General features: G+C 38.8%; 2 protein-coding genes across 6 annotated transcripts; both read right to left on the bottom strand.

The window, feature by feature from the left end:
• Positions 1 to 1,567: 1,567 nt before the first annotated feature.
• PHLDA1 (pleckstrin homology like domain family A member 1) lies at positions 1,568 to 5,368 on the bottom strand. Its single transcript, XM_058741979.1, has 2 exons — positions 3,985 to 5,368; positions 1,568 to 3,508 (listed from the first exon to the last, which is right to left on the bottom strand). The coding sequence occupies exon 1, from the start codon at positions 5,184 to 5,186 to the stop codon at positions 4,011 to 4,013; it is 1,176 nt and encodes a 391-aa protein (XP_058597962.1). The 5' UTR covers positions 5,187 to 5,368; the 3' UTR covers positions 1,568 to 3,508; positions 3,985 to 4,010.
• Positions 5,369 to 20,061: 14,693 nt separating this feature from the next.
• NAP1L1 (nucleosome assembly protein 1 like 1) lies at positions 20,062 to 52,640 on the bottom strand. Of its 5 annotated transcripts, none has more exons than XM_058741975.1 (16): positions 52,508 to 52,640; positions 41,417 to 41,453; positions 36,828 to 36,913; positions 35,247 to 35,349; positions 29,465 to 29,606; positions 29,131 to 29,211; positions 28,077 to 28,205; positions 27,043 to 27,114; positions 25,777 to 25,916; positions 25,197 to 25,342; positions 25,083 to 25,102; positions 23,330 to 23,452; positions 22,599 to 22,628; positions 22,037 to 22,087; positions 20,939 to 20,982; positions 20,062 to 20,195 (listed from the first exon to the last, which is right to left on the bottom strand). In XM_058741975.1, exons 2-15 carry the CDS (start codon positions 41,431 to 41,433, stop codon positions 20,947 to 20,949), a joined length of 1,176 nt encoding a protein of 391 aa, XP_058597958.1. In that variant the 5' UTR covers positions 41,434 to 41,453; positions 52,508 to 52,640; the 3' UTR covers positions 20,062 to 20,195; positions 20,939 to 20,946. The 5 variants fall into 5 exon arrangements, with proteins under 5 accessions (XP_058597958.1, XP_058597959.1, XP_058597957.1 ...); XM_058741976.1 differs by having other exon boundaries at positions 20,911 to 20,982; positions 28,077 to 28,202; XM_058741974.1 differs by having other exon boundaries at positions 20,911 to 20,982; positions 52,508 to 52,639.
• Between the last annotated feature and the right edge of the window lie 19,449 nt (positions 52,641 to 72,089).

Genomic DNA, 72,089 nt, shown 5'->3' with positions numbered 1-72,089 from the left:
GTTTATTGGTAAAGCAAAAGCAAATTAGTTTGACCCAATGAAGAGAGAAGGGATGTTCACAGGCCTGGTTTCACCTACAGAGCTCTGGGATCCATGGGATTGCTGGCTCCAGCTTCACTCAAGCCTCAGACCCTCTTCTCAGCCTGCAAATGATTGGAGCCAAGCTAAAACCAAGTCGCTTTCCCCGGGGAACAGAAAACAAGCAGTGTGCTCCCACCCACACACTGGCAACACGCTCGCGGAGCGTCAGATTTAAAGTGAGGGGTCTGTAAGAGAAATACAGCATTAGTACACCAGAGCAGGAAGGAGTTAAAGCGGGCCTTTGGGTTTAAGCCAGATTTCCTCACGGTGTGTACGTGGAAAGGGATCTCCTTTAAGCAATGAGTTGAGGTTGAGTTTTTTGTTGTTGTTTAAACCTCCCAATGGAGGTTTTTTCCAATGAAAAAAAGAAACATGTGAAGTGAAATTATACAGTTAGTTTGGTTTCTGCCATGATGAGAGAATCCCAACTTCCTCTATGACGGAAATGTTCATTTCGAAAGGGTCCTTTATAACCGTTTACTCCCTGACCTCAGCACTCCCTGTAGGGCATACGCAGATAGATCTACGTGCATTTCTGCTAAGAAAGTATGTCTAAGGAGCTTCGTCATGAGGCTTAGCCTGCCCAGTATTACTTGCTCTTGGGGAACGACAAGAAAGCAAGTGAAGGAAGCACTGTGTGAGCCAAGAGAAACCACCTCCTGGATACTGGGAGTTACATATTTTTTCCTTCTTTCATTAATTTGTCTCCACAAATAGTTACTGAGCGCGCTGTGTACAAGGCCTCGGTGTCAACCCAAGTTCAAGGACAAAATTTCAGTTTCCAGATGGGGACATTCCTTTTAGTTTTTCCAACTTTTTACACTGTGTTTATTTAAGGGGTGCGTCTTCTATGGACCTGCCCCTTCCCCTTTCCTTGTGTTGGATTGAAAGAATCATTTTTACCTTTTTCCATGAAGGTGATTTGTCAGGCCTCAGAATACCTTAAGTGGTTTCTATCATTTTCTTAGAGAATATGGTAGAATTCTGCCACTGCAAATCACATTAAGTGATTTGCATTTGTGTTTTGTTTTGGTAAGCGTGCTTTTTTTGTTGTTGTTATTCTGAAAAAATTTTTCAGCCACAATCATTTCAAAGTGTCAAACAACAAAAAACATCCTATTCCTCTCCTTCCTAATTTCTGAGGTTTCACAGGTAAATGCTAAGAGGGGTTCAGACGAGAGAGCCACTAAGAGGGCCAACTCAATGTAAATATCACAGCAGACCAAGGAATAAGGGCTGTGGAAAGACAAGATAAGGAACCATGATTCTGGTGGCCCCATTAACAACCATAGCCATTGTGGTGGGGGAGGGGAGGGAGTGCCAGAAGATTCCAGCAGCCGGGAGGGAGCCCAGGCAGATTTTTTTTCAACAATACTACCTGGCCTATATGTAATCTAACAACGTAACAAATGTCTTTTAAAAGCCCACGTGAATCTCAATTTTAAAAATATTTGGTATGGACTTTACTATTTTTATAGCACAAAACTTGACATAAAAAACTGCGGTTTAATTGGGGGTTATATGATCTGCATGCATTAAAATGACAGTACAAAGAGGCATTCTCTAAAATGCACAGCAGTAGCTTCTCAGAAGCCAAATCACACTTAAGAACTCTTCAGATTTGCTGTCTGAGTTGCCTGTATCCTGTATATATAAAATCTTTACAGCGTATTTTCACAACCGTGCCTTAGCCACTGAAAGCGAGAGCCCAATTCAGTTCTGCTTGCCATTTGCCTGACTTGTAGTCTTGCCCCACAACTTTTCAGATTCGGGTTGTGATCTCAAAGTTTCATCACTTCAATATTGCACTAAACAGGAATCTGATCTTGAGACTCCTTTCTAGATGGAAGGAGAATAAAGACATCTCTAGCATAAAATTCTATTTTCATTTCTTGACCACATAACATAGCAATCGCCTAATCCTGACCATTCCAATTTGAGTGCTGGAAAAATACTGATCAAGACTTTGCGGAAAAGGTAATGGGAAACAGAGACTGTCAGTAAAGCCATGCAGATAGGAAGTGATTTTCAGCCCCAGGAAGATTTGGTATCAACTATGCTCTTTTTAAGCTTAAGTAGCATCTGCCCTTGTGGATTCTGACCATCCTTTTGATTTGACACAGAGGAGGGCTTGTTCTACCTTTAAAAGCACATCCTCCCCCCTCCACCCCGCCCCTCAGACTCCTGAACAAGTGGCTGCTAAAACAAGACTGGGTTGTTTTCTCACTGAAAATCCAGTGTTTATCCTGTCCTTCCTTTTTCAATTTCTGAGTTTAGCTAACCTAACTACAAAACATAGAACCCTCAAATGTCTCACAGAGCCATGAAAAGTAAAACAGTGGGTTTCTCTGATCAACGTTATTTTCAGTATGAATACCTAAAAGCAGTGACCCCTGGTCCTTTGAAATATTTACAAACTGTATTTTAAGCTATGAGATTCTAGGGTGTATTTCTAGACCCTAGGGTAAAAGGGTCAGAAAACGTGGTTCAAGCGGAGCATGTGAAGATCTTGGAGAAGGGTAATCTCTCGTGTGGATAAGAGCACAAATGTTCTCTTAAGCAAGCTGAATGGTTTTCTTTCCCCTGCACTGTGTTTTTTGAAAGGAAACACCTAAGGCAGTCATACTCAGAAACCATGGAAATCTCCTTACTAAGCCCTTCAAACGGATGATACAAGCAAAGCTTTTCCTACATTACACCCAGCCCTACCGTACATTCAAGATATGCTCATCCTGCTGTCACCTTGGGTTATGGTTTAAATATTTGGAATTAGATACCACTACTATGAATTTCCTTTTAGAAAAGCGGTTAGATTTTCATAATTACACAATTTTGAACACTTAGCTTTCTTAAACTTCTACAGAAAATATATGTCTAAAGAAAAAATCTCAAAAAAAAAATGAAGTAATATCAGAGTTTAATTTCAACCACCTGGCATAACAATGAAAGTGTCAGACCTTCTGAAAATGCCTAGGAATAACGAATGAGTTCTTAATGGTTTTCCCCTCCACCGCCCTTCTACTTTTTTCTTTTCCAGGATCAGAACTTACTAGGGAATAGGTTTTTGAAAATAAAAGTTTCTCTTTTGGAAAACGGCCTACATTCAGAAATGTCTTAAAACAAGCATTTAAAAAAACTAATAAATAATCATAAATCAAAATACATTAAAATAAAATTACAGTACATCATCGCTCCTAGAAGGTCCACCATACTGGAAGAGCCTTTCAAAGGTTCATAAATAAAGCCTTCTGGACTGAAACCGTCTCTTGCATTGTGATGAAGAGTATGCAGAAAACTAAGAGGAATCTCAAGTTATCAGTCGGGTGAGGTCCAAACTACTCGATCTCGTGCAGGGCGGGGAGACTTTTGTTTTCGATTCAAGTGAAGACAATAGACAGGTGTTCGTCCCACTTTAAGTCCTCAAAACCTGGAAAGAAATGACAGGCAATGAAGTAAGTGGCTCAGAATCCTCCACGACCCAGTTCTCTTCGGGCCAGTCCGGTGCACAGAGCGTGCTCGGAAAGACACCGGGGTCTCTCCCTCGAGTGCCCAGACACAGCGAAGCGGCGCACGTGGGAAGCGACGGAGGGAGCCCGCGGCGTCGCTGGGAAGCGCACCACGGACCCCCGCGCGGGCCAGCGTCGGGAGGAGGCCGGTCCGCGAGGCCTCCCAGCCTGGCCCGAGTTCCCCATCCTCCCCTCTCTGCCCGGCCTTTCCAGGCTCCAGCTTGCTTCCCTTCTTTCCACATCTGCAGAAACTTGTAATAATTTCTCATTTTCCTCTCCAAGCGCCAAACCCGTGACTTAGGTTTCCTACTCCTCCGCACAAGACCTACTCCCCCCGCCCGCCCCGAGACCTACTCCTCGGAAAGGCCCTGAGTAGCCCGCGTTGCCGGGACCTTACCTGGTCTGGCCCGGGTGCTGCCCCCTTCAGGCAGAGTTGGAGGTGCTGCGGAGGAGCCGGTGGCCGTGCGGCTGCGAGAGCGGTTGTGAGAGCGGTTGTTGGTGCGAGTGCGGTAGTTGGTGCGGGTGCGGGTGAGGGTGCGGATGCGGATATGGGTGGAGCGGCTGGGGCTTGGGCTGGGGCTGCGGCTGAGATTGTGTCTGGGGCTGAGGCTGAGGCTGGGGCTGGGGCTGAGGCTGAGGCTGAGGCTGGGGCTGGGGCTGGGGCTGGGGTTGGGGCTGCGGCTGCGGGGGCTGCTGCTGGACCAGGTGCTGCTGCTTCTGCCGCGTGGACTTGACCGCCAGGATAGCCTGACGGTTCTTGTACTGCACCATCTGCAGCGTGATCTCGGCGTTCCAGCCCTGGTCCTGCGGGCACCGAAAGTCGATCTCCTTGCCCTCGGCCATCACCACAGTGAAGTACATATACTTGCCCTTGCGCTCCACGCAGTCCACGGTCTTCATGTTGGAAAAGTGCAATTCCTTGAGCTTGACCGGCGGCTCGAGGCTGGCCACGGCGGGCCCTCCGGGTTGGGACGGTTCGGCCGGCCCCTGCCCGGGCTGTTGCTGCTGCTGCTGCTGCTGCTGCTGGTGTTGGAGCTGCTTGGGCGGGATGAGCAGCAGCCCCTCCTCAGTGAGGATGCAGCACTTTTTCTTCCAGAGCTGCAGCAACCCGTCGCTGCGCTTCTCCAACACACCCTCCTTCAGCGCTTTGCAGCCGCTGCTCTCCAACATCCTCCCGGCATAGGGAGGGGCGCCGATCGGCTCGGCCTCTCCACTTCCAGCCGCCCGGGCCGGGGGCAGCAGCAGCAGCCGCGCGCCGTCCTCGCCCCAGCGGCTCCCGCGGCCGCCTGCCCGGAGCGCGCAGAGAAGGCTAACGCGCAGGAAGCAGAGCGACGGCGGCGGAGGCGGCTCGGGGTCCGGGCAGGAGGGCAGCCGCGTCCTGATGCGCCACAAGGTCCCGGAGCAGCGAGCCTCCGGGCCTCTGCCGTCCTCTTTCGAGCGCTCACTGAAAGGCACTGGCCGGGCCCCCTCGCGGCGCTTTTGAATGGGCCATCCCCCCCACCCCCGAGTGACACCCAGCGGAAAAGGCGGCTCCTGGCGCCCGCACCGCGGGGGAAAGCCCAGCTCGGAAAGGCGCTCTGCTGCCGGCGCACGCCTCATTAACTTGGGGCCTTTCCAAAGCGGGCCGCGTCCACGCCCCCCGCATCTCTTGCTCCGCCTCCCGCCGCCCACTCTCTTCCGCGCTTGTTCCCTGCGCTGGCTGCAGGGACTCCAGCCCCGGAAACTCCTCGTCTGTGCGTAGGGCGACGGCCCTGGGCGCCCCAGGTGCCCGGCGACGAGTGCCGACACCCAGAGGGCGTCGAGAGGCCATCCTACCGTCCCGCCTATCCCGGCCGGCGGGGCTCTGTGCTAACAGCCTCAGAAAATGAGCATAGGGCTGCGAGGGTGGGCACGGCTACCAGACAGTGCCTGGAATGCCGAGCTGTCTCGCTGCCCTCGGGGACCAAACCCAGGCATTCGCGATGAGCCCGGAGATCTCGCAAAGCCAGTGTCCGAGGGAGGAGGCTGGGGGTAGGGCTCGCGAGCCGCGGAGTCCCGCGGAAGTGTGGGTCCCCCGGACCCTACGTAAACAGCTCAAGGCACAAAGGCCCCAGAGGACACGCTGTCTTCACACTCCTATTTGCTCACAGTCATTAACTAGCTCTTCTTGGAGCAGAGAGGGCGATCAAGGCCATAGCGCTACGTATGTCCGGTTTGGAAGGGTTGGAGAAGGGGGACTCACTTAACAGGACGTCTGGCCTTCCTTTTCTCGACCCGGGACCTCCGGCACTAGCCAATCTTTACCCGGGACACAAGCTCTCCGGATTCCTTCTTGACCCATCCGTACGGGCCTGCAACATCTCACAACATTAACTCAACTCCAGTTACAAACCCGGGGTAATGTCCAGGGCTGAGACACCTCACACTTTAAGGCACAGCTTAGCGCTCCAACAGCCGGTTGGCCTCCACGGGTCTCTCTCTTTGGGAACGCCTAACGGGCCAGATCTGTTTTTGCAATCTCACTTATCTGTGACCTGGGGGAGGTAATGCTGTACTCGCCCGTAGCTCCCTCCTACTACACTCATTTTTAAAAAATTCTATAGAAATTCTGGAAAACAAAACAAAATAGAGCACAAACCGAAACCAAACCTCTTGGTGGGGAAATTCATCCATTAAGTAAACAGACCCAACTGTGAATCGACCCTGAGGATACAAAGAAGAAACACTCGAAGAAATGAATGGACAAACCCGAGTTGGCCAAAGTAAGAGGAAAGACTGCTCCTTGTGTCCAAGAAAGACGGGAGGAGTTAGCTCATCAGCTAGTTTCTTATGGCTGAAACAAAGAATTCAACAAGGGAAGAAATGAGAGAGGAGCTTGTGGGAGGAAGAGTCAAATCCTTTATGTCATGCGAAAAATTTCCAACTGAATCCCAAGGTAATTGAAAACACAGGATAACTTTTAAACACGGGAGGGTCCTGAATCTTAACGTAAGAAACAGTGTCTTAGCAAATGAGACAATTCCAGCACCGTCCTTAGTCCCACTGAATTGCATTTGGCAGGTTCTCAGCGCCTTCCAATTGTTAATGGAGAAAAGCAAGTATCTGAATCATATAAAGATTTCTAGTAACATTGTTTAAAAATGAACAATTCCGTGTACCAGTGACAAACCCTGCACCTCACAGCTCGCTTCTCTGCCTGCCTTCGCAGGACAAATGAACATTCCAGGGAATTTCTACATGACCAGCTGTTCATCTTTTTAACAGAATGCCATTCTTCTGCTCATTTGGGAAGGATAGTGTGCAATTTAGAGTCTCTGAGAGAAGGTGTAGTTGAGGAAGACGTTTCATGTGGAGAAATGATACAATACAAACCTTGGGTAAAAAACTAAGATGTAATCTTGAAGTGGCAAGCCATTTTCTTAGGAGAAGGGATGTTTGGTGTTATCTAACCTTACGCAGCTAATCAGGATGGGGCAGATGCATTCTAAATTACTTCAAAATGTCTGAAAACCAGCATGGTTTTCAAAAGCACTTACTTTAACCAGATACTTTGCCACTCCATTTCCAGCTGGGTATTTCACAATGATTTAGTCAGTGTACAATGTGCCTTCTCTGACCACAGTGCATCGATTACTGGAAATCGCAAGTGTGTAGGAATCTTGGAGCTCAGTGACAACTTTGCTCTTAGTTTACTTCAAAAGTCACTACCAATTCACAAAAATGGCCCCCTTGGCCATTTTTTAAAAAGACCATGAAATAAATTCACACACACATACAAAAATAAATTACAGGAAATAACTGTAACCCAAATACCGCAACTTTAGCCATAGATATAATGAGACTCTACAACTGTCACTTACAAGTTACTAAAGTTGAGAAAGCACACTAATGAAATCATTGCTTTGGTAACCAATTCGAAATGGTGGATTTAAAGTGTCTACATCAGGTCGTACATCAGCAACACCTGACCCAGTTGATGGTTTTCCCCTCTTGGATAGCTCTTCACCTGGCTTCCAGGACATTGCTCTAGTTTCCCTTCTACCTCCCTGGTCACTGTCTCCGGATCCTCTGCAGCTTCCTCCTCTTCCCCCATCTTTTAGTCTGGGAATGCTCCAGAGCACAGTCCTTGCTTCTCCTTATCTCTACTCACTTATTGGTCTCAACCAGTCTCATCATTTTCGGTGACATGCCAGACTCCCCAATCTGTATCCAACTACTTGTTGCTAAAGAATAAAACAAAGGCCACCACACTTAAAAAAATAATAATACTACTAACATGCCAGGCAAGAGAACAAATACTGGTGAACACATTCACGAGAGTTCACTAGAAGGAAGAGTCTAAGGGGATTTTTAGGCCATAGAAAGTAGGGTTCACAGAACTTTTGCTAATAAAAAAAAAATCGAAAAATCTCTGGGTAGGATGGAGTCCACCATAGGTTTATATACAACTGGTTAAAACAAATTCCTGGATGGAACTGATTCAGCAAGGATCTGGGGTTAAAGCCATGGTGTGTTTAATTGTTTTGTTTCATTTAAAATTTTTTAATGTTTTATTTAAGACAGAGACAGAGCATGAGTGGGGATGGGGCAGAGAGGGAGGGAGACCCAGAATCAGAAGCAGGCTCCAGGCTCTGAGCTGGCAGCACAGAGCCCAATGCGGGGCTCAAACTCACGAACTGTGAGATCATGACCTGGGCTGAAGTCAGACGCTCAACCGACCGAGCCACCCACGTGCCCATTTTGTTTCATTTTTAACAGCCTTCAGTTTTGATATGTTCAGGCCATGGCTACTGTAAATTGAAATTTTTTTGTTTTTACTCTTCTGTACAGTATCATTTGGATGTCTAGTAAAGGACTCAAATATATGTCCTCCCAAACTTGTCTCCTCACCCTGATCTGCTCTACCTGCAGCCCTTTTCTCAGCTGATGGCAATTCCACCAGTACAGTGGCTCAGGCCAAAACCCTTGAAGCAGTATTGCCCTTAAAAGTTGAGAGGCCCTTATCCAGAGCCCTGAGCTTTAGACGAGTCAAAATGACATGCGTATCTGGAGTTCATACTCATTTTAGACCAACTCCAGGTACTCAGGATCCCAAATACCCTTCCTAAATGGCCTCAACTATTGCGGAGAATGCATTACATCACCAGTGTGTGCACTGGTGTGTAAAAGGGGTGGACAGATTTTGAACATGCAGGCCAGTATATCCAAACAGATGTGTAGGAGGCCCCTTGCCACACAATTCAAAGACAGGGATAGGAAGAGAAGGAAGGACTGAGGATCCGCTCTACTCTCAAGTAATGTTGTGGCACTGGACTTTAATAAATCAGACCTGGCTTTTCAGGTGCTTATGTAGATATAATTGTCAAGATATGTGCTTTGAATATATTTTCATTCAATGAAGCTTTTAAGTATTTAACCATTTGTGTCTCCATTGCAGTCTCGCCCCAGGACTGCAAATATATAGAAGCGTGCCTCCCTTGTAGTATATCCTTCACTCATGTGGATTGATACTCAATCCACAAATTTAGTCAGGAAATTCCATCAACTAGGCTTTCAAACTATATACTCTGTCCATATCTCTCCACTTCTTTCATTACTGTCTTATAGTTTTCAACAAAGCAGTCAGGGTCATCTCACTTCCTCCAAGTCTGCTCAAGTATCATCTCAATGAGGCCTATCTATCACTCTAAAATTGCCACCACCCCATTCCCCTTAATTTTCTCCACAGTATGTATTACCTCCTAACATCTACTGAATAATTTATTATGCCTATAACTTCAGTTCCCCTTCCTATAGAATGTAAGTTATTCAATAGAGCAAGGATCATTGTTTTAATGTGTCTCAATCACCTCATACAATTCTTGGCAAATAGGAGCTCAGTATATGTACAATTTAAACTGAATCAGAAGCCCCTATCTGTCCTCAAAAGAAAATCAGGGGTGCCTGGGTGGCTCAGTTGGTTAAGTGTCTGACTTTGGCTGAGGTTGTGATCTCATGGTTCGTGGGTTCCAGCCCCGCATCGGGCTCTGTGCTGATAGCTCAGAACCTGGAGCCTGCTTCGGATTCTGTCTCCCTCTCTCTTAAATAAATAAATAAAACATTAAAAAAGAAATATAAAAGGAAAATCAAGCTCTTCAAAGGCTTGTAACGGATTTTTCATAATGCATCCCTTCAAAAGCTTTCAAACTGTAAAAGACTTTATGGAAAATTTTCCAAAACTTTCCATACCAATATGTACTTGGTATAATCTTTTAAAATGGATAACTACTACACACACTGGGCCTCTCTCTAGATCTTACATGCTTTTATATTCTATAGGCGCTATCTAGAAGTCCTACAAACTTTTCTGAGCAACATGCAATTTAACATTATGAGAGGTATTTATACAAACTGTCATCCTACTGGTTTCTAATAAGAGTAATCAAAAAGAGGGAAAAATAATGGAACTGAGCTGTAGCAGTTTCTCCTATTTGGCATATAGCCAACTACTTGTTTAAAAGTCTATTAGGGGCACCAGGGTGGCTCAGTTGGTTAAGTGTCCGACTTCGCTCAGGTCATGATCTCACAGTTCGTGGGTTCAAGCCCCGCATTGGGCTCTGTGCTGACAGCTTGGAGCCTGGAGCCTGCTTCAGATACTGTGTCTTCCTCTCTCTCTCTGCCCCTTCCCCGCTCACACTCTGTCTCTGTCTCTCAAACATAAACAAACATTTAAAAAATTAAAAAAAAAAAAGTCCATTCATCAATATTGACTTAAAGCCATTTAACAGAACTTGGTAATTTAATAACAAAAACTACTTACTTTCACTTACGTGATTAGAAGGTTATAAAATCTATGAACTCCCTAATTTGCAACACACAGTAGACTCTCAGCAATGATTAAAGATTTGGATACAGCAAAGTTCAAGTATTTTTCAAAAAATAGCCAAAAGTTCAATGATCTATGAAAATGTCTGGTCACTCTAACACCTGAAAGTCTTATACTGTCTGTAATTTAACACTTTTTAGCCATTCAGTTCATTTTAAGATACTACTCAGAAATCCTTTATTGAAGACTCTAATCTCCAAAATGCAGTTGGAAATGTTAAGTATTCTCAATTAGATACAGGACTATCCAGACTTCATGGGTGCATCTGCCTACCTGCCTTTTTCAGCTTCTTAGTTGATGAACTGATGCCTCCTAGTGATCAATTTGGATAATACAGCTTAGGACAAGTGGGAATTTGAAAAGGGTGTTTGGTGCCCTATACACAAGGGTTTTAAAAACTATTACAACCCATTTGTGGTTAAAACATTGCCAATCAGCTGGCTCTGTCCTTTCTGCCAATAGCCCAATTCAGGTTTTTCCTCTCATCTACTCTCGTAATAGCCTAACCACTTGAATCTATACCATTCCTGATGTTACATTGCTACTAGTTCCATTCCTAGAATGATAGAAAACTTTTAATCGCCTCCCACTGTATAGAACATTCCAACTCCTTACCCTGGCATGGAAAGCCAGGCTTTCTCAGACTAAGTCCTACCTGCCTTTACAATTTAGTTTCCTTCCAATCAACCCTACATTAGGTCGTCACTTACTCGTGCCGTCTTACTTCAAGTCTTTTCCAACCTTGTCAAGTCCTTTGTTCTCCAAAGCCCAATTCAAATCCCACATCTTAGATTTCTTTAGGCTGAGTTGATTCCTTCCTAGTCAGATCCCTCTACTTCTAATCAGTAGCTAACATCTAAAATGAGTGTTTTTAAATTGGACCTAGTAGCACAATGGATCATGCTAGAGGTTGGTGATGGTGCTGATTGACAGCACTGGCACCAAAGGACTCTAAACGTTAGATCTGGTGGAAAACATATTATTCAAAATAGAGAAGGCAGGCTGAAGACACTATTGACGAGGTCCAACAAATAACTGAGTTCAGGACTAACTTCCTTATTAATTTTAGCTTTGAAGCGACAAATGAAAATATGAGTGGATGACATGGAGCAGGGATCCAGCTCTCCTTTTTACCCTGAATCCAGAATGTAGGAGATATTAAATCTGAGCAGAGAGGGAGGTAGCCCAATGAAGTCTAAGAGGATATGATAAACTTGCTTGGGTACTGTAAATACTGTCAGAAAACTGCTACTACTCAAAAGTATTGATACTCTAGCCTTTAGGGTGGTAGTAGGGAAGCATCAGGTACTCTAATGATTGACAGTGAGAGCTCTGGTGAACTTGTTTTAAATTTAAGCATTGCCCTAGCTGAATAGCATTCAAGTCTCTGCCCTCCATTAGCACCTAATATCCTTTCCGAAGTCTGCTTCTATTCAAAGGAGGTAAACGCTCTTGTTCGCAACTCAAATATTTATCTCATAGTCACTTGGACTAGATTCCGAAGATGACTCCTTCTTTTGCAGTCTTCTATGACAACACAGCACATAGTCTGAGAGAATATTCAATTTGACCATTATCGATTATTCACTAAAAAAACACATTTAGTAAATGAGCAAAGGCCTTTGTTGGGCATTAGAGGAAAAGAGCAGTATAGATAATGCTTTCCAAAAATTGAAGGATGAAGGAAAACTGATATGATAAACTTGAGTGCTGTAAATGGCAGGGTTACTTTAGAAGAGGAACTCAGGCTATAGGCCAAGACTTGGAGGGCAGAGGTTGTGTCACAGATGACAGGATTGACAGGATAACCGATGGAAGACAGGTGAGTGAAAGGGATGAAATGAATTCTGTGGGGTAGCCAAGCCCCCCAAAATGGAGGTGCTTTTACCAGACAGAACCCAAGAAATCTTTTTATGGCAAGCTTTCACATTACCATTAAACCTAAAAGCAAACCTCATTGTTAGAGGAAAACAAAATTGCTACCCAACTCCTAACTACATGAGAAACTACATTTGAGTTTTTAACAGGTCAGAATCTAGATCATCAATAGTTTTTTTAAATGAGATCCCATTTACACTTCTGCTAAAGTCATTGTCTCAACCTCATTTGTGTACCCAGTTCCAAGGAAAGCATCATGTGAGATCAAGTGAAAAGCCTCAGATGAAGTATAGGACTCTGGTCAGAACTCAATTCTTTGGACTGTATTCCTAAATTTTAACCTTACCAGGGCCCATTTACCTATGTAGTAGTCACTTGCCTCATGTGCTCAGGATATACATGATCAAACAATCCTTTTTTAAACCTGAAACTCTTTGATGTATGTGACCAATGTGGCTATCTTAACCTCCCTCCTCCCAATTCCTCACAAACTCAGCTTTGGCTCTAGATGTCCAGGTCTACCCTATTTACCAGTCTCCTTCTGGAGCTCTAAACCAGGAATCACAGGCTCTTCTTTGAAGATAACTGCCGAAAATCTTTTGCCTACTTTAGCCCCACTTTTGCCTGAAACCTGGACATGATGAATAAGAGCCTCAGCAGCCATTTCAGCCAATAAAACAATAAAACAAACAAAAAAGATGGAAGCCATATGCCAAGGTCAGGAAAGCAGAAGCCTGAGAGCTATGAAGCTCCCAAACCAGCCCCAGCATCTATGTTTACACCTAGGAGAAAACGCTTTTTAACTCTCATCGCATTTGGTTTGTTGTTTGGCCAACATGTCTATGCAAACCAGGTACATATCTGAATGCTGTTTAAAATTAAGTCTGGATTAATCTCTAAAGTACATATCCTGAAATCTCCAGCTTAATTAAAGTGCTACATAACCACTAGTGCACACATAATATCTGCAAGGAAGCCAGTGAAGGCTTCTCAGTGTGGGTAGGAGCATAGACAGAGGCCAAACAAGTGGACACCAATTACTGGCTCCAAAATAGCCCAAAGGTGAGAACTTGTTAAAGTTTGTTAACCATCCTCAATCAAGTATAAAGAGTAAATAAAGCATTATTTCTATTATCTTGGTTTTGGATCTTTCAAAAATGATTAAGATTGATGCTATAAAAACAGTCGCACCTAGTTTTAAAACAGTATAGCAATGTTCTTCTCTGAACTCCTCACAATATATTACACCTAACCTTTAGAAATCTATACTTAATAGTCACCTTATACTTGCCATTTAAGGTTTCTTTACTAGTCAACCTTGACGATTTTATAATTAAGAATAAGCTAATTATGGGGCACCTGGGTGGCTCAGTCGGTTAAGCATCTGACTTTGGCTCAAGTCATGATCCCACAGCTCGTGAGTTTGAGCCCCGCATTGGGCTGTGTGCTCCAGGTCCAAGCCTGGAGGCTGCGAGTTCTAGGTCTCCCCTCCCTCTACGCCTCCCCCACTCACACCCTGTCCCTCTCTCAAAAATTAAAAAAAAAAAAATTTCTTTTTAAAAGAGCTAATTATGTGTATGTTTGGGAACCTCAATTATCAAGAATAAAGTCAAATGATAAAAGATTCTAATATGATAGAATAAAACATTCTTTCTCCATTAACAGGCATACAGTATGTAATTTACACTTTCTAGGTTTCTGGTCATTTTGGAAAACTGTTGTAGCCAACTCTATTTTCAAAACATTAAAAAAAAAACACATGGCCATTAAAAGATTTGTTCATTTACTCAAAATTTTATCATTCTTCCAGCAAGGTGTAGAGTCCCCCTCCAGAATTAAACCTGGGTGGATTTGTGACTGATTCTATAACCAATAGCGTACAGAAGTGATGACCTCCCAGAGTAGATCATAAAAAAGATGCAACTCTTGGAACCCAGATATGGTACTAGAAAGCAGTGATCCAGCCACATCCCAGCTGAGGGCTCATCCAGCACCAACCACCTGCACCTATGCATGAAGAGCCTTCAGATGATTCCAGTCGCTATCCTTCAAAAGCTGCCCCTAATGTTGCTCAGTACAGCAGACATGAACTATCAAGCAGAGTCAACAAAATAAATCTCAATGTTTAAAGTTTTGAGAGTGGTTTGTTATGCAGTACTAGGTAACTGCAACTACCGATACTCTCCAGGATCTCCTAAAACAATATATACAACCCAACTTTGTCTGTTTTCTCAATATAAGCCACCCAGCATGTAGGAATTTCACTAAAAAGGAACTTGGGAGTATCTTGATTGACTTAGGGAGACTGAACTAATGAGAACCCATCATTATCTTGCTATATGACCTCATACAATAGAATGGCTTGGTATAATGGAAAAGCATCCTGATAAATCCTACTTGATCTACATGTACAAAAACTTACTGTACACCTACCATCTTCCAGGCCCAGTACTACAAGTTAGGAAATTCAACAGTGAGCATGCATCCCTAAATTTCTTAAACCGGGAGAACCAATTCAGAACTGAAGGACAACCACAGTAGGTATTAAATCAATGCAAAGAGACTCTATGTTGAGTAAGATACATGCACAAGACTAGTGCCAGGAAAAAGGTGAAAGAAAAGGTAGCCAAGCAGGGCTGACAAGACTGTGCAAATGCAGGTTACATAGGCTGGGCTGTTGATATCGAAGTTATCCTAAAGGTTGTAGGCCCACTCACCAAGCCAAGTGAACAGCAAGGAGTTTTTGCTTTTAGTTTTGAAACTTACATTGACTAGCTTAACTGAAGTCTAAAATAACATCTGATTTCAAAAGACACCTGTCTCATTGTCCACCTTTAGGTCCTCTGTTGCAATGTCCAGAGTCCCAGGTAAAAGTCAGGGCTGAACAGTGACAACTTGGGTGTTTTAGAGCATTATCTAAATACTATCAGACTTCATAAATTTTACCCTAGTTTCCTGGATGCAGGCCAAGGCAAAAAAATCAGCATATGAAAACAAAATATAGGTAATGAGATTTTTTTTAAACCTAGCTGATTTCAGAAAACAAATTTTCTATTTTGATTTTTACATCGAAAATTTTTAAACGGGGGAATAGGTTTATTATCTATCATCCAGTCTTAGCCTCCCTGTTCTTTTGTATACCAAGTAGGGCACTTCTTAGCCAAGAGCCATTTTGCCTTTAGAAAAACAAAAACACATCAACTATTTCTAAAATTAAATGCCAAAAATCAATGTAAAAGGTGATCCCAACTGTAAATCCTAGATTTTCTTGTTTAGGAAGAAAATTTACTAAATGCTTATTACATACGTATGTATATGTAGATAGACATCGAGCACTCCAAGCACAAACACGTTATTAGTGCTCACCACAATCTTCACAAATCAAAACAATGAAGCTGGCTGAACAGTGATAGATGAACCTCAAAGCCTGTATTTAACCATTCTACTACCCAATTTAAAACTATTTTATTCCTACATTTATTTAAAAATGAGTCACTAGATTAGGGGCTTATAAGGCTTTACTCTAAAGTTAGATCTTTTCCATTTTTATCCATAGTTTCTTATTCCTACAAAGCAACCTCACCTACAATTCTCATTCCTAGGTCCACCTATTTGATGATGGTAATTACAAATATGGACTGGAGAAAGGGTAGGAAAAAATACTGTGTTGGAATACCTTACAAGTATTCAGTGTGCATTCAGTTTTTAAATCTATTTTCAGTGGCCAAAACAAATTTTACTGCACAGTAACATTTCCTGATTTTGATTACTTGTACTGTGATTCTGCAAGAATGTCTTCATACTAAGAAGATACAGCATTTGGAGGACGTAAAGGACAGGATGTCTACAAACTCTGTCAAATAGTTTAGGAAAAAATGTGTATACGTGTGCGTAAGAATATGGAGCTATGTAGCAAAATCAATAAATGGTGATGTAAGAATACACAAGAATTCTTTCAACCATATTCTCAGAGTAAGAGCTGCATGATCTATCATGTCTTAGTTTAAACACTACCTTCATGGAAAGGTCATCCTCACTTGGAAGTACTCAACAGGTGGTTTTTAGTGTTTTTAAATCGCTTACAAGGACTTCTACAGCCCAGTCTTCCATGGCTTGGCCCCTTCTATCTCCATCCATTCTTTCAACACCTTGAATGTGCCCTAGGTTGTCCTATTTCAGTACCTTCAGTGTATTTCCTCCAGTACCTTCCCCTGAACTGCTCTGCTCAAAGGCTCCTTGTCTCACTACACAAATGAAATCCCAGCTAAAAGCTGTCACGTTAAGTTTTGGTCTTCTGGTATAAACTTTACCACTCCATGAAAAATGTGTAAGAGCCACAATTGCTTAACTTCATTATGAATAGCAATACCATTAAACTCTTGATATGAGGTCTGTCAACTTCTGGCACTTCCGTTTTTGGTCATTTATCTCCATTTCCTTCTTCTTGGCTTAAGTTTAAAATACACGAAGAACTAAAAACTACTTTTAACATCTTCTCCTGAACTTCAAAATAATAAAACAAGCAGTTAAGAAATCTACAAAAGCTACAAATTCTCAATTTCCAAAATGAAAATTAAGCAACTGGATTAATGACTTATTTCCTGCTGGCAATTTATTATTTCTAAATTGTTATGCTCCATTTCTCATCTATTTTACACTTAGTCAATACCTTAATTTTTTAACGGAAAAACCTAAAAGTACAGAATGTCAAATGGAAGAAACACAAGATACAAAGTGTATTGTTTTTTTAAATATAATTAATACATCAATTAAAAATTTCTCATGGATAAACACTCATCCTTAAAGTAATTTCACACTCCAAAGATGTTTCCATTTCTCACAAGTCACATAAGTGATCCCTAAATTAGTCCAAGAACTTGGCTTTTCCCAAGTTATATTCTGATACCTGGATTTTTAAACCAGTATACAAAATCACTATACATCTTAAGTTAGTTAATTTCACCATTATCATTTACATTTACTTTTCAGCTATGAGACTTAGTGCTTTAAGTAGTAAATTACCTAAATTATGAACACATATTTTCAAAACAAAATCCAGTTCACAATTACGAAGTGTGTGTGTGTGTGTATATATGTGTGTGTGTGTGTATATATATATATATATATACACACACACACACACACAGTGCAGATTAAAAAAAACAACTAAAGTAGCTTATGATTTCTCTTTCCTAAGGTTCCTATTAAGAACATATGCTTCTTCTAACCTATCCACTTACTCTATACATTTAAAATTAACACTTGGCTTGACTTAGTCAAAAATATAGACTAAAATTTTTATAAGACTAACCCATAAAAATGGACTCAAATTCTAAACCAAGCCCTGAAATCAAGCATTCAAAGGATATCTGAATATTAGCTTAATATTTCTGCATTGTATAAGGTTTTTAAACAATAATTCAGTTTTATTTTTATTTTTAATAATGGAAATGGCCTACAACTCAGATAAACCCACCAATTCATACTGACAAGCAGCAGCAATAAGAACAGTTAATTCAATTATCGTAGGGGCCTTATCATATACCAATCAGTATCATTAACCTATTCACAGAATAATGAAAATGTTTCAATCAAAGCTAGTATCTCCCCCCTTTCAGGTTTGTTATTAAATGAGCTAAAAAGGAAATAGAGGTAGAATCCCATTTTTCTTAAGTATTACTCTGTAAGCCAGTTCCACACTATTAAGAAATACTAATAACTGCTTCAGTGAACTAGAGAAAAGAATTCTGGAAAATTACATAAATTTAACTTTCGGACATCCGTGTTAAACTAAAAAACTAAGTGATTTATGAAACTGTTGTTTACTTACCATATTTTGAATGACCACAAAATGACAGAAAAAAATTTCTCAAAGTATTATATATATATATATATATATATATATATATATATATATATATATATATATATATATAAGATTTTGCCATTTCTAGACAGGAAAAATAGAACTTCTTGGTAATCAGTGCCTGAGCCAGGGGGAACTATAAACTGAAACTGTAAGGACAAAATTCAAAGTGTCTCAAAAATGTCTGTAGTTAACTAAGGGTAAAAATGTTTCTAGTCGTCAAATAACAAACTCCATTTAGCAAGGTTTGGGAGGTTCCTCTTGAAATAAACAAATTCACAGGTCATCCTGGCCTAAGCACAGAATAGCATACTCTAAACATCTCTACTCTCTGCTCTTCCAAAAAAAGTATATATAAATATATTCTTAAAAACCACCCAAAATATCACCAGTACATTTTATAAAATTAAATGCAAATTTTATTAAGGATTTCAAATTACATATTTCAAATTTCTAGAATGGAATAGAACCCTTTTGGAACTGGAGAGATGGCATAGATGAACACTGATACCCCTTGCAATGCCAACTTTAATGAGAAAACAATTCCTCTGCAAACCACATCCCCTTTATATAACAAGATGAAATCATATCTGCCCCTTCACTTTGGCAATAGCTATTACCTAAAAGAGTGAAAGAAAAAAAAAATAGTGGTTTTGCTACTTAAGTTCATTAAAAATGGGATTCTATCTTTAGATTAAAATTGGCTGAGTTCAGAAAAGGCTGTGATCAGATGAGCTATGGGTACAAAAAAAAATTCAGCAAAGAATGTCTAATTAAAGCAACCAAAAGCATTTTGAAAATAAAGAGGAAAAACACAGGATGTTTTCATGGCATTTTTTTCTCCTACAAACTATTGCAACTGGTTAAGGATTTCCAGTAGTTAATTAAATTCTCAGGAGAGGAATGAATAGTATTATACAAATAACAAAATGTATTCACATTCCAAGATCTTAATACTAGATTTTCAAAAAGGAAGCTCTGTCACCTCTAAAAACAAACTCAATATAGTTTTATTAAGAGCAGGAACTCTAGGCCATCCTCTAGTCATAATCCATTTAATCCACCCTCATGTCAAAGCTTTTAAGCTTGTCACAAAAAATTAACAGTAATTAGCCTGAGGTATTTTAAATGTGGCTCTGTAAGTCTCAAATTTAATGGCATTTTCCTCCCTAAAAATGGTCTTCTTTCTACTTCAGTCCCATGATCTCTGTAGTATTTCACTACAATATGGTCATAAACTAAACTACCTAAAAGCAATCGTTGGACCTTTTGAAAGAGCTGTTCATCCATCCACTTATATTAAGACAGGAGCCACACAAAGATCTATAAGAGTGTTTGTTGCCTGACCAGATCCAGAATAGAGGTACTTAAACCTTTGTTTTCCAGTTGAATTATCAAACCCTGGTATGAATAAAACGCTGAATATTATACTTGTGGTACAAATAGGTTCATATTTTTGAGCTTTTAATGAGATTGAGAAACATTTCATAAAACTTAACTTAATATGCCTTAACATATCTGTGAGGTAGTTAGGTAAACAGTACTACCCATTTTAATACACAGTAAACAGAAGCATGGGTAAATGACATACTCATACTTTAAGCAGTAAGAATTGGAATTAACTATAGAGGCGTGGGGCCTTCTCTCTAGTTCTAACCAAATGAAATAAAATTTTAATCTTTTAATCTTTTTTAAAAAAACATTACATCATTTAAGATTTTCTCTTTCTTTTCTATCCTCTCATATTAGCAGATGTAGTATCTCTCCCAAAGTTGACACTCTCTTCTTCCATAATATGGTGAGCTGGGTACAATGCTTATTAATTCAAGCTAGGCCTCTGTTTCTACCTGAATTAGTACAAAATTAAGACATTATCTTGTGAGAACTAAAATTATATGACATTTTTATTTTAGGCTGCAAAACCAAAAACAAGCAAACAAACAAATAACAACAAAAAAACTTGAAATAGGCTTGTCAAATGATGTAAATTCATCCTTTCCAGGGAAGCGGAAGGTAGACCCTACCATAAAGAAAAGATGCTGAGTTAATGGAGGTTAAATTTAAAAGTACAGTTAAAATAATGAGGCTTAACTTTTGAAAATAGGTTTTATTCACCTCCCTATAGTAACCAATAACCACACTATGAGTTAGGTTTCTTTACTGTGGTTTCCTTACTAGGTATCTCTAGCTATGTCACCTAGAATACAAAATCCATTAATAATCTAAGTTATCAGTTGTGGTCTTACTGGAAATTCTTAACCATATTTGTCTTGACAAGTTCTGTTTTTTGTTTTTAAATGATGAATTGTCTTAGTCTAAGTCACTGCATTTCTGCAACAAAGTAATGAAAGGCACAGCTAGTGCAAGCAAACTTAAACCCAATTCAATTACCAGCTGAAAAAATATTTTGGTTCTTCAGGGAAAAAAAATAAGCGAATCAAAAAAAACCTGTTCTTTTAACAGGGCTGTTCACTTTCACAGCTATAATCTAAATTCTTTGTTACATGATAAAAATTACTCCAGAAGAACCAAACCATGTAGTGATGAATGAACATGCATGAAAGAATTTATGCAATAGATAGAGCTGGCAGAAAAACTACAGTTAAAATGCTAAGTAGAACAAATTGGTCTTTAAAATTATCAGTTCCTTTCCTTTAAAAAAAAGTACTGAGTCTACCAAGAAAATACAAAAACATAAGGCTGTAAGAAAATAATAGTTGTGTTTAGGCTATTACAGTGCAGGTTATCCTCAAGGCCACATACATCCTGCTTCACTGCTGCTTGCACTCTGCTGGGTTTTGATCCTTCTGTTAAAGGAAAACAACAAGTCAATCTATCTTTTTCTACCTGCTTCAGTTAATTTTCAACAGTAATTAAACTACCTTAATTATATTATCTCACTGTTCTACCAAAACTTGTGCCAAATTAAAGAAATAGTATATAGCAATGATGGAAAGTTATTTATTCAAATATCAGCAAGTCACAAAAATGCTAAAATAAAGCCCAAATTTTACATTGTAGTATGAATTCCATAAAATAAAACACACTAAGCCATAATCTTAAAAAATAAAATAACCATGCAATTTATGTTAGCCATATTATCAATATTTTCCTTCTTATAGATCAATTATTGATAAATCCTAATTCCATTAATATTAACTTTCAAGAGTAATTCATACCTATTAGAATATTTAAGATTATTTTTAACTACCCCCTCTCTTACCTGCTCACTAAAGTATCTTCTGGATATTTTACAGAATTTAGCAAATAAATGAATACATTTAACAGAAACCTTAAGTTTCAAATGAATCCTGATAAGGTACTTTGTATTTTGGGGGAGACAATGGGCTTTACTAGCCCTGATATGACAAACTCTCAATAACAGATTGGGACTCTCAGAAAAAAGGTGGTTGGGAGAATCTAACACAGTATTGCTTCCCTATTCCCAAGCACTTTTGCATTCAGGTTACTTAAAAACTGACCTTTGTTTATAACCTATCCTTTGGAGGAAAAACAACCTAAGAACACTAATAAGTAATTTTAAATGCTTTAAAATTGTGAAGAAGAAGAAAAAAAAAAAAAGCCCAACATAAAGTGCATTAGAAGTAGAATCTTAGGGTTTATTTAGCCTGAAACTATGAAAAATACAAAGTCAGAACCAAAAATAAAAGTCTCTTAGGAAAGGTACACTGGCATATCATGTACTACTGAAATACCAGTGAAGATTAAAAAAAAATGTATGTATGTATGTATATATATCTCCAGTCAATAAGACTTACAAAATAAACTTTATATTAAGAAACATCAACTCTTATGTAACTTGCCTTAAATTTAATAGAAAGCAGCACTAATTTTGCTCACCTTTGAGTCATAGTCTGGATCATTTTCCTCATCTCCTTCTTCTTCCCCTTCCTATATTAAAGTTCAAAATGCATCCATGAAGTAGGTACACAGTAGGAAGAAATGGCTCATAATGTATGGAGAAATTTTAATACAAGTTACTCTATAGGTCAAAAGATTTTCATGATTACAGAGTTTGGTGACAATGCAATTTAATTTGAAAGCTTCTAATATGAAAAATTTCCCAACACAACTTGAGACATCCAGACAGCTTTTATTGAAAAGATTTACTGCAGCCAACGTTGAAAAAGTTTACTGCAGCTTTTGACTTCTTCAAAGAGCTGATAACCCTGCAGCAGAACAGAATTATTTGAAATAAAAAAAATGTTCTGAGTTTTGCAATTTATTTATTGAAACCTTATACATACATTGTTTGGCTGTAGAATTCTAAAACCGTATTTTTTTTCCAAAAAGTGTTTATCCCGTATCACAGAATAATGATTATAGCAAAGGAATACATAAGTCACTCAATTCGCTTCTCAATGTGTTAAACAGAATTATTTGCTCATTTGGTAAACATTACCTCATCCGCTTCTTCACCTTCTTCATCATACTAAAAAGGGAAAAAAGGATGAAGTGTGAATGTAGCTAACAACCATTTGAGAGTAGCATTACTTACAGCCATCACTGTCTCCACTAAGATCTAAAAAGAGGAAAATACTTTCCCTAAGGTGACTAATTACAAATTACATAGCTGTAGGAATCAGTTCAGTGCCATTATCTAAATCTGACAATCTAAAAAAAGAACACAGTACAATCGTGGGTGTGGTCAGACAACTATTACTATAAATATTACCTGCCTGTACTTATGTGAACACATTGCACAAAAAGGACCTAAAGCCTAATGGAATGATTGTCATTTAGCAATAAAGATATCCAAAATATTTGAGGGGAGCCTAATTTTACCTTAATTGTTGTTTAATACTCCTTTGGATAAAAATTCTATGTTTCCTAATATTTTTATGTTAAGTAATAAAAAACATCTTAGGCATGTTTTTTGTTTGGTCAAAGACAAGGGCATTATAGACCTCCAACAATAACCAAACACAATAAAGTTTTACTAATTCGGAGAAGTCTAAGATCCTAGGAGGACATATTTAAAGCAATTCAGGAAAGTTATCTACAGGACATCAGTAATTAGCCTTTGAATTATTCTGTCTTTTAAAAAATCACAACTATTCATTAAACCTCTCATCAATTGTGACAATCACACCCTCACCAAATTATTTCACTGCAGGATTCAGATTCACTCACATCATCATCATCGTCTTCAATAGCTTCTCCAGTAAAGTATAACACTGATCTTGGGATTATACGCTCACGTAAAAAGTGACCAATTTCAAAGTCTGCGGCAAGGATAGCTTCAGCATCATCATCCTTTAAAAACAAAACAAAAACAAGCACAAAATTTAATAACTCCTATTTAATTAGGCACATGCAAGACTCTTGGGTTTAAATCCTACGAAGCAACACTCAACTTCACTTTTCGTCATTTTAAAATTAGCTTCTATGTGTGATTCAGTAGTCATCTACATATACCTTAGGTCTACAGATTTTTAATAAAAAGAAAAGTAAGCAATGCAGTGTACATACTCAGAGAAATTTGGGAAATAAAAATTAGAATTGGTTATAGTTTAGGTTTTTTTTCTGGATTAAAATTAAAATACAAAAGCAACTTTGTTATGGGACTGTAATTTTCCTTTTAAAATATTAATTACTGAAAACACCCAACGGAATAATACTAAGATACTAAGAATCTAAGGATTTATAACAGTAGGTGTATGACACATAATGAAACAACATGGAGAATCACTACACACTTCCTAAAAGTAGTACCCTAGCAGGTACATAATGCCAAATGAGAAAGAATCCTACTTAATAAATACAAAGTCAATCCAGGATTTCTATTTAATGACAAAGCACAACACAAAATTGGTGCTGACATTCTTCAAAATTAAAATAATTCCATTAAAGTTCTACGATACCAAACAATGAGTAAACATTCCATGAATGTTCATTTTGATTCATCAACATAATCCACTATAATGAACATCCAAAAACACACAAAAGGGCCAGTGGACTTTGAAGGAAAGACTTCTAATTACAGGTGGTAGTCTGTCTGTAACTACTCAAGATTGTTTTGTTACCATCAATATTTGGAAATAGAAATTAAAAAAAAAAAAAATCACTTCAACACAAACTCCAACCCATTTGCTGACATGAAAATAACATGAAACTATCTCAATGCTCACAGGTAGGTCTTTCAACCTAAAATTCGGGTGCTGCTTTATAGCCCCCTTTTTTGTCCTATAAAAGGTATTTTGAGCCAAGCCACTTACTACTCTTTTCAGGCAGAAATACTTGCCTTTTACACATCTGGTCCAAACCCTGGCTAAAACCATTCTAATTCGAAAGTATTCAAAATAAAACATACTTTCTAATTCCATATGTATAAAACTATTTAAACTACCTGAGTTAATTTAAGTTCAAAGATGTGGCCAACAGAAGAGCAAATTCACAACATACTTAGCCTACCCTCCCTGTATAGACCTCTCAGAGGTTGTTCCTCTTTCTAGGCCATACACAGGCACAATCACAGCTCTTGGCATATGGTCACATAATACATGGCCACAATAAGAAAGCATATTTCCACTGGAATAACACAGAAAGAGTTCTGACCAGAATGGTTAGGAGTTTAGTAAACAGTACAAATGGTTTAATACCTTCTAGTTTCAATAAGAAAACTACAATCTTAACAACTTGAATCCCCTACACAATATTTGCAAGTCTCCAAAGAAAAGAAAGCCTTTAGCCTTTCCGTTTTTCAGTGGAAGCACAATAAGCATTTTGAATGAAATAATTTCAGATGCATAATGGTCTTTTCCATGCACTGCAAGCCTCAGAACAAAATTCAAGTAGCAACTATCCAACTCCCCACGTTTGAGAACCAATTCTCTAATTTCATATGTAATTAACAATTCAATAAATAAATAACAATTTAACTTACCAGGTCTCCACTCTCGGGAACTGCAAAATTGAGAAAAGAAATTCAAGTGAGTAAGAAAATAAAGAAAGCTTGTAATAAAACAACCATCAATACCCAAACTAAAACACTGTTTACCTTCAGGAGGGGCAAAAAAATTAAAGAAAGAGTCGTTGGAAACTGTTTTGGTCACAGTACGAACTGTCCCACGTCCCTTGTGTTTCTGCTTCTTCTTAATGGTTTTCAAAGTGACATTCTTTCCTTTTTTCCAATCTATCTGGCACCTTGCAAAACAAAGGAGAAAAAAAAAATCTATCACAATTAACATATTACGTTTAATTGATAGAAGAGCTATGATTTATCTAATTAAATATTCTATTTAATTACAAATTTTAGAGGGGAAAAATTGGCTCAAATGTTTTTAGTAGCATATAAAGAGAAAATTTTATTTCAACAAATTTTTTCAATAAGATATGGACAATTAGCACAAATTCACAGTACAATAAATTTAAACATGCACTCCTTTGGACAACTATCTGCAATACCGAAAGCCAAGGAGAATTCTAGGAAAATAGGTAAGCTCTTCTCAGAAAACATTTTACTGAAATGTTTAAACTATGTATGTCTCTATGTATCGCACACACACTAGGAAATACCAAGCATCACAAATTCTAAGTAAAATAGATAAATTCTGTGAAAGTAGTAAAATTAAACTCACCCTGTACAACCCATAATTTCTGGTCCATCAAAAGAAAAGGGATCAGAGTCATCTGGTTCCGACCTCATCCTGTATGTCTTTGTCAACACTTCATTTGTGAAATATTCATTGGGTTCAAAGTGAAATTCTAAGACAAAACTCTTAAAAAAAATAAAAAAATAAAAACTAATGAAATTCCTACATCATAAATATCAGTGCTTTAGTAAATAAAACTTAATCTGTTGATTGATTTGTATAAACATATAAACTTCTAGGTGATAATGCTTTTCCCACTCTGGGAAAGGGTCAGATAAACCCCAAATTCTGTTTAAAAAGCAAAACAAGGTACAAAATAAAACTGGATAAAGTTCAGCTTATAACTTCTATTTAGTAACATGTTTACAAAACAGGTTAAAACAGCTGAATAAACTGACCAAATACTCCCTCCTTCCATCCCCACGAAAAGGACTTTAAATCTTACTCTAACCTGAATTTGACAGACGAAAAAGCCCAACTGTACCACACACAATAAAAGAAATCTATAGCCTGTAGTAGTTCTGCCCATACTTCACATAATCCTGTTGGTTTTGGGGGAAGTGAGGGCCCTTTAACATCTTCTGTTTTATGTAATTCTCAAACACATGCCATTTATCTTCATTCATGTATTATTTGAGACAGACAGAGAGAGAGAGAGAGAGAGAGAGAGAGAGAAACCGTGCACATGAGATCAAGTGGAAAAGAGAAGCAGAGGGAGGGAGGGAGGGAGGGAGAGAAAGAGAGAAAGAGAGACAGAAGAGGAGAATGGGGTAGAGGGGGAGATAGAAATAATCCCAAACAGGATCCATGCTCAGCTCAGAGCCCAACGTGGCGCTCAATCCTACAACCCTGGGATCATGACCTGAGCCAAAATCAAGAGTCAGATGCTCAACTAACTGAACCACCCAGATGTCCCCCAGACACATGCCTTTTAATGTGAAGTATTTTTTTAAATTCTGTTACCTTGCTATTATTTTTTACCTACTTTTAATCTAGTATCAAAGATTTACGAGATTTCAACAATAGTTTTGTGATCAGAGGGAGGAAAAGAAATAAACACTGCATTTCAATTATCAACATCCAAACATTCATTTATTTTCTACCAACAATTAAGAGTACCAAGTATAAGTTTTAACTTCTTTCTCACCCCCATCTCCAAGCTCTGAGTACCACCTCTTTTCAGAAACTTCCGTATATCTACCTATAAACATCTAATGTTACAAGACTGAAACTATTTCAAAGTTCTTTTACCATGGGCTGGCCAGCATCTGAGAACTTCACTTTAATATCTTTTAAGTGCTTCAGAATAGGTTCATCATGTTCCTGCAAATTAGGAAAATATTAAAATGAATATCTAACATGGCATTTTAGGATTAGTGTTGTTACTGGACAAAAACACTTAGCTAACTAAGACATTTATAGGGAGGTTTTACATAACAATTGTGAACATAAGACCTACTCTCCAGATTATGGCTTATACTAAAGCTAGTTTACTTACAAGCTCTACTTATTTCTACTGCCATTGGTAGAAAAAAAGTGACTCAACAGAAAACTACATCATCATCATCATCATCATCATCAGACTGAATGGGCTAAAGAATACAAAACCAAGTCTTAGGCATGTTTGCTTTAAAAACGCTTCCTTTTCCAGCAGCTTCTTTTTCCTTTCATTCTGCTGGGTCCTTTTCTACTTCGCCAAAGTAGAAATGAAGTAGTCATTGTTCCAAGATTTCTTTTTCTTGACATTAACTTCCAACAATCACACTACATGGCAACAAATACTACCACGCAGGTGGTAGTGGCTCAAGAAATGCTTCTGATTAAGACAGGAAAAGTTTCCCAGAGAAGGAGACATTTAGGTTGGTTTCCCAGAAAAAGTGACAATTGTAAGAGTTAAAGATCTGTATGTTATTCTTTTAAAATGCCAAGTGTTCCTTAGAATATTTGTTTCAGACTGAGAAAGTCATTTTGGGTAAGACAAATGGAATTTTAAGTCTCCTCCTTCCTATCTCCAATACCAAGCACCTAAACACAGAAGGCACAAGACTGTAACAAAACATTGCTCAATGATAAACAATTGTCAAAGGGACCATTTCATTATCTAATTTTTGAAAATGAATTAAAATTTATTTGATTACATTCATCAAAGACACATTTCCCTTCTACAGATAACACAGGTTTCAGAAGACCACAACCATTCCATAAAGGTCAATAACAGAGAGACTAGTGTCATCACAGCCATTTACACTTCAAAAGTAAACTGGTGTTATTATAAATAAAATTACCTGAACCATATCACTGAGCAAGTCAACATTCTTAAAAACAGTCAACCAGAATTCAGGAATTCCCTTGGGGTCTTCTTTTTCTTCATCTTTTTTCTCATCTTCAATCTTGGCTTTTTCTTTCAGCTCCTCCTTGATAAATGACAGCATACATTACTGAATACCTAGATCAGACCTCTGATAAAATATTACCCATCCCCTTAACTTACATCCAGTGGTGAAGTACAGAAACCAAAAAATCTTCAATCACCAATTGTAACTTTCAATCAAATTATAAGTTCTGGTCCAATTGTATAAACACTGCTGTTTACCATACCAAACCTTACTTCTATAAATATTGCTAATTACCATACTCCTCCAAAAAAGAGAACCACTAGGAGAGAACCTTATTATAAACCATAGGGAAATAGTTTTAGAGAAAAAAATTTTAAAGCTTCAGGGGATAAGTAAATAAATAAATAAATACCTTACCCAATGCCTCACCCCTTGGTGTTCTTGATCAAAACACTATATTTGCTTTATCAACCAACATTAAAACAGCAATGTTGGAGAAACAGGGTCATGTAACAGAACACTGCATTTGTGTCACAACCCTGCCATTTATTAGCTGTAGGCAGGTCACTTAGAAGCTTCCATTTCAGGGGTGCCTGGGAAGTTCCTCTTGATTTCAGCTCAGGCCATGATCTCGCAGTCATGGATAAGCCCTGTGTGGAGCCTGCCTGGGAATTCTCTCTCTCTCCCCACCCCCCTTCCCCTCCCTGCACATGCGTGCACATGCTCTCTCTCAAAATAAACATATAAACTTAAAAAAAAAAAAAAAGCCTCCATTTCATCACTTGAAAAGAACATCCTTTGCATGTCATCATGAAGTTCAAAGGAAAATTTTATATGAATCTATAAAACTTAAATACTATAAAAATGTAAGGGAAAAATGAATTTTGTATTCAGATGAATTTGGGTACAGATGGTGCCAGGTCTAACAGTGGCTCATCTGCACTCACTATCCATTTTACAATAAAATATTTTCAAGGGATAAAAACACAAAGTTGGTACCAACCGAAATTTCATCCTCCTCATCTGGTTTCCATTCACATTCCTCTTCTGTAGGTTCATAAATTGCATTAATGATCTCAAATCGCTAAAATGATTTAAAAAGAAAAGCTTACATAAAAACACTGATATCCAAGACAGAAACTAGCTGTTTCTCATTAAAGACGCTTATAGTTTTAATGAATGCATACCACAACCTGAATTGTTATAATTGATTTCCCAAATACCTCTTAATAACCATCTGGCTGAGAGGCCTAAAGACTTAACCACCTGTAAGTTTGTTTGTATTTCCAGAGCTTTATTATAATGTCATATTTTAGATAAATAATAGAAAGCATTACCTTATCAAATAGAGGCTGATAGAGAACAGCATACTTTCTTTCAAGATCATGAACTTCCTCATAGAATTTGGCTTCTATCTGTGCACATTTAACTTGAAGGTTTTTGAGAGCATTCACTCGTCTCTTAACTACCCTAGGCAAGCTGAAAGGTTGGAATGCACCAGTTACACAGCATCATAGTAAAATACAAGTCATACTTCTATCATATTGAAAATAAAGCATAAAAGTCAGTGAATGATAGTTTCCTATTTGAAGCAAAAGGTATACTCAAAGTAACTAAAATAAATACATGGACTTCTTGACTGAAATATTTCAAAAACGAACATTTAAATAGATACAGTAAGTTGATAAGAGAATGTAAATCGTATCAACCCTAAATCTTTCATTATAATCAAGTTCAGCAGTAGACTTGTCAATGCTGGCATCTACGCTGTAAAACAGACTATTTTTTAAGTTCAAAAGTCATGGACTGATCATCTTGAGAATAAGGACAGTAACCTTGATTTTAAAAAGAAAAAAAAAAAAAAAAGATGTGTATCTCACCCATACCAGCTATTTTTAGGGAAAAGGAGAACATATGTATATTAGAAAAACGGATGGTATCCTACACTATTATTTCTTATTTTAGTGTATTTAATTTGGAATTTGAAATTTTATTAAAAATATGACTGTTATGTTCCATGAAGGGACTTTAGTAAGATATAATTCATATATCATACAATTTACTATGGGGTGGGCATAAGCCTCCCGAAGTATGATTAAACTTAGGAATCCCCTACCACCCAAAACATTTCACTCAAAATTTATCTAACTTCAGGGAATCTGTACAAAAGATCCAGAATCCAGATTAGAATTTCCTGCCATAGGCAGATTGTTGTAAATCAAACAATTCTCTTACTTAACCACTATTTTAGTTATGATAATCAGAAGTAGAAAACAAATTATCTACAGATACCATTTTTTTATTTCTTACAATTAAAAGTAAAAAGCTTAATGTTTAGTCAAGGTAGTGAAACAGCATGGTGTGCTGCCCACCCCCACAGCCTATCTTAAAGAAATAAAAAATTAAAAAAAAAAAAATTCAACCCTAGAAACTTTAGAACTAAGAAGGAAACAACTGTTTCAGGCACTTGCACACACACACACCATGGGCAACTTCTGAGACTAACAACTGCACAGGGTGAACTGCAACCTCGAAAAAGGAGGAAATGGCCAGAATGGGTAGCAGTGAGGACAGGCTAGAAGAAAGCTTTTTAAATTCTGCACTTTCCTTACAACAGTCAGTGCCTGTCCCCTTCACCCTTCACAGAGCCCAGTGCCAACATTTTTAGGAGGTGATAAAAGCTGGACTGGCTGAAAGCCTACAAGCACTCATTCCTCCACCCCTCCACTCCAGGTACTCTTCCCAAAGCAGCCAAAAACAATTGCCCAGAATTGACAGCCAACTTTTGAGTCTAAGTTAACTGGAGCTCTCCTTAGGTTCATCCCATCCCCTCACCTCAAACTCCACGGGACTATCACAAACCAAAGCTTGATCTTTAATAATCATTACCGAGGAGTAACTGTTATCAGCCAACGAGCCTAAGCTCTAAGTCCAAATAACTAAACACTTGAGGAGTACAATCTCTAATGAAAGAGTGAAATATTTATCATCTGAAGCCGTATTATTAGACAGAACAATGTAAATGTATTTAAGGAAATGAGGGAAGAAACAAGACCAAGAAATCTAAAAGTGGAAATATTAAGTATGAAAAATATAGTAGCTAAATTATATAACCAACAAATAGGATAAACTGGATAGGTTCAAGTGAAAGAAGTCCATTAAAGTTGAAAAGGTCTCCAGAAGGCAGCAGGAAAGACATACAGTTATGATTTGGACAACAAAAGTAACAACAGCTAAAAGACAGAAGGGAGGTGGATAGCTCAAGAAATGAATAATAAATTTCTCAGAGTCAAAGTAATATGGAAATCCTCACTCTCACCCCTAAACAGGTTAATGAAATTTATGAATATCAAAGACCAAAGAAAATTCTAAAGGTATTCAATGAAAAAGCAAATAACATATGAAGAAAAAGGAATCAGACCGACATCAGGTTTCAAAAGAAAACACCATATACAAGAAATGCATTTTTAAGATATTTAAGAATTCTGAACTTACAATTTTATAAACCAAACTATTATTCAGATATAAAAGAAAATAAAAACTTTTTATGAGGCTTATCAGGCTTCAGGAAATATGCCACAGATACTCGTTACATTCATTAAAAGTAATTTTTGAAAAAGTTAAAAAAAAAACAACAACTCGGGAACACTATATAAGATATGGGCAGCCAAATATCTTGGTATATTTTACTGATGTTTTGATGAACAAAAAGAGGACTAGAAGATGTATATTTATAAACAATACAGACATTGGTAAATTTAAGAAATCAATAGGGGTATTAGGTTTTGAGCCTCTTTACCATAATAACAAAAAGTAGAATGCAGTAACTTTGAAGCCAGCAGAAGACAACCGGAATTATTTAATGGAAAGCAGAAAAAAGGAGGAAAAGAGGAAAAAAGAAAGTACGATAAATTATAAAATAAAATAATAGCAATTCAGTCCAAAAACAATACCACCTTCAAGAAATGCAAAGAGTTTGAAACCACTAATAATGAAGCGAGCAAACTTTCTTACCAGAGATAAGATACAAGGATGGAAAAAGACATGCCAGGCAAAGGAAGGAAGGAAGGAAGGAAGGAAGGAAGGAAGGAAGGAAGGAAGGAAGGAAGAGAAAGAAAGCAAGCTGGAATAGCTATCTTAATATCAGACAAAACTGAATTCATAACAACAACAACAAAAATATCACAAAATACAAAAGAGGACATTTTAGTCTTGTAAACTAGAACATAAGGACAAGATGTATACGTCACAAACATATAGCTAATAATACAGCTTCAAAATATACTAATCCACAACCAATAGAGATTAAATAGAAAATTTTAACACATCCTTCCCAGAAACTGTTAGTTCAAGCAGATAATCAATAAGCAGAAATAAAGAGAACTTGAACAACACAATTAATAAATTTGCACTACTAATTCCAGCATATAGATCTTCACTCTACATTCATAGAACATTTATTAAAACAAAGTATTAAGACCATAAAAGATAGATTTAAAAAAAAAAATCAATTCAAGCATTCAATTCAAGAAACTGGAAAGAGGAAAAGAGCAAACTCAAATAAGAAGGGTTCTCAAACCCCTAAGGCCAAAGTCCATTTTTAGAAGAGTTCTACCAACTGTTCAACGAACAGTTAATTCCTATCTTATTCAAATTGCTTTGAAAACAGGGAAAAAAGTTAAAAGCAGCCGTGTCTATTTCATTAAGCAATCGAAATCTTCACTCTAAAACCAGGGCTTGGAATTACCATCCCATTGAAAGTTTCTGTATTGTACATACATACATATGTACATACACACACAAGTTCAATTCACTAATGAATAACGACCTTACATAAAATTATTAAACTAAACTCAACAGTGTAGGTTTATTCCAAGAAAGTAAGGTGAGTTCAGTATCTGAAATATATTTCCAAACTGTATTTAATATGTACTTAATAGATTCAAAGAAAAAGTCAAAAGACCATCTGAATACAGAAAAAAAGGTCACAACAAATCCTACGTAGACACCAAATGTAATGGAGAGATTTTATATCCATTCCAGACTGGAAATAAGACAAAGATGCTCATGTTTAATGCTAACATTTAACACAGTACTGCCAAGTCCTGGCTAATACTGTAATGAAAGAAAAATAAACGTGGTGTGACATAACATAAAGATTAGAGCTAAAACTGCCATTACTTGCAGACAAGATCTTTTGCCTATGGGAGGAGAACAAAGAACAAAGAACAAATTACTACCAAAGTGTAGCAAGATTTCTGGATACAAGATCAACCGCAAAAAAATAAATAAAAATAAATCAATAGCACTCTTCTTGACATCAACAGCTAACATGGAGATACAATAAAAGATACTATATTCACAAAAGCAACACAACTAAAGTACACAGGAATTAACCAAGAATAGACTTTGAAAAAAAAATTTAGAGAATATGATCTCAATAAATACAAAGATGTGGATGAGACAACGTAACATTAAAAGGATAATTCCCTACCATGTTAATATGTACACTCAATGTAACTCCTATCAAAAACTTTAGTGTGTTGAGAGGGGCTGTTTTCTGTTTTGTTTTATGAAAATCCCTAGAAACTTACTAGCAACCATATGTGGGATGAAGGTCTACCTACCGTTAAGCCAATCTTAAGAGTGTGTTCCACAGGGAATGAGGGGGAGGGGAAAGGGTGGAAGAAGATACTACAGGGAGAAAGATTAAATCATCACCCTGCTAGATATTAAAACATACTAAAAAGCCATTTTAATTAAAACCGGCATTAATTAAAACAGAAGAGTGCTGTTCAAAGACAAACACAGATGTTTATAAGAAACTGGTATGTAATAAAGGTGGTATCACAAATAAATGGGCGAAAAATCAACTGTTCATGGTGAAGTGTGATAAAAACAAGCTCATCAAAACAAAACAAAAAAACAAAAAAACCTGAATGCCTAGCTAAATACAAAGGTGAACTCTAGAGGGATTATTAAAGACCTAAAGATGAAAGGTAAAACTAGTCAATAGGAACTACAGAAGGAACTAGGAAGGACTTGTTAAAACTTGAAAAGAATGAGCCACACAGGTCAAAACCTTAAAATATAAAAATTAAGGATTTCTGTTTAATGGAGAATGCTATGGATAAAGTTAATAGAAATGACATGAAAGATTTACAAGTCTAAAACTGATGACAGATGAACACCTAGAATACACAGAAACTCCTGCAAAAGACAGTAAACCCCAATAGGAAAATGGACAGAGGGAACAACAAATGAGCAACCTAAAAAGCTCACAATCATGAAAAAAAGCTCAAAACTCAGTAGACAACAGAAAATACAAACAAAACAAAATATGCCTGTACCTCTTCGATTGGTAAAAAACAAAACACCCATAAAGGTGAATGATACCAACTGCTGGCAGGGACACAAGGATAGAGCAACCTTCATGCACCGGCTCTAGAAAGCAAGCTGGAAGTATTTAAAGTTTGCATACCTCATATAACAATCCCTATGAGGTAAGTACATAACCCAAAATAATTCTTACACAGTTCTTTAGGAGGGCATGCACAAAGATGACCATTACAATGGAATTTGTGTTGATGGAGCTTGGAGGCAATCTAGATATCCATCAAAGAATAAGCTTATAACAGAACATGGTGGACACAAATCACCGCAAGTGACAACATTTAGAAGCTAGAAACTACTGACTAGAGATTACATACAGAAAGCAATGTGGATGGATCCTAAAACCATAAAGCCAAGTATAAAAAAACAATTATAAGCAAAATAAGATATATGTGCTATTGTTAATGATTTATAGGACCAGCGAAATAAATAAGAAATCATTATTTCTTGTAATCCTGTGCACTTCTAGCAAACCTCCAAACAAATCTCAAAAATGGTTAAGATCAGTGTATTTCCTGTGGAGAAGAGTCAAACTTTGAAAAGACCAACTCTAAATTGGTGGTACTCAGCAAAATTTTAAACTCCCAATAATCCTATAATAGGTACTAACAGACATTAGCTTTCCACTATTACTAATGTAAGTCCTAGATGGTCTTAAAAATAGGTACACTTGCAATGTTGATTATAGAAGGATAAATAAGGACTACGGAAAAGAAGAACTTGTACCTTTCAATGTATCCTGTTGGTGTTTCTACCAGACCATCAAGTCTTTCTTGAAGGGCTGCAAGAATCTGAGGATTTTGCATCATCTGAACAGTCAGCTGACGCGCTTTAAAAAAAAAAAAAAAAAAAAAAAAAGGGCATCGAAAGAAGGATTTTATGAAAATGTATTATGCTATTTTAATAGGACAATCCAATCATGAAATTTTCCTGACTAGCCCATAAATCATTGGTCTGAACAGAGACGGGCAGCAAGCGGAGGAAAATCCACTCTAGGAAAAGTTCAGATTCCTAATGATCTAATACATCACCATCTCTCAAGGCCATTGCTACAACTCCTGTGAATAATATCCTTTCTCTTCCTACTACATTGTGTTTCACACACCTTCCATTTTTGAGAAGCTCAAAGCTTCATCCGGATGCCTATCTATGACTGTAGATAATGCTTTGAAGCAGACAACACACACTATTAGAAAACTGCAAATACAGTTTCAATCCTGGGACAAAGACTGTGGAGCGAGTAACCTAAATGTTTTGTTTGATGCTTAATAGTATAGTGTGCTTGTGTATGTCTGAATAGAGAATGTTAACAGTTGAAACAATCAAGGTTGTAACTAAAGCCAAACAAAACATGATTCATTAATGGTGTCTAAAATCATACTTAAACCAAAAATACCAGATTTAGGTGAAACAAGTTATTTTGCTATATCCTCTCTTCTTCATAAACAGACATTACACAAAATTGATATTAGCCTTCCCAGTTGTGTTTTTAAAGGTCAATTCCTAATACTAATTTGATTATTGGATGATGTCCAGTTGTGATAACCAACATGCCTTTAGAAATGTTAATACGGGCCACTAAGGATACAGACCTATATATCTTTCAAGAAAACGTTGTAAGATGAAAGCTGAAACTAACCTGCAGTGGTCTTTTCACAATTAACCTCCATCTGGCTTAACAATGAGAAGTTGAGTCATCTGGTACTTCAATATTCTTGGCCCATACCCACATATGGTATGCAGGCATAACCTCCACTACCATTGCTACTCCTCTTCCTTCTAGAATTACTTGCTCAAGAAAACTGTGATTGATTTTTGTTTGTTTACATTTAATACTTATCTCTTTTTTGGTTGTTTGGTTGAAATGGGTTTAAAAAAGACTGACATACAACTATAGGTTTTCTACCATTAAATACTGAACATTTTCAAATCACTCTAAGCTAGTGTTGTTTGTTTAGAAGTACCACCAAAAACAACCTGTAACATTTCTAAATTCAGACAAAACTCCTGGGCAGCTGTCTGACAGTTAGGCCATGTCACTGCAGCAGCAAGAGGGTACACAGAGTGACTTCTGATGGGTCACTAACTGTATCTATACCTTCCCCTCCCTTACTACCATTCCATCTCAACCCCTCTCTTCCCCTCCTTTCTTCCCCACCTGAATATACACATACAAACTGTGTGAACTAGAGGTATGGGCTATGTGGGTAAGGCAAACAAGGATTCAAAAGGGAACAGTATTTGTTAGTACCCTCTAAAAGACATGTGCCAGCAATCACTGGCTCCTGAAGTAATTTAAAATAATACCTTTGATTTTTGTTTCTTCACCAGTTTCTTCTTCTTCTACTTCTTCAACATCATCCAAATCTTGATCAAGTTCAGACTGTTCTTTGCTACAATATCATAGTATCACACCAAGGTTCAAATGTACCAATTACCAAAAAATAAATAAAAAATTATAGAAAAACTTCAATTTATTTTCTAGGTTAATATGCCTCTTTCAAAAATATAAAATAGGAAATTCAAAAGGTAATTCAGTTCTCTAACTTCGTATGTAAACAAGCACAAACTGGAAGTACATAAAATTTCATTTAAAAGCACATGGTCAAATATAAAGTTTGTATTTCACCCTTTTTTTTTAAGATTTTACTTTTAAGTAATCTCTACACCCATCCTGGGGTTCGAACTCACAACCTGAGATCAAAAGTCGCATGCTCTACCAACTGGGCCAGCGAGGCATCCCTCTATTTCAAGCTTTAAAAATGTGGTTTGGTAGGTTTTGGTACAGGCAATGAGAGGTCAGGAAGTATGTGCTCTCTACCCAATATCCACTGATATCACTCTGAGTAACAGCACCCTTATTTTATAGGAGATGCAATACACCAAGCTTTAAAATCCTACATTTCTCAGCCTACCTCTTAGCTAGGTGGGTTATGTGGCTCTGTTTGGGCAATGAGTTAAAAAGTCGTATAGAACTTTAAGTAAGCCTCCTACATAGGATGGTAGACAGCTGGGAGGCCTCATCTTGCTGCCTCCCTAGAATAGGGATGTGATGACTAGAGTTCCAACAGCCATGTTGGACCATGAGGCATCCTAGAAAGAGAATACAAGTCAACAGAATGAGGGAATTTAGAAGAATAAGGAACTGGATCCTTGACGGCTATGGAGCAATCACATCAGCCTGTACTCATTATCTTTGGACTTTCCTCCTTTTTCTTTACTTCACAGTAGAGATGGGCAAAAAGTTAAAGAGAAGACCCAAGTCTACTACATGCTTGGAGCAAAGCCAGGAGGATGGCACCATTGAAAGAAAAGGAAAAAGTAGGAAGATAAAATTCTCCCCACTTCATCTTAAAAATCTAGTTTTTGAACATGCAATTTCAACAGGAATTAAAAAGGGAAATAAGGATATCTAAGTTAATGTATAGGTCTTCATATAATTCCTTGTGTGATTTTACATTTTAATATCTGGTTTAGAGATTTAGTTACTTTCATGTTTAGAAAGAGCATTTGGAAAATTAATTTTCATATAGAGACAAATATAGAAAAGGTCAACTGTGTTCTGCCAGCAAGGTTTATGTTCCTGTAACTAAGGAAAAAATTCCAGCCTTCTCATCAAATATACAGATTATTCTGAAATTATACAGATTATTCTGAAATTATCTTTTATTATAAACTTAAACATACTCAGACTTAAGGTCAGTAAAGACCACAAAACTATTCCTCCAGTGTGATTTTATTAATTTACTGAACATCCACATTTTAAGGCTTTAAAACAGGGGTCCACAAACATGGGTCAAATACAGCCCATTATCTTTGTAAATAAAACGTTACCAGAACACAACCACATTAATTCGTTTATGCATGGTCTATGGCTGCTTTCACGCTACAACAGCAGAGTTGAGTAACTACAACTAGACCATATGGCCCAAGGGGCCTAAATATTTATAAATCAGGTCCTTTACAGAGAAAGTTTGCTGACGCCTGCTTTAATTCTCCTTTCCTCCCATCCTCCTAGGGCTCACAGGCATCCAAAATTAAATAAGGGGACGGTGGGGTATCAAGCTGTCACAACCAATTTCTTTTTTTTTTTTTTAAGTTTAAAACAGAATGAGGGTTGCAAGGTTAAGATGGCAGATTGCACATACTCCTCTGATCTTAATCCTCCCCAAATCCCTACTACAATTATGATAAAGGGGTTTTAAAACAAAAAAAACATTGAAGGACAAGGAGACAAGAGCAGCAACTTCACTGAGAAATGAAATCCTTAAGTTAGCAATAGGCAAAGCTGAAAACCAGCCCAAACACAGAATCTTAAAAAGGACACTTCTAGAACTAGAGCTGGGGGACTGACAGTGGAGAAAATAGGGAGAACTAAACAAAAACAGGTAAGTAGTTAAATCCCCAGATCCTCCCCTTCTATCTAGCAGAAGCATGGCAGTTTCTTCTCTGGAAAGGGTTAAACTGAGAGCTCAGCCTCCAAAACCACAGGTACAGCTAAGAGTATCTCAGATATAGGACTGTATCACTCTAGAATGCTGAATGTGGCAACCCTTCCCTAGCAACCTTTCCCTAATTTGGGTTCCACAACACTGAAAGCCAGATCTTTACCCAGACACTCTTCACTGGGGTATCTGACCAGCCCAGAAAAAAACAAAAAACAAAAAACAAAAAACAAAAAAAACCCCATCATTCTGATAATGCGGATTCTTACAACAAACGCCTACCCTGATGACCTTACATTACAATCTAAATTAAAAGCCTCCCCCACTCCAAGAGTCAAATTTTCCAAACAACTCTTTTTTAAACCTCCCTCAATTGCATGTTCTCCCCACCCCAATCTTAGCAGACAATCAAGTATTACCTCCTATTTGAGAAAGGCTCTAACATGGAGACAAAAACAAATAGGGGAAAGAAAAATTTAAGAGTAAACATACTATAAAGAGGAAAAACATCCAGAGAAAAGATATGACAATCCAGAAAAAAGATATTACAATCAATGAAATAGGAACAAGATGCTATAAAAACAGGAACAGAGAGCAAAGACACTCCTGAAAACTAAAATAACAGAAATTTAGAAACTCAATTCAAGAGTTGAAAGATAAAGTTTCTTCAGCTTTGCCCAGAAAGAAGAGCAAAGAGATAAAGATGGAAAATAAGACAAAAGATAATTAGAAGAAGCAGTTCAACAATACAACATAATAGAAGCTCCAGAAAGAGAAAACAGAAACAAGACAATCAACAAAGTAAGTCGAGAATATTCCCCAGAACTGAAAGCCATCAAGTTGCCAGACTGAAAGGGTCCACCAGTGAATGCCTAACACGAGAAATTAAAAAAATAGATATAACAATGTGAAAATTTCAGAACTCTGAAGCCAGCGTAGCTTCCAGAAATAAATATATATGTATATATTTAAGACAAAAAGTGTCACATTACAATGATCAAGAATTGACTTTGAACTTCAACACAGCAATACTGGAAGCAAAGTAACAATGGAGCAATGCCTTCAAATTTCTGAAGAAACAGGATTCTCGAATCAGAATTCTATATTCAAACTATCAAACGTAAGGATAAAATAGTTATTTTCAGTCATGTCAGATCTCAAAATAATTTACTTCCTTTGTACTTGTCCAAGAAAGTACTAAAGAACCAAAAGAAAACAACATGGGATACAGCAAACAGCAAACCTGAGAGAAGGCACCAAAGGAAAGGAACAAAACCCCAGGAAGATAATAAAATAGATCCACAATGACAACTGTATAACCAAGGTTAAGCAATTCAAATTGGAGCAGGGCAATACAGGAGGGCAATCACTTTGAAAGCCATTATCACTAAAATACCTGCTGCCATTCTTTTTATGTGTGGAAGGACTGGCCAGATTCTTAAATGTACTTGAATTTGATGCCCTTGTGCTAAATTTTCTGCCTTCCTACCTCCATGATCTGCTGCCTGCACCTTGTGGATATATCGTCATAGCATATGTCCTCCATCCAGAAGTGTACAGTTTTAATCCATTGCTAAGTTATGGGAAATCATAAGCAACAAACGGTGCAGTTCACCCATTCTCCCTTACCATATTTCTTCAAGATACCCATCCACACTAGAACCCTGCCAGAAGCCAACTTCATTAAACCTGTTTCTAGAGTGCATGGCCTTGCCCAATGAAGTCTTGAGGAAACTTGAAGCCAGAGTATGACCCAGATAATCTTTTTGCTTTTTGTTTTCCTACCTTGGAAACTTCAACTAATAGTAGTAATATTGCTTTTCTCTTTATGCAGCTAAGTTTGTGACTGCTTTTCAGATTTTCAAAATTAAACACTGATTAAGAATGTGTAGGTGTTAAAAATTAAACTGGTTAAGATTGCATAGGTGTTAAAAATCTAAAGAAAAACAAAGAAATGAATTAGACAAAAGCCAAGACAGTATTTACGTGTCTGGAAAGGTGGGAGGATGCAATTGAGAAGATGGATACTGGGTTTCTTCTAATAGTAATGTTGTACTTTTAAAAACTTGAATGTAAATATCCTATTATTCTTAAACTCTATGCATACATTTTATAAACTTTTTATCTTGTATGTATGATACATTACACTAAAGTAAAATCTCTGGGAAATACATCCATGGTAAAAATGAATTTCGTAAGTATTTATGATTATTGTGCTCAGCACTTTCCTAAGAATAAACACTAGCAAATGGTTTACCGTATTTATGACAATGATTATATATACTCTATTTTGTCTTAGATATGCCATACCCAACTTTTATAATAGCAGATATTACCATACATTTGCATAATGTTATTAATACTGCTGTTAACCATACCACAGTACAAAGTGAAGCCTATCTCTGGAAAAGGAGAAAAAAAACAACAAAAAACCAATTATCTGGCACTTACTTGTCAATGTCTGCCATGTTGTAAGAACTCCAAGTATCTAAGGAGAGAAAGGTCAATGTTAACAATAATACCAACAACAAAATATATATATATTTACATATGCCAAAATCTGCCACCTATTGTACTCATTATGCCCTCCTGGAGATCTCTTTTAAAAGTTTAATAATCCTTGTATCAAATGTCAGCCCTTTAAACAACTTAATGGCAGTTATAAAGCCCTGAGTCCCAACCTATATCAAGTAAACCTTCCCCATCCCTTCAAATGCACCTCATGCCTTATCACTGATAACCACCATACCCCCAAGGCTATCCTGGATATGCTGGCATATTGTCAACAAACTCTTGGTTACCTGATGTCAACACTGTTAGAACTAATCAGGGCATATCCTAAATTGTTTCTTACTATAGATAAGTACTGTATTAACTTAGAGAATATGGGTTTTAGAAAAATAAAACTTAAGGTAAAATGTGTTATATTCAGGCAGAAAAATGGCTGAATGCCAGAGGTAATGCACAAATTACAAAAAAAATAATCTAAACCAAGCTTAGGATCCCACATTAAAATCAAGTTTTTAATCTTTTAAAAATCAAACCACAGACTTTAACTCTCAAAATGCTACAAGACGTGATTCCTCGTATCAGCATGTTTTATATGGTTATTACTTACAGAGTTAAGAAGAGTTATTGATTTTGTCAAGTGTTAATATCTGGAGTATTATTACTGATCTAATATTCAGACTTTAGACAAATTATGAAGAAAATATTTCTTCCTAATAATGTATCCTACTCTGTTTTTTGTTTTAAATAATTTCTACTAGCATTAATATATTTCTCTAGTGATGCTGGGTAATTAGCCAACATTAACAAAATACTTAGCACACAATAAGGAAAAATACTAATTCAAAAAGAAAAATATAGAATATTAGTCAAAGAAATACAAGTGGGATTCTAGTTTGTCTATCAAATCAGCAAGGATTTTCTTTTAATGCAGGGAAAATGGTGGCGAATATATGCATTTTTTTTATGTTTATTTTTGAGAGAGCAAACGAGCAAGCGAGCGAGAGAGACACCAGGCTCAAACTCATGAACCACAAGTTCATGACCTGAACTGGAGGCTTAACCAACTGAGCCCCTCAAGAGCCCCGTGAATATGCATTCTTAAATGTGGCTAGTGTTACCATGAACTATTTTCTTTCTGGAGAGTAATTTGGCCATAGGAATATAAAAAAACCTTAAAATAACCATCTCCAGCCTTAATTTGAGACCCTAACATGAAAAAAAACTTATGAACCTAAGGGCCTGTGCTTTTCATGCTGGCCTAGAAGGTTCTTCCACAACTTCGGTTAACACATCTTTTGGCTCTTAGCTCAAAGTTTTATGCTTCAGAGACTTCTCCAACCTGTACATTCTGGTTAAATAATTTCTTGGTTGTACAGACTCCTATAAAGCTCTATTTCTTTCCATCATAAAATGCCTTGGAGCGCCTGGGTGGCATCCAACTTTGGCTCAGGTTATGATCTCACGGTTTGTGAGTTCGAGCCCCGTGTCTGTGCTGACAGCTCAGAGCCTGGAGCCTGCTTCAGATTCTAGGTCTCCCTTCTCTCTGCCCCTCCCATGCTCATGCTGTCTCCCTCAGTTTCTCAATAATAAACCTTAAAAAATAATTTTTTTTAAATAAAATGTCTCAAGTTTGTAATTACAGATTAGTGTTATTGACTAACGTCTATCTCTCCCAACTAACCAGAGCACAAGATTCGTATTTAAGGGATTATAGGTGCTTTTGCCAATCACTGCATCCTTCAAGACAGCAAGCACATACAGCTTACAGGCACAGCAGTTGCAATCACTTACCTCATCAAAAATAAACTTAGTATTAGCATGGAATGTGCATACAATGAAACGCTCTGCAGCCAAACTGAAGCAGATATGAGCTCATATGGAAAGAGCATAGGGTGTATGGCAAAATCCAACCTGGACAGGAATATATGTGTGTGTGTGTGTGTGTGTGTGTGTGTGTGTGTGTGTGTGTGTGTGCGCCCGCACATGTGTTTATATGAATATGCATACTCTTGCACATAGTTTATGAATAAAACATTTCTGTAAAGATCTACCAGAAATCTAAGAGTAGTTACCTATTAAGACCAGGAGAAAATGAGAACTTATGTTTCATTCTCCATTACTTGCTTTTCCCATATACAAATACATTTTGCTAAAATTTTCGAACTTGCTGGGTTGAATATATAGCCTAATAAATCCAGCAATTATCAAGAATATGAAACTCCTCAAAACTTCTAAATTCAAATTTGTGTAACATTTTAACATGTACTTAGAAGAATGGCTACACTGCTTTGTGGAGTTACATTTAGAATTGTAACTCTTAAAATGAAATTCTTTTGATTCTTTATTAAAGATGATTCAGGACAGAACAGGATGGCATTTACTTCTTCGGAGAGGCCTTCTCCAATCTGCCCACTCTAGCTAAATTAGATTTCTTGGTTGTACACATTCTTGTTTTTTAAAGCAGGCCTAATTTTGTACTCAGACCATTTGGGTTGACACCAGCTTCGTGAAAATCTAGCTCAGGCAAACAACTTCTGGTCTTATTCACCATCTACAAAAAAATAGGAAAAAAAAATTGTTCCTTCACTGAACTGCTCTTATAAAGATGCAAATTCATAAATGACTTGTGTTTGGTATCCACTAAACACTCAATAAACACAAGCTACTTTTGAATTCTGTCCAGTTTTAATTATCTTAGCACGGGGTCAGTATTCTGCAAAATTAACTGCGGAGATGATTGTTAAAATGTACAGACTGACCAGTGAATGCACCGTGGTAACATAAGATGTTAACATTAAGGAAAACTGGGTAAGGGGCATATAGGAACTCTCAGGAGTATCTCCACAACTTTTTTGTAAATCTAAAATTACAAATAAGTTCATTTAAAAGAAAAAAGATTGGGGCGCCTGGGTGACTCAGTCGGTTAAGCGTCCGACTTCAGCTCAGGTCACGGTCTCACGGTCTGTGAGTCCGTAAGTTCGAGCCCCGCGTCAGGCTCTGGGCTGATGGCTCGGAGCCTGGAGCCTGCTTCCGATTCTGTGTCTTCCTCTCTCTCTGCCCCTCCCCCATTCATGCTCTGTCTCTCTCTGTCCCCAAAATAAATAAACATTAAAAAAAATTTTTTTTTATTCATTTATTTATTTTTTAACGTTTATTTATTTTTGAGACAGAGAGAGACAGAGCATGAATGGGGGAGGGTCAGAGAGAGAGGGAGACACAATCTGAAACAGGCTCCAGGCTCTGAGCCGTCAGCACAGAGCCCGACGCGGGGCTCGAACTCATGGACCGCGAGATCGTGACCTGAGCCGAAGTCGGCCGCTTAACCGACTGAGCCACCCAGGCGCCCCCCCCCAAAAAAAATTTTTTTTTTAAAATAAAAGAAAAAAGATTGATTCCCATGCCCAGATTCTGAACCAACAGGTCTGAGACCGTGGACCCAAAAATCTGCATTATAAACAAGAAACCCAGCTTCTGAGGCAGGTGGTTCTCAGATAATCAGATCACATTGAAGAACACAGGTTTCAGTCAATACCTACATTAGTTTTTTCACTGCACTCAATATTAAATAATCAATGAGAATTTTATTTATCAGACATAAAATTGCTCTCTAAAAGATCTGAAGAATTTCCATCTCTAGTAGTGACAAGCTATATTTTGCAGACCAACTCTATCAATAAAAAATAATTGAAAGTACAGAATAAGTATCTATTGAAATCTTAAAACCAAGGAAAATTCCAATAAAACAGCAAGGAATTACTAACCCCAAACTAAAAGCAAAATGATAATCAGAAAAAGACACTGAGAACAAATGCCAATCTCAAATCTGAATTTGTTTTAACTACTGACAGGTGAAATCAAAAGCCCTAGACCTATTCAAGATGGGAAGAAATCTTTATAGTAACCCTCCATAACAAGCAGGTGCCAAAAAGTGCTGTATTATCAGGGATAATAAACCAGTTCTCTTGGACAAAAGCCCAGATTCACTTTATCAGTGTGGTCCCAAAACCTCAAGCCCTGAGCTTAAAGCGGTCTCTGCCTGATAGTGTTCCTAAGCACCCACATATCCAAATGTTAAGTGAAAGGCACCTTCATCCTAGACCTCAAATAATTCATACAAGTTTTCAAGAGCAGTAAGGGCAAGAGAAAAGAATACGACAGAAATCAGTCCTTATAAAGACCTAAATGTTGTCAAAAGGACTGTAAACAAACTTATAACTATCATAGACAAATAACTAGGCTCAGTATATGCAAAGAACGGCCATCTATTAAACATGATATGGCAAATTTGGCAAAGAACTAAATAGAACTTCTAGAAATAGAAATAATGGAAATCAAACTAAACGAACAGGTTTATCATCACTTATCATCGGAGAAATACAAATCAAAACCACAATGAGATACCACCTCACACCTGTCGGAATGGCTAAAATTAACAACTCAGGAAATAATTGCTGGTAATGATGAGGAGAAACGGAAACCCTCTTGCACTGTTAGTGGGAATGCAAACTGGCACAGCCACTTTGGAAACCAGTATGGAGGATCCTCAAAAAGTTAAAAAAATATAACTACCCTACCACCTAGCAACTGCACTACTAGGTATTTATCCAAAGGATAAATACTGATTTGAAGGGGTACATGCACCCCAGTGTTTACAGCAGCACTATCAACAGCCAAATTATGGAAAGAGCCCATATGTCCATCGACTGATAAATGGATAAAGAAGGTGTGTACACACACACACAGGAATATTACTCAGCCATCAAAAAGAATGAAATCTTGCAATTTGCCATATGGATGGAGCTAGAGTGTACTATGCTAAGGAAAATAAATCAGTCAGAGAAAAATACTATTATGATTTCACTCATATGTGGAATTTAAGAAATAAGAAGTATAAACATAGGGGAAGGGAAGGAAAAAATAAAACAAGATAAAAACGGAGAGGGAGGCAAACCATAAGAGACTCTTAACTATAGGGAACAAACTGAGGATTGCTGGAGGGAGAGTGAACTAAATGGGTGATGGACATTAAGGAGGGTACTTGTGAGGAGCACTGTGTGTTACATATAACTGATGAATCACTAAATTCTACCCCTGAATACTACTACACTACACTATATGTTAACTTGAATTTAAATAAAATCTTGGGGAAAAAAATGGGGGAGAGGGGAGAACAGGTTTATCAGTAGACAAAACCAAGCTAGAAAGATAATTGAGGGAAGCAAGCTTAGAAGCAATCTTCCAAAATATGGCAGACACTAAAGGATACAAAATACTGATGTTAAATGATATTTGAGAATACAATAAAGTCTAACAAATATTTAATACAAGCTCTAGGAGTAGAGAAGAGAATGCAAAAAATATTTGAAAAAATTAATAGGCAAGAATTTTCCAGAACTGATCAAAGACAGCCCTACCAATCCCAATCAGGATACATAAAAAAGAAACCCACACTTAGATATGTGAAAAAGCAAGACATTAAAGACAAAGGAGTCTTTTAGTCACCTCAAAAGCACAAAGAGAAAACATTCAGATTAATTTTAAACCCACAAAAAGACAGCTGTCTTCTCTTCAATAGACACCAAAAGACAACAGAATCCTCAATTTGCTGAAAACAGCCAAGGATCTTAGAATATTATACCCAACTAAAACATCCTCTAAGAATGAAAGTGAAACAGATACTTTCTGGAAAAAACACCTCTAGCACTTTCACTAATAACACTCTGTTAAGTATATTCTTCAGGCAGAAGGCAAGTGATCCCAAACAGATGTAATTTGCAAGAAGAAATAAGGAGTAAAAAGGATGATTGCATTTATCTAAATAAACATTTTCAAATACCACCACTGCCTAGTGTGTTAAAAATGAAAACTATCACAACACTAAGTTGGGGTGGGGAGAGGGTGGGGGTAATGGATTAAAGTATTCTAACATCCCTCAGCAGGCATGCTATAATTTCCGGTATGACTTACAAAAAATTAGAAACCAAACATGCAATTTCCAAAGTAGAAGAAAAATAATTTAAATTTATAAGTGTATTTTTATACCATCCTAAAAGAAAAAAAAAGATAGTCTGGACAAACGGAAAGCACATAAAAAATATTTAAACCTAAACATCATAATAATGTTCAATGTAAATCAACTAAAACTCCCATTAAAAATGGTCAGGGAGGATTTAAGAAAATCCAACTACATCCCATTTATAAGAAACACATCTATAACATAGGATATAGAGTTGCCAAGTGAAATATAATCCTAACCAAAAGGAAGCTGGTATCACTGCATTAACATCAAGAAAAATAAACTTCAAGGAATAGCATTACTAGAAATGAAAAGGTTACTCTAACAAAAGATTGAATGAATTCACTACCCAATATATGTAGTATTTGGAAGATCTCAATTGAAAGACATAGCTCATGATATCGTGACTGAAGGCAAATCTTAACCTGAGAACTTGTACACAAAGAAAATATTCCACTGAACAAAGAGGGAAAACAAGTGAGTGAATTAGACCACTAACTGATTATTTTGTGGTCTTGTAGTAGCTAGACGTCCAGAGACGTGTTACCAAATAACTTCTCACCATTCCAGAAATCTGAATTCTGAATTAAGTCCTCTTTACTTTCAGTAAGAGAGCTAACCTTTATGAAGCCAACTCTGTAAGAGATTATTACAGGCTTCCCTTTACCTGCAGGTAGAGTACTAAGCAACTTGCTCAGCAACAAATGTGACTCCCGAAACCCGTGCCCAGTCCACTATTCCAAAAACCAAAGTGCCTACTCTATCAAAGCCTACGTTACATAGATTATACAGTAATATACTAGTTGTTATTCCTTTAGAGAAAATGACTATTTCATGTGGAAACAGCCAATCACTAAAGATTACAAATGTCTGAAAGCAAGAGTTGAAGGGAACTGGTAATATCCCAAAGATAAGATTTCCCTTTACCTGAGACCTCACATCTCCCTCCAAATACACTTTAAACAAATCTATATTTAAGACACTGTTGTCCTATTAATACTATTTTTAGTGGTCCAGAGGCTCAATAACTTTATTTGACTCCAACACAATCTTATAGTTTGAGTACCATATTCTTTAGGCTCAGTTTTTCAATTCTGGAAGGTCAACAGCCAACTTAGAACGGACTTGTCTTTGAGACCCAAGCAAAAAGGACTTCTATTTGAGAACACCGCATACCTTCTGTCCAAGGGAGCTCATTATCTAGAGTATCATCTGATCCAACAGCAGAGAAACATACCTGGGCTGGACTAAAAACTTGCTAAAAATTCACCCAGCATTATTAATAAAACCAATTTATTTACATGGTGGGGGGAAATACACACACACACACGGCAGACAAAAAGCTTAGGAGCCATCACTTTACTATATGAAAACAAATTTCATGTTGGATGATTCCATGACCATAAATACTGTAGCTTTTCTACTGGAGCAGAGTGGAACTCAAGCAAGTGTGCTTTATGAATTCCAAGCTGATATATAGCTAACAGTTTAAATCAAGGGAACCCACTTTAAAAACCAATACAAAAGGCTCATAAGTCATCACTGCTTGGTTATGTAACCTTGGATAAGATCTTTGACTGCTCTGTACTTCAGTTTCCACATTAAAATGTTGATACTACCTACCTCTAGGATCATTAAATTAGTTAATAATACACAGTAATTTGTGCTGTTACATTATTTATCCCTGTTGTGTTCTTCTGTACCCTCTTTACCTTAGAAAATTAAACGTAATTAATTAAATGTAATAGGTAATTAAATGTAATTAATAAGCTCTTCAAAATTACAGCCCCCTTCCCCAATAAAAGTCAAAATGTACAAAATTTCTGAACAAGTAAAAATGTATCAAAGTGTGTAGCAGTAAAAGTGCAGTGTTGGTAACCAAAAGTACAGGGACCACTTTCTATGGCAAGTGCAATAATGTGATCTAGTGGTCTCATATCAATGTACTTACAAGGATGGGCAAAAGCAACAACGTTCACCTTCTAACCCCTACTCTGCCCAACAAGGAGAACTTTTTATTCAGATGAAATTAGTATGAAATGGCGCTTAATATTACTATTAAACAGGTCTTCCATAAAAAGAATGTTATAAATACCGTCCCCCACTTTTTCTTTGTAGCCTTCATCACAATTCAACATTGTATATCTAGGATTCTTTTTCTCATGTGTTAAGTTATTATGCCCACATAGATGCTAAAATATTTACTCTAGGAATCAAATAAAAACAATTACAGCTTTGATCAGACTTGAGAATCTGAATAGACTGATCAGTTTTCAAAACTGATCAGGATTCATCCTAATCTTATTTTCATTAACATTTCAAATTTATAACCAAAAAATGAACAAAGTCGTAGTTCATTTTGACTTCTTCATACCTTGAAGTCAAATAGATTTTGCCTCTTTTAGCCCCTTTTCCTACAAAAGATCTGTTTTTTACATTTTTTTAATGTTTATTTTGGGGGGGGGGGGGAGACAGCGTGCAAGCAGGGGAGGCGCAGAGAGATGGAGACACAGGATCCGAAGTAGGCTCCAGGCTCTGAGCTGTCAGTACAGAGCCCGACGCAGGGCTTGAACTCATGAACCACGAGATCATGAGACCTGAGCCAAAGTCAGACAATTAACCGACTTGAGCCACCCAGGTGCCCCCCAAAGGGCTGTTTTTAATGTAATCTGGGGAGTTGAGATTCCAATAAGTTACCTGGACACAATAATGAGCAATAGCATTTTGGATTAAATTAATTCTGGACAAGTGTTGGGTTTGAGTTGTTTTTTTAATCTCTAGAGAACAAGAACAGTCATGTGCCACATTTAGCATTAGCTTAATATTGTCAATAAGCCCAATATCAAAAATAAGTATTTTGCAACAGATAAAATTACATATTTTTCAAACTGATACGAATTTAAAATTACATTTATCAAATTAACACAATGTTGACCTGATATGATAATCCATAAAGTCAAGCTTTCATAACAAATGTTTAGTTCCATCTATCCTCCAAAGGACCAGTCTTACTAGAAGTAAATTGCCCATTTTAGATTTTGACCATTAATTTGAACTCTTAATTTTAAAAAATTGTTATTTTATGAATTTGAACAACTTCAAACAAGCATGAGACATAGTCCCAGATGGTAACTGGAAAGCTTATTTACCTCCCAATAGTTTGAAACAAGTTACTCTATAGGTAAGGTTTCCCCCCTTATCCAAAGGTACAATGTTACTACTTCCTAAGTAAAATAAGTACAAGAGTGTTAATGTAACCTGACAAGAGAACAGGACTTAAATATTAATCTTTTTTTTTTTAACGTTTATTTATTTTTGAGACAGAGAGAGACAGAGCATAAACAGGGGAGGGGCAGAGAGAGAGAGGGAGACACAGAATCTGAAACAGGCTCCAGGCTCTGAGCTCTCAGCACAGAGCCCGACGTGGGGCTCGAACTCACGGACTGTGAGATCATGACCTGACCTGAAGTCCGACGCTTAACCAACCAAGCCACCCAGGCGCCCCTTAAATATTAATCTTAAAAGGTATTTTGATGCTAACTATTTTCAAAAAACAGCAAATTTTGTTTTGTAGCTCTTCTGAAACCAGGCAAAGTGTTACGAGCTTTTAAAGTGCAGTCATTACAGAACTAGTTACTAATCATTTATCAGGCAGTGATGATCTAAACTAGGGGCTTCTTGAGCCGGATTCATTCTTTATGTACTCTGAAAGCCTAGACCTCCCAGACAGACCGCATTCCCCGCCTCCTTTCACTGCCTCCATTTATGGGAAGTAGAGGCATAGACAAGACAGCAAGCTACTAACCTGGCCCATTTAAGTTTACATTAATGCCTCCTTTCCACCCCATACTTCCTCCACCCGGCCCCCATACACCTTAAAAACAACACAGCTAGATAAGTAACCTATTTTGGGAACTTCAATAAAGGAACTAATTTGTAAGAATGCAAAAGAAGTCCTAACAGAATTAAGAAGAGTGCAGGCCAAATCGTTTATTTCCATCTTAGAACCGTTTACAGGATTAGATTAATTAGGATAAGTTCTCCCCTAATATGAAACCGTGGTCAAGACACCCATCCAAATTCTAACTGTACTGGAGGTACACACACACACACACAATTTTTGATAATAACAGCTACCATGAACCCTCTACATGCGTTAATTCTTTAAGATCCTAGCAGTGGAGGCCCTACTTCATCATCCATCACCTACCACACCAATAAAAAGATAAAGACCAAGGATCAGCAGGTAGAAGTTTGAAAGCCAAGGGCTGCCGGACTTATTTACTCACTACCAGTTCCCACATCCCACCATCTCCCGACAGCTCTCCGGAAAGCAAGGACAAGCCACCCGGGGGTCTCCAGTCGAGCCCAGGCGGCGGCCACGTGTCGAGGGAAGCCGCCCGGGGTTTCCCCTCCCAGCACTGTCGCCGCCTCCAGTGGGCGGAGAGCCCAGCAGCCTCGCAGCCTCCCCGCCCCCTCCGGGCCTCGTCCCTTCACATCCCCTCCCTCCCATCGGAATTCGCAGCCTCCGCCGTTCTTTCCATCCCCCAGCGGCCTCCCTCCGGGGATTATTTTTGAGGAAGCGGGGGAGTCGAGGAGGCGGTGGGCTCAGCACTCGAACCCGGCCGGCACGCCGGCCGTCGCCCGGCCCCCAGCGGCACGGCCGCCGCTCAGAGCGCCTGAGCGAAACCGCGGCCTCGCTCCCGTCCGCGCGGAGAAGCCGGTGGGGCTGAGGGGGCCGCGGCGCAGCCCAGCACGGCCCTCGGGCTTCCCAGGCCGCACCGACCCCCGCGCCTCCCCGGCCGCTCCCGAGCGTAGCGCCGGCCGCCCCGGAGGCCCTCGCGGGCTACGGGCACCAAACTCTGCGGACCGCTCGGGCTCCGGCCTCACGGAACGACCCGGGAGGCCCCAGAGGCCAGCGGCCCCCCGCTGTCGGCTCCGCGTCCCTCCCCTCCGCGCGGGCCGCCGCACCACTTCTGCGCCCCCCCTTTCCCTTTCAGGCCCCCATCCGTTACCGGTGGTTAGCACGGGGAGCCAGGCGGCCGGAGCTGCGCAGGCAGTGACTCAGGGCGGCGGCGGGAGGAGCAGGAGGCGGCGCCGCGAGCAGATGGCGCTAAAAAAGACCCGAGAGCCCGCCGCTCGCGCTCATATACAATTAGCGTCAGCACGTAGGGCCCGCTCCGCCGCCCCCCCAGGCCTCGCCGTCTCTTAGCAACGCGGGCGGGAGGCGGGCCCAGGACGGGTTGCCGAGCAACAGAGCTGTCCTTCTTCCCCGACGACCTCCGCACCCTCCGCGGCTCGCTTGGGGTCCCCGGCTGCCCGCCTCCGCCCCCTGCCGCGCGCCGCGCCATCTCTTCTCCCAGCTGCGCTGGGAAAGAACCCGCAATGCCTTCGGCTGCTGGGAAGGGCCGTGACCCGCACGCTAGCCCCTGGCGCACCTCGCTTTCCTCGGCCCGTTGCGGGGCCAGCTGCCGCCCGCCCCTGGCCCGGCCTGATTCTCGCACCTCCCCGGTCCCCGGCAACCATTTTCTCTCCCCGCTCTTATTTTTTTTTTTTTCCCCCTCTAAGAACAAGAGTTCTTTCCTCCTGACCACCTTGGCGGCGTCTTCTGCCCGTTTTGCTTCTCCTAAGTCGGTGGGTCTCAGTGGCTTCCGAGGCTGCCTCCTCATCCCTACCCCTCCATCCTTTTCCCTAACGTGCGGCGCGTTAGGTAGCTCGTTCTTTTCACGGATGAAAATGGATTATTTGTTTAGTGTCCGTGTCCGTATGCTTTATAATGAGGACACAGTTGTTTCATCTTGCTGAAAAAAGTAAATTTGATGTAAATCCTCAGGCCTGTGAAACATCATGGCTGTTTTTCAGTTGGTGCTGGATTGACTAACGTTAACTCTTAAACCAGTGGTTCTCAAAAGTGTGGTCCCCAGACCCTTTCGAGGGGGGAAGTCAAAAGTATTTCCATAATAATGCGAAAACGTCATTTTCCTTTTGCGTTCTCATTCTCTCATAAGTGTCCAGTGGAGTTTTCCAGAAACTACATGACATGTGACATGGAAACATTGAAAAAGGAAGCAGATAATAAAATCCAGTCACCTGCAGTTAAATCAGACATTAAGGAGGTTTGCAAAAAACCGAAAACAATGCCCCTCCATTTTTTTGTTTTGTAACGTAGTTACTTTATATATAAAACGTTCTTTCATGTTAATATTTAACTGGTTTATTGTTTTTAGATGAAATAATGAATACTTTTAAAGTTTCTTAATTTCTGATATGATAAATATCAGTATCTAGGATGCACAGAATAGTTATTCGGGGCCCCCAGGTTTTAGCCTATAAAGGGGTCATGAGATGAAAAAGTTTGGGAACCTCAAATGCTTCATTCCTTTACATTTCAAACTGCCTGGAGTCATCTATTGTAATGTTTACGTTTAGCAACTGTGTCTATTCCATTTTAGAGGGTACAGTTTTTCTTCTTGGCATCCCCAGCCTCATTAAAATTACTTGCCTTTCTCACTCTGTGCTACACATGCCTCGGTTTACCCTTTCATTTTGGTTCTTCATATGCGATCCTTTTTGTTTTTTCTCGATCTTCTTTCTTCATAAAGATCCTATTCAACAATGATGTAAGGTTAACAAGTATTATAACAATATCAGTAATGACTCCTCATGAAGAATCCGCAATACATAAACTAGGTAGACCAGGGCCCAATATGTACATATACTTGGCTCTAATTTCAATGGAAGCCTCAAGAGCATTGCATTCCAATTGAAGCTATGCACGATGCAAGGTAATTAGCTTATTGAAAATGAACTAGATAACTTTCACCTCCGTTCCTTAAATCTTTGTGGTGGTAGAACTTCTGAGACCAAATTGAGAAGTTAGCTGGTTTTCCATCCTGCTCCAGGAAGCCCCACCAATTTCTGTCACTGGTCTAAGGCTCCTAATTTATGATGCTTCACTTCTCACCCCACTTTATATTCTTTCCCCTTTTCTCCAGCCACCTCCTCCAGCTCTTCCTCCAGCTTTTTCCTTCCCTTCTTCCAGTGTATCTTAGCCTAAGAAATGAAACACTATTATATTGCTAATAATGCATGCCTTTTAACATGATCTTTTGAACCATAGTTTGTAAATCTAAAACCCTACCATTTAAGTCAAGTGAAGGTCAATCATTTATACATTCATTCAACAAATATGTTAGAAACAACTTGAGACTGGAAATACAGCATTGCAGAAGAAAGACAAGGTTCTTGGTTTTACTGAACTTATGTTCGAGTGAGGTAGGGCAAGTAACAGACAAGAAATGAAATAGTTTTTGATATAAGTAAGTAAAAGAGCTATGAAGAAAATAAAATGAGACAAAGGGGTACAACGTGACTGACTTATAGATACCGTTGAACTTTTCACATTGACTCCTCTTAGACTCCCAAAACACATAATGCAGTTAACTCATCTAATTTAATTACAATAAATGGTGGCCCTGGTCACTGATCTTGAACCATGCTTAATCTTCCATTTAAAGTTCCTTGTTATGGGGTGCCGGGGTGGCTCATTTGGTTGAGCATCTGACTTTGGATTGGGTCATGGTCTTGCAGTCTATGAGTTCGAGTCCCACTTCGGGCTCTGTGCTGACAGCTCAGAACCTGGAGCTTGCTTCAGGTTGTGTGCTCCTTCTCTCTCTGCCCCTCCCTCACTCATGCTCTGTCTCTCTCTGTCAAAAATAAATAAACATTTAAAAAAATAATAAAGTTCCTTTTTGCTTTATCCCCCATTATTTTCATCTGGTAGATTTTTACATCATTGTAGCCCAGTGGTTTAGAAGAAGTGCGGCTTTGGAGTCAAATAGCCCAATTTTCATCTCGATTTTGTTGTGAAAGTTGAAACAACATGTAAGTTGCTTAACATGATATTTGACAGAGTTAACACCCAATAAAAGTTAACCATCATAAACTTCTTACTGAGCTTTTGTTTTGTTTTTATTTTGTTTAAAGGTTGAGAGAACTCCCCTGAAGCTCCCTCTAATAATATCTGACACTATTTCTGTGAAATATTTTATCAAAAGCTATCTTGTCACAAATCTTAAAACATGTTTTCCTGAACTGAAATAATCCACACGAATTACCACAAAAGTACTATACTCCACATTTTAAAATACTGGATACAGACACTATAGAAATCAACCTGAAAAACCGATGACAGAGATAATTTCTTAAACGTGCTTATGTCTGTATTTCAACCCCTAAATAATGGAAAAGTGCACAAGCTTGAAAGACAGGCATAGGTTCAACCCAACATTCTGTGACCTTGCAAAAGTATTTACACTTTCTGACCCCTAGGCTTCTCCATCTGTAAAATGCATTAATAATTCTATTTTTTTAAGTTTATTTATTTTTGAGAGAGAGAGAGAACAAGCAGAGGAAGGGCAGAGACAGAGGCAGAGAATCCCAAACAGGCTCTGTACCTCCAGTGCAGAGTCCGATGCAGGGCTAGAACTCACAAACTGTGAGATCATGACCTGAGCTGAAATCAATAGTCAGATGCTTAACCGACTAAGCCATCCAGACACCCCATAAAGTGCAATAATAATTGTAATAAAATCAGGGGCGTCTGGGTGGCTCAGTCAGTTAAGCGTCTAACGTTGGCTCGGGTCATGATGTCACGGTCCATGAGTTCAAGCCCCACGTCAGGCTCTGTGCTGCCAGCTCAGAGCCTGGAGCCTGCGTCAGATGCTGTGTGTCTCTCTCTTTCTGCCCCTCCCCTGCTCATGCTTTGTCTCTCTCTCTCTCTCTCTCTCTCTCAAAAATAAATATTTAAAAAAATAATAATTCTAACAAAATCAGCCTCTTCATTAGCATGAGATAGAGAAATATATGTAAGTCCCCAGAGCAACAACTTGTACTTTAAGTACTCATTGAACATTTATTGTCACCAATTAATCAGTATGTAAAGTGTCTAATGGCACCAATAATAATTAGCATGTAAAAACTGCACAAGATATATATAAATAACTTATTTTAGTTTTGAATCTGGGTCGTTTTTCATTTTTTCCCCCAAATTATTCTGTAAATGCAACATAAAATCGATCAAAATTCCAGTGGAGAATTTTGGACAAGTTGTCTTAAATTTTTCTATCTCCTTCCAAAAAAAGATGAATAAATTTTCATTTGAAAATGTATTTTGCTATCATTTCTAATTGAAGATTGTATAAAAATGACTGTAAATTCACATGCAATTGTACAAAATAACACAGAAAGATTTATGTAAATTTCATCCCGTTTACCACAATGGTAACAATTCACAATCTTACTCAGATTTCCCCAGTTTCACCTGGATCCACTTGTGTGTGTTTCTGCCCTTAGCTCTATACAATGTTACAGTGTGTAAGTATGTGTATCTATTATCACAGGCAAGATACAGAATAGCTCAGTCACCACAAACATGGATCTCTTATGTTGCCCTTTGATGATAGTTTTTTTCCTAATTTACGTGACAAATATGGTTCTACCTTCCCAGATTTTACTTTTTTCCCCCACCTGCTTCACAAATAGACAAATTAGGCAGAAAATAGGCCATTCCTTTGTGTGGGTCTTCAATAGTTTTTACCTTAACTATTTGCAATAGCTTTGCAATTGGGCTCCCTAATACTGACCTCTCATTCTTCTCTGATTCACATTGCCCAAGTTATGGTTCCAAATACAAGTCCAATCTAATCTACTTTGTCATAAACCCTGCAATGGCTCTTTGATGTCTACATGACAAAATAATGCCAACAAAGCCCATCTTAATCTGAATCCATCCTATTTTTCTAGCCATACCTCCCACTACCCACTGTCATGAACTCCATACATGATGACTTTGAACTACTCACAAGACCCTCAACATGCCAAGTGTTTTTATACCTTCTGCTCTTCTCTTCAACTTTTCTTTCAAAATCAAGCCCAAGTGTTTATCTTGGGGAACCTTCCCTAACTCACCAAGGCAGATCTGGTTGCACATTCTCGTTTGTTTTCAGACAGCTTTTTTGTATGTATGTTCCCATGTTACCTTCTTCCCCAACACACACTATACTAGATAATTAGTTTCTATAGGGCAGTGTCCTTGTTTGTGTATAATGACTAGAAGGACAAAGGCCTTCAATAAATATTTGTTTGATAGAATGAAGTGAAAGAAAGGAAAGAAGCAAAGAAGAAAGCACGTGAAGGAGGGAGAAAGGAAAGAAAAAAGTCATTGAAATCAAACTGGAAATCATAATACTTTATTAAGTGATCTTTTTTTGAAGAAAATTGTATCAATTCTACATTTATGATAGGGTCCATGTAAGAAAATTTGAATCTAGTCTATGCAAGAAGATTTTTGGATATGGTTTAGGTGTTGTGTGGATATTTGTTGAGATACTATTTTTCTTTATCTATAAAACAACTTGTTAGTAAAAATAGGAAATATTGAAATTTTTGAGATCATAATGAATAAAGAAAATAAATTATATGGTATTGTTTGGAGATAATGGTGGTGTCCATTATTGGGAGACTAGTGAAATGTGGTGGTGGATGCATATCATAGAATATTAGGCAGCAAAATGTCAAATGTAATATGGCAACAGGGATAGATCTGTGAAATGCAGCGCTTGCAGAATAAAACTACAATTAGGTACTATTACACACCTCTTAGAATTGCTCAAATTAAAACAAATGGTACAAAATGCCAGTAAAGATGTGGAATAATAAAAACTCTCAATCATTGCTGGGGTGCATACAAAATGGTACAGGCAAGGGTACCAGCATGGCTCAGTCAAATGTCTAGATTCAGCTCAGGTCATGATCTCACAGCTCATGGGTTCCAGTCCCGTTTTGGGCTCTGTGCTGACAGCTCAGAACCTTCGGATTCTGTGTCTCCCTTTCTCTCTGCTCCTCTCCTGCTCATGTTCTCTCTCTCTCTCTCTCTCTCTCTCTCTCTCTCTCTCAAAAATAAATAAACATTAAAAAGAAATGGTACAGTCATCTTGGAAGACAGGTTGGAAATTCCGTATAAAGTTAGATATACAGTTACCATTTGATCCAGCAATTTCACTCCTGGGTATTTACCCAAGTGAATTGAAAACTTATACACACACACACACACACACACGCACATGGAGGTGAATATTTATAGCAACTTTATTCCTAACTGCCCAAAACTGGAAGCAATGAAGGTATTTTCCACAGATGAACAAATAAGCAAACAATGTACAATGGAATACTACTCAGAAATAAGAAGGAACAAGCTAGTAATTTACTCGACAACATGGATGAATCTCAAATACATTTTTGCTAAGTGAAAGAAGCCATATTTAAAAGGTTACATAGGATATGATTCCATTTATATGACACACGGGAGAGGTGACATTACAGGGATAGAAAACATATAAGTGGTTGCCGGGGGTTGAGGAGGCGTGAAGAATTGATTCCGAAGGTGCCACGCAGGAGGAGATTTTTTTACAGGAATGGAACTGCTCGGTACTCTTTTAGTCGTGAATACTTACAGACTTTACACATTTCTCAAAATCTATTTACTGGGTTCAAATTTTTAAAAATCAACCAAGATGTTGAGGGTGAGGAATCCTAGGATGGTATTCAGACTGACTAATCTAACTGTATTACAAATACATAATATAGTACCATTAACAGTACAGGTAAAAAAGGAACTGACTTTGAAAAAACAGAATTTTGACTAAATAAGGCTAAATAAAGGCAAAAACGGCTGTACATAAACACTGTATTCTGTTTGATAAATGTGTTTCTTATAGAGCTAATTATTAGAAATTGCAAAACTAATTTATCTGTATATGAGGTGTTGTATTCATTTGCCAGGGGTGCGGTAACCAAGTACAAAACCGGGTGCCAAAGCAACAGAAATTTTACTGTCTTACAGTTTTGGAGACTAGACGTCTGAAACCAAGGGTTTGACAGAGTTGGTCCCTTCTGAGTGCCGTGAGGGAAGGATCTGATCTGTTCCAGGCCTATCTCTTTGGCTCATAGATGGCCTTTTTCTACCAGGAGCTCCACATTGTGTTCCCTCTATGCATATGTTTGGGTCCAAATTCCCCCTTTTTTATAAGGACGCCAGTCATATTGGATTAGGGCTCATCCTAATGACCTCATTTTACCTTGCCTTCTCTTAACCTCTATAAAGATTACCTCCCAGCATGAGGTACTGGGGGCTAGGACTTCAATATATAAACTTTAGGAGGACACAACTCAACTTGTACTTATTAGGGTCAAACAAATACGTAAATAATCGTAGATGATGGCAGTTAGGTCTGTCATTATCAGAGAAAAAGATCATAAATAAGCAAGTACAGAAGGCTAATATGAGCCCTGTGGTGGTGGACTGGGGCCAGAGATATCAGTATGAGTTCATGTTTATAGACAGATACATACATATATACATACATAGACAGACAAAAAGACGTGTGCATAATAGGTTTAGTATATATGCATGTATTTCCTAGCTCTGTCCATTTAGAGGGCCTAGAAGCATTCTAGTAACAATAAACATGCCCATCACCCAGATTTTGATTTCTAAATACCACTTTTCCAAGAGAAGGAGATATAGCTGATTCTAGGACCAGGGAGGGAAAATACAAGATAAGTCTGGAACATCCTTACACCATTATAAGTTTGAATAAACATAAAATAAAAGTGATGGGGGCATATCAGAAGGACACGGGAGTCAATTTGAAAGAGTTCCCAATGGCCCAAGCTGGAACAATTCAGCACCAAATTAATGATAGTATTGGATTATAACTCAAAGAATAAAATAAACATCCATGAGTCCATAATGATACAGAAACTATTGAATGAAAGAAAAGTAAATAGTGGAGAAGGGACAAATCTTCCTTACAGAAGAATTCCAAAGAATCCATGTAGATACTTCCCACTCCAGGAGGTGAAGATTAATTCTCTCCCCCTTGGTTATGGATTGGATTTAATGACTCACTTCCAAAGAAGAATAAAGAAAGGGAAAAATTTTAACTTTATAGTAGAGAAACATGACAAATATCACCTTAACTAAAACGGTCAAGGTTAACATCATCAGTTATAAGTCGTGTTAATATCAAGAACTCCCTGATGGGATGAAACAGGAATTAGTATTAAACACATTGTAGGGGGTGGGGTGGGGGAGGGGTAGAAGGGAATGAGAATGAAGTATAGAAGTAAAAGGGGGTCAATTTCTTGATCTAGAAAGGTCATATCAGGGACTTAGGAGGAGTTGCAAAATAAGTTTAAAAAAGAAGAAAAGAAGAAGTGGAATGTGGTTATGCATCTTTTGCCAATACTGGACATTCAGCATCTTTCATTTCTCAATATTCTATCTCTGCAAAATCAGATTGTGATTCATATTTTGAAAAGTTAGTTCTTAAAGCTAGAAGAAGCAACGAGCAGTGAAATTAGATTTGTCATCAGTTGTAGCAGAGTAAATTTGAGCAATTACAGGATACTAGAGATAAAGTATTGAAATAAATTTAAAGTCAACAGTAACAATAATAGTAATCACTAATATTTATTAAATACCTTCTTTGTGTCACACACTGTCCTATAACGTTTTACAAATACTAGCTCACTTAATCGTCACAACAACACTATGAGATACTACTATGATTATCCCCACATTGTAGGTGAGGAAATTGAGGTCCAGAGAGATCTGGGTCCTGCCCCTAGCCCACACAGCCCATCAATGGCAGAGTCTGGATTTACATTTGTGGAACCTGGCACCAAAGCTGAGCCTGTAACGATCTCTTTTCTAGTTAAATGAATAAGATGTCCCAGAATTCAAGGAATTCACTCCAAGAGAAACAGACATGTAAACAAGCAGTTACAACTCAATGTAAGTGCTAATAATGGAGAAGTAGGTATTAGAAAAGACATCACAGAAGTGACACTGAAACCAAATCTTGAAGAGGAGTAAGGATTTGCTGTGTGATAAGAGCAGGACAGCATTTCTGGCAAGAGAAAAAACATATCGAAAAGTTTTGGTCTAGTTGTTCAAGGTCATGTGAGAAATACAGTGGGGAATACAAAACCACTCAATGACTTCCACCTTTGAGCATGGGTTTCATATACAGAAAAATTCTAGCCAAATCTTGTCATGTGTTGGTACCAAGTATTTGTCAGTTCAGTTTGGGTGTATCACTCTCACATATGTCAGGCGTCAAACCAAACCTCTATTATTCCAGAAACATGACATCTTAGTAATGAAGAAGGTACGTTTACATAGTTTCACATGATCAAGGTTGTATTCTTTTTTTTTAATGTTTATTTATCTATTTGAAGAGGGAAAGAGAAAGAGCGTGAGCAGGGGAGGAACAGAGAGAAAGGGAGAGAGAGAGAGAGAGAGAGAGAGAGAGAGAGAGAGAGAGAGAGAAAATCCCAAGTGGGCTCCATGCCAGCACAGAGCCCAACATGGGGCTCAAACCTATGGATTGTGAGATCACGACCTGAGCCAAAACCAAGAGTCGGATGCTCAACTGATTGAGCCACCCAGGCACCCCAAGATTGTATTCTTTATTGGTCATGAGCCAGATTAAATCTATTTTCCAAAATCTTATCAAACAATCTCTTTTAAAAACAATTTCAAAAAGGGGCGCCTGGGTGACTCAGTCAGTTGAGCATCCGACTTTGGCTCAGATCATGATCTCACGGTTCTTGGGTTCAAGCCCCGCATCGGGCTCTGTGTTGACAGCTCAGAGCCTGGAGCTGCTTCAGAGTCTGTGTCTCCTTCTCTCTCTGCCCCTCCCCTGCTCGTGCTCTGTCTCACTCTTTCTCTCAAAAATAAATAAATGTAAAAAAAAAAAAAAAAAAAACCTATTTTTTTAAACAATTTCAAAAAAATATGTCACAAAAATCCAAGAGAGAGTAACAAACAGTAGGGGCTGAGGCAGCAAGCACTGTGACTTAGTATGTGTTGGGCATTGTTCTCAGTTGCCTCCATGTTTCAGCTCATTTACCTCTCACGACAACCCTGTGAAGTGGCTACTTATTATCACTATTTTATAGATGAGGTCACTGAGATACAGAGAGGTTAAGTAACTTACACAAAGTTGCAATTAGTTTAGTAACTGGTGGAGCCAGCATTCAATAAACTCAGGTAATCCCAGCCTGAACAGAAAAGAGTGATGCTATTTCTGTAATTCATTTCTCGACTCAACAAATGGTCTTCAACCCCGCTGCCAGGCCAGGAGTGGATTGTGTGAAGTCAGCCAGGTGTAGGACAGCAAGGAGTGGTAGGGACTGTGGACAACAGGAGACCATAGGCTTCGTTTAAAGCAGGCAGCTACTCCTCAGCTCCAGCCAGTTGTTGTCACGTGACTTCGGTATTAATCAGATTTTCCAGTTTTTTAAGAGGAACTGACTTTACATGAAATCTTCCAATTTGGGTGGAAGACGGCATGAAGTGAGTTCAGTTCTGGACATGCTGTCTTTGAGATGGTTGTGAGATGACTCCAGCAGCCAGAGCCCTGAATGTGCAGTTCAGGAGAACAATTTCGGGGCAGGTATGGATTTAGAAATCTTCAACACAAAGTTCAGATGAGGATGGCCATGGAAAAGGTAGGAAGAAAATAAGGGAGCCAGGAACTCCAGCATTTAAAAAAGTTGGCAGAAGATGAGGTAGAGGAGACTAGTATCTGAGATGCCAAAGGAAGAAGGTGAATCAGGCAATATCTCCCAGTCTAATCTTGTTAAGGGTCCGTGTACTGATTTCCCTGGGGAGAGGGATCTCAGACACCGGTCAGAAGAGATATGATTACCAAGGTCAAAGCATAACTTTAAAAAAAACTCTAATTTAAAAGGCAGAAGTATTTTGCTTCCATGTTCTCCAATTTCTGTGATATTTTATTAGAGCAATCATTACAGTTCCGTGTCTTCAGGGGTTCTTTCCTTTATCTGGTTTGCTCTTAAGACATTCGGAGACTTCTGAAATGCTTACCAAATTTCACCGGAACCACCAATAACAAAAAACTGTCATTTTTGTGGGAAAGCGACACCCATTTAGATTCAACAATTACGTAAAAGCATTTTCACACCTACAAGTTAAAACTTGGTTCACACGTCACGAATTATTTATAACTTTGCTCAGGCATGATTTTACAGTGAATTTAGGACCGCTTTGTCTATGAACAAGGAAAGTAAATGAACCTATCGACCTGTTGGGTTTCCAGGGAGCCAATAAATAAAACCTATTTTCCCTGCCTGAGTTAGAACCAACTGAAAGAGAAATGGAGGAGGCAAGCAAGTGGGATGAAAATAGTTCCCTTCTTACGAGAAGGTAGGCTGGAGAACATAGTTTTCTACCTGCAGTGGACAGGCTTTGCTCACACTTCACCTGTGACTCCCACAGGCCTCACTGGCCTTGAAGGCCCTCTGTACCCTTAGCGAGGCAGAACTCAGACCTGGACAGACAAGGTCTGAAGAACAGGGAGCCCGAGAGGAGACTGGGCTCTGCTTGCCCAGTTCTTCCTCCCAAACTCCTCAGTCAGATACATCACTCCTTCTGCCCTGGGATAAACAACCCAAAGGAAAGAGTAAAGCAGGTTTTCCTGGTGGAGGTTCTTCCACACTGAAGCCTGAGGCCAGAGAAATGGAGGCCCTTGTAATACTCCTTACTGCCTTATGTCCTTTCAAGTTCAGCCTACAAGGCATCTCCTATTCTCACATAGCTAGCAAATGACTAAACCTGAACTCAGACCCAGATCGTATGATTTCAGAACAGTGACCTTCATATACCCTTGGGAGACTATGTCCCCAGGGTCTGTGGTTAAATATTATTCCATTTAATAATCCCATTTAAATTCATTGAATGGGCAGTTAGGAAAGAGGCAATAATGAAAGAGCCAAAAAAGGCAGTGTATGGGGATCCAGGAGACCTGGAATATGATTGCAACAAAGTTACCAACTGGTTGCTTGGCCATGGTCAAGTCACTTAAGTTCTTTTTTTTTTTTTTTTTTTTTTTTTTTTTTTAAGTCACTTAAGTTCTTTATAGCCTAGATTTTTCATCTGTAAAACCAGTTCAGCAAGTCCTGCCTTTCTACCAACGTAGAGGAGCAAATAAGATATTTCATAAGAGTCCTTTGAACAGCATCATGCTATATTAAAAGATACAGTAGTTGCTTCGGATAAAGCTACTATTTCAATAATATTAAGTAAAATAGGAAACCAGACTCTTTTTCTGAATGTTTACATTTAAAAAGCAAATGCTAGGGGCACCTGGGTGGCTCAGTTGGTTAAGCATCTGACTCTTGATTTTAGCTCAGGTCATGATCTCAAGGTTGTGGGAGCAAGCCCGGCCTCGGGATTCTCTGTCTCCCTCTCTCTCTTTCCCTCTTTCCGCCAATAAATAAATAACCTTTAAAAAATAAATAAATAAATCATAAAAAAAAAAGAAAAGCAGATGCTATAGAGTCAGGCAGCAGTAGATTTAAATGCCAGAGTCCTCCATATGCTATCTGAGTAACCTGGAGAACTAATTTAATCTTTCTGAATCTTGAAGGGGATCAGAATATATTACCCCATCATATTCCACTTTGGCATAAGGATTATTTTGAACCAAAGACAACTGAAAGCCAACAGATATCAGAAGAACTATCTGCCCTTCCCTTGTTGCCTCATGTACCAGGACATAACTTTCCCTTTGAGGAAGGTCCCCCTCCTGTACCAAGGAAAGAGGAGTGACTCCTACCATCAAAGATATCAGAGATGGGGAGTCAATACCAAGATGAGCTTGCATAAACAGACCTTCCTAAAATAGCCTCTATCTCCATTATTTCCCCCATATATTCCCTGGTCATTTCCCCGCAGTTTATCATCCCTTGAAGTCCAAATTCTCTTTCCTTAGTTAAGAAGGGTATAAAAGTTCCTGAGTATAACTGTTTGAGTTTTGCTTGTTTTCTGTAAGCTCCTGTGCATGTAGTATTAATAAAAATTGTCTGCCTTTTCACCTGTTAATCTGTCTTTTGTTAGTTTAATTCACAGGCCATCATGCACTGAATCTCCGAGAGCAGAGGAAAAGTTTTTCATCCCCAACAAAAGTTTTTCCTCTTCTTCTGAGTATGTGAATGCTTATATCTTTTTTACCTAATAGGGTTTTGTGCAGATTATATAAAGGGCCTGTCACACAATTTTCTCAATAAGTGTTAGTTTTCTTCCTTTTTCTTGTTCTACTCTAAGATTGACCTTATCTACAACAGAATTTGCCTTTTTATCGAGTGAATTTTATGTGTATAAACCATTTAACTGAACCATTAAAAAGGTAGTTTTTTGAGTAGCTTTTTTTTTTATTGTTGGACTGATGACTAATTAAATAAACATGATTCCATGACTCAGCCTTGTTGAAGAAATTAGCGACCATCCTTGATACCCCTTAGTAGCTGTCCTTAGTACCTGAATTTTAAAACACTAGTTTTTTTTTAAATTTTTTTACTGTTTATTTATTTTTGAGAGAAAGACAGACCATGAGTGGGGAGGGGCAGAAAGAAGAGGGAGACACAGAATCTGAAGCAGGCTGCAAGCTCTGAGGTGTCAGCACAGAGCCCATGTGGGGGTTGAACCCAAGAACCATGAGATCATGACCTGAGCCCAAAGTCAGATGCTTAACTGAGTACCCAGGCACCCCTAAAGCTCTAGCTCTTACCAAAATAATTTATGTATTAAGAAGTCTGCTTCTGTTACTTTCTAGCATCAGCACATAAATATATGTTCATCATTAATTTAGTCACTCAATTAGCAAAGTTCTGTTAAGCAATTGCTGGATCTAGATGTCAAATTTTGTAATGTTGGGAACATGATTTTGTGATCTAGTTGGAATAGTTCAGGATATATCCCAAATAAACATAATAAAAGGAAGAATGTAGTATAACAAGGAACAATAACCCATGAAAGTTATATAACCTCATGCCTTAATTTTCTAATCTGTAGAACAGAAATAACAATTTTGATCCCACAGGACTGTTAAAATCATTATATAAGTTGAAATTAGAAGAGTGATCCCCACATTCACAGCCCAGTCAGCCTGGGAAGGACAATATCCCTTGGTGGAGACTATTATTTACCCACTAAAATCCATTCTTCTTTCCTTCCGAGGTAGATGGCTGCCTTCCTAGACTAAATTCCTTAGCCTTCTGCACCTTGAGGTGTGACTGTGTTACTAAGTTCTTGCCAGTAGCACATAAGCAAGACTAACGTGCTACGACTGGGCTGTGAATGATATGCCTTCTCTGGGTTCGCATGGTGCTTCCGGTTAGAGAGCCTGGTTTGGCGGCTAAGGGTCTTCAAGAATGTAGCTGAGGACGTGCCCCAGGGGGCGATGGAAAAACCTAACAGCCACCTTGCTGACTTGGACCACCCTCTTCACAAGGGTCATGTGACAAAGAAATAAACTCGTTCTCCAAGCTGCTGCAGCGTGGGGTCTCTATCACCGCAGTTTGGCATCATCTGAACCAGTACAACCTGGTCTAAGGTTACAGCTGAGCCCCTAGAAATTCTCAGATGTGTTTTTGTATAACTAAGAGTACGGCCATAAGAAGTAAATGGCTCAGTATTGAATCTGCTTCTTATTTCTGGCAGGCCTAAGCAGATAAAATGGGAAGCTGAGAGGTAAAAGGATGCCCCAAAGAAATTAATACAACTCTTTAAGCTATCATGAAGCATTCATTCCAAAGTAAGGAAGGCAGCATTGCAAATTATGGGACAATTAAGAAAAAAATGTTTCTATTCCTCCTTACAAATTTATCGGATGTTACAGTCTGGTAACTAATTTGCTAATATATTCCCTTCGTGTATTTGTGTGTATATACGGGGGCAGGGCAGCAGTATTTGTGATTTGCGTGTGTTTGTGCATGCACATGTATATGAGAGAGACAGACAGAAACAGAAACACAGAGGCACAGAGACACAGTAAGACCAAGACAGAAAGAGAGGGAGAAAAAAAAAAAAGATAGAAAAAGAGAGGAGAGACAGAGAGACAGAGGGCCTCCGGATCCAATAGTTACTTTCTAGATCATTGGACAAAAAAGTAAAGAGGAGGATCTAGAACTCATTCCAGTGGGAAACCTCACAAGGTATCAGATTTGAAGCATACACACATATTCTGGCTGTCCTACAGAACTTGGATTGCTGGGTGATTCTCTGGGGATACCACGGAAGGCTGTTTGCATCCCTCTGAAATTTAGGTGTTGAAACCTAACCCCTACTGTGATGATGTTTGGAGGTGGGGCTTTTGGGAGGTGATTAGGTCATGAGGGTGGAGCTCTCAAGAAGGAGATTAATGCCCTTAGAAAAGAGACCTCAGAGAGATCCCTCACCCCCTCTGCCCTGTTAGAACACAGAAGCAAAATGGCAGTCTATCCATCAGGAAGCTAGTCCTCATCAGGCATTAAATCTGTTGGCACCTTGTCTTGGACTTCTCAGTCTCCAGAACTGTGAGACATGACTGTTTGCTACTTAGGTCCCATGGCATATGATATTTTTGTCATAGCAGCCTAAACAGACTAAGACAGACACCAACCTCGCCCTACAGACATACAACAGTTCTGTGGGACTTGGAGTGAGCAAATTTACCATTGGCAAATGCTACTCTATAGTAAATAACTCAAATGACTCAGGAGAAGGATTAAAGGATAACCCTGGGGCAGGCTGTGTGGATAAAGAATGAGTATGCAGTGGGGCACTTGGGCGGTGGGGTGGGGGTGGGGCAGTCAGTTGAACCGTCGAGCTTGGACTCTTGATCTTGGCTCAGGTCATGATCTCCTGGTTCATGGGATGGAGCCCTGAGTCAGGCTCTGCACCGATAGCACAGAGCCTGCTTGGGATTCTCTCTCTCCCTTTCTCTCTACCCTTCCCGCTCGTTCTCTCTCTCCCTCTCTCTCTCTCAAAATAAATAAATAAACATTAAAAGGAATGTGTATGCAGATAGGTAAAGCTCAGAAGAGGGAAATCAGATGAGAAATTAGAGATACGTGTAGAGTCTAGAACTGCCCCATCCAATGCAGTAGCTACTATTTACATGTTACTGAGCACCAAAATTTGGCTAGTCCGAACTAAGATGTGCTGTAGATGTGAAAATACACATCAGATTCCAAAGACAGCACGAAGAAAGAATTGAAGATATGTTATTAATATTTTTCATGCTAATTATCTGTTGAAATGATAATGTTTTGGCTATATCGGGTTGAATAAAATACATTATTAAATTAATTTCTCCTGTTTCTTTTTACTTTTTTAAATGTGACTATTAGAAACTTTAAAAGCCCATTTGTGGTTTGCATTGCATTTCTATTGGACAGTATTGCACTAGACTGGGGGTCAGCAAATGTTAGCTCACAGGCCAAACCCAGCCCAAAGCCTGTTTTTGTCAATAAAGTTTTATTGGAACACAGCCAAGTCTATTTGTTTGCATATCATTTATGGCTGTTTTCTTTGAAATAGCAGAGTTGAATTGTTGTAAAAGAAACAAACTATTCAAAGCCTAAACTACTTACTACCCGGCCATTTACAGAAAAAGTTCTCCAGCCTCTGGTCTAGACTACAGGAAAAGTTATATTTAGCATACAGTTTAAAATTATTTTCTCTCGGGGCACCTGGGTGGCTCAGTCGGTTGGGTGTCTGACTTTTGATTTTGGTTCAGGTCATGATCCCACAGTTTGTGGGTTTGAGCCCCACATCGGGCTCTGAGCTGACAATGTGGAGACTGCTTGGGATTCTCTCTCTCCACTCTCTCTGCACCTACACCACTTGCTCTCTCTCTCAAAATAAATGAATAAACTTTTAAAAATGTATTTAAAAATTTTTTAAATTATTTTTTCTTGGGGGGGGCGACTGGGAGGCTCAGTTAAGCATCAGCTCAGGTCTTGATCTCACAGTTCGTGTGCTCCAGCCCCTCATCAGGCTCTGTGCTGGCACTGCAGAGCCTGCTTGAGATTCTGTCTCCCTCTCTCTCTCTCTCTGCCCCTCCCTGCTCACTCTCTCTCTCTCAAAATAAATAAGTAAACTTAAAAAAAAAATTCCCTTGACTCCTATAATTTTAGTAACTGCAACTTTAAGTAAAACCTGAAGAAACTATATAGGCTGCAATGAGATGTAGGGAAAAATAAAGTGAAGACAATAGAAAATGTGATTTCCACCCCCATTCATCCTTCTGCAGGCATGTGCACAGAGGCAGCTGTACCCTATCAAGGAGTTTTAGGTAGAGATCAAGATCAAAGTGTGTGTGTGTGTGTGTGTGTGTGTGTTCTGTTTGAACTGAAAACGATAGGGAGTGACCCCACAGTAACAAAGAGTTCAAGAGAAAACCCCCAAAAGCAAACTTTCTATTCTTTGTAGCAGAGGGCCCAGCGTGGCTCGTCATCAGGGGTGGGGTGACAGATGAACACTGCACACAGGACAGAAGGGTATGCCAAAGGCAACACCTGTGTAAAGGGTGGAGAGATGTGGGTTTGTAACCCTGGTTCTGCCACTTACTAGCGGTTGTGCTCAAGGGCTGTGAAGATAAATTGAAATCTTGCCTAAGTGGCATGCATAGTGCTTGGCACATATCAAGCATTTAGAAGTTTACTACTGTTTTCTTTTATGAACAAAATGCAGGTCAATTTAGAGAGAAAGTAGAAATAGTCTTACTTTCAAAAAGTGACGGGGCGCCTGGGTGGCTCAGTCGGTTCAGGGTCGGACTTCAGGTCATGATCTCGAGGTCTGTGGGTTGGAGCCCCTCCCCTGGCTCTGTGCTGGCAGCTCAGAGCCTGGAGCCTGCTTCAGATTCTGTGCCCACCTCCCTCTCTCTCTCTCTCTCTCTGGCCCTCCCCTCCTCACGCCCTCCTGTCTCTCTCTAAAATAAATAAACATAAATTTTTTTTAAATGGTAAGAGTTTTAAAGAAAACTAGAAACGCAATAAGGAGAAAATACACTTTGGTGTTTGTTCCTAAGTTCCATCTGACTTAATAAATTAAATGAGGCTGTTTAATAATAAACACTTTCTTTGCTAATGGCTGATGCTTTTGATCCTGTTTTCTGGTCCTCTTGCCTGCAACAAACACATAGGTCTGCAGAAAGGACAGTCTGATGGGGACTAGTCCTACATGAAAATGAAATGCTGCTTTAGTTTTGCCAGAAGATTTCCACCTGTGAAATTCTCTCTCTCTTTCACCAGGCTGCTGTGAGAGGCTATTTCATTTCTGCTGAGCCTGAAATCTACCACCATTCCCCTTCTCTAGAATTATTCCAAGAGTTGAACCATATAATTGACTCCAGAAGGTCACAACTACAGTACTTCCAAGGAGAAGAAAAAGAGGTGGCCCGGATATTTATTTTGTTGTGTATGTTTTGGGTTTTGGGGGAGGTTGTTTTCCTGCTATTGGAACTTGATTTGTTTCCTGTTTCTAGTTAAATGGTTTGGAACCCTCTTCCCTGAGGCTGAGGCTATTGCTATGCCTGTGTATGTGGGTCATGTGTGTGTGTGTGTGTGTGTGTGTGTGTGTATCCATCACTGTTAGAACCATGCAGGCACAGTTTGTGTCAATCTTCTCAGCAGGCATACAATGCAGTCTTCTGTCCTGAGTGATAAAGCGGTGCTCAGCTTTGACATTCTGTTTTTCTGTCCCGGTTCATGAAAAATATTAGCCCCCAACTCCATCAGTTTCCTTATGTTTATGAATTCTGAATCCCACCTCTCAGGAGCCAATGAGAAAGGCTCTCCTAGAATCTTGTGAGATTCAGAACGGCAAAATTAATACCCAAAGTAAAGCTCTGCATTTCACAGCAGTATTCACATGGCCCCTTATCTGGTAATACTCTTTCCACCCAAAGTTCCCCATCCTGTGTCCCTTTCTTGAGTTCTCCAAAAAGAAGGTTAAATGAAAGGAGACTCTGTCTAGGTTTTGGATAAACTCCTGAACTCTGAGCATTTTCTGCTATTATGCTCAGGTTTTTCAGAGAAGATGCTCTTTTTGTGATACCTCAGTATATTGGCTGCAGCTGGCCACCTTTTCAGGGTGGACATGAGAGATAATCCTGGCCATCCAATCTCTTTGATATCTTGAAAAACAGACACCATTGAAAAGAGTTTTTATTTATTTATTTATTTATTTATTTTTTTAAATTTTTTATTTTTAACATTTATTTATTTTTGAGACAGAGAGAGACACAGCATAAACGGGGGAGGGTCAGAGAGAGAGGGAGACACAGAATCTGAAACAGGCTCCGGGCTCTGAGCTGTCAGCACAGAGCCCGACGCGGGGCTTGAACTCACAGACCGCGAGATCACCACCTGAGCCAAAGTCGGAGGCTTAACCGACTGAGCCACCCAGGCGCCCCTGAAAAGAGTTTTTAAACCTGGTTATAAATAATTAGCAATTGAAATGATTAAAACCCTTTTCTCATTCTCTTTTTTGAAAACACTGAATTATATAATAATGGCAATTATTGAGCTTACTATGTGCCAGGCACTGTTCCAAATGCCTCGCACATGCCTACAAGCCGGCTGCTATTATTATCCCTCTTGCCTTACAGATGAAGAAACTGAGACGTAAAGAGGTTAAGTTGCTTGCTCAAGGTCACACAGCTACTAAGTGTCAGAATCTAG

The sequence above is a fragment of the Neofelis nebulosa genome, chromosome 8, assembly GCF_028018385.1.
Source record: "Neofelis nebulosa isolate mNeoNeb1 chromosome 8, mNeoNeb1.pri, whole genome shotgun sequence".
In the NCBI taxonomy this organism is placed as follows: Eukaryota; Metazoa; Chordata; class Mammalia; order Carnivora; family Felidae; genus Neofelis; species Neofelis nebulosa.
This window is presented reverse-complemented; position numbering and strand designations above follow the sequence as displayed.

Bases quoted from the DNA above. Each gene is read 5' to 3' on its own strand.
- PHLDA1 (XM_058741979.1), bottom strand. From the start codon at position 5,186: ATGAGGCGTGCGCCGGCAGCAGAGCGCCTTTCCGAGCTGGGCTTTCCC.
- NAP1L1 (XM_058741975.1), bottom strand. The intron at 35,350-36,827 runs GTATTATTTTAA...TTTTTTTTAAAG, and splicing joins TGAAGAAACAAAAATCAAAG to CGCGTCAGCTGACTGTTCAG. The intron at 22,629-23,329 runs GTGAGTGAATCT...TTCCCTTTTTAG, and splicing joins TTGAAGACGATGATGATGAT to TATGATGAAGAAGGTGAAGA.